Source organism: Cheilinus undulatus, linkage group 21, assembly GCF_018320785.1.
Source record: "Cheilinus undulatus linkage group 21, ASM1832078v1, whole genome shotgun sequence".
Classification (NCBI taxonomy): Eukaryota; Metazoa; Chordata; class Actinopteri; order Labriformes; family Labridae; genus Cheilinus; species Cheilinus undulatus.
Window position 1 is genome coordinate 21,145,558 of NC_054885.1, and position 72,089 is coordinate 21,217,646.

The 72,089-nt window shown below is 37.8% G+C and overlaps 2 protein-coding genes across 3 annotated transcripts; both read left to right on the forward strand.

The window, feature by feature from the left end:
* Positions 1–11,191: 11,191 nt before the first annotated feature.
* zfand2a (zinc finger, AN1-type domain 2A) lies at positions 11,192–16,704 on the forward strand. Of its 2 annotated transcripts, none has more exons than XM_041777871.1 (10): positions 11,192–11,393; positions 12,126–12,224; positions 12,320–12,414; positions 12,699–12,830; positions 12,912–13,063; positions 13,151–13,279; positions 13,385–13,460; positions 13,556–13,632; positions 16,109–16,243; positions 16,391–16,704. In XM_041777871.1, exons 2-9 carry the CDS (start codon positions 12,170–12,172, stop codon positions 16,218–16,220), a joined length of 828 nt encoding a protein of 275 aa, XP_041633805.1. In that variant the 5' UTR covers positions 11,192–11,393; positions 12,126–12,169; the 3' UTR covers positions 16,221–16,243; positions 16,391–16,704. The 2 variants fall into 2 exon arrangements, with proteins under 2 accessions (XP_041633805.1, XP_041633804.1); XM_041777870.1 differs by having other exon boundaries at positions 16,109–16,193.
* Positions 16,705–52,595: 35,891 nt separating this feature from the next.
* galr2b (galanin receptor 2b) lies at positions 52,596–65,316 on the forward strand. The gene is made up of 3 exons (XM_041778228.1): positions 52,596–52,724; positions 57,205–57,587; positions 64,395–65,316. Exons 2-3 carry the CDS (start codon positions 57,214–57,216, stop codon positions 65,155–65,157), a joined length of 1,137 nt encoding a protein of 378 aa, XP_041634162.1. The 5' UTR covers positions 52,596–52,724; positions 57,205–57,213; the 3' UTR covers positions 65,158–65,316.
* The last annotated feature ends 6,773 nt before the right edge of the window (positions 65,317–72,089 follow it).

Below are 72,089 nucleotides of genomic sequence, written 5' to 3' on the forward strand. Positions count from 1 at the left end.
GGGCTGTGTGGTTATCACTGAAATCAGCTGGCCATCATGTGTGAATTATGTGCCCACAAAATAAATCTCCTGTTGACCTGAAGAGTCCATTCTGACATCTCCCACCGGCACTGCGTAAGACTGCACATGAGTAAATATGTTGGATTATAATACTAACACTGATTATTAACAGCATTTCTCTGGCTTTTTTGAAATTTTACTTTTAAAACTGAAACAGATTTGTTATGTCTCTTTATATTTACTTACAAAGATCAGACTTTTCTGACAGATGAAAAAAAAAAAAAAAAAAAAAAAAATCACACATACCACAAATGAAGAAAAGGATCGAATTCTTCATCAGAGGTGTCCTCATCTTCTTAAACACCCTTTTGAGCAAAATCCTCCATTTCAATACTGCACGTGAACACAAACACTGTAGTCTAAAAACATGTCAGTGAATAACTACAAAGAGACACAAGTGATCAGCTACAGCCACTTACATGCCTCGAGTCATACCTCCTCTTCATCCAGGAACTCATGCGGCTTGCCACTGGAAATATTCAGGGTGTGCATGCTGCAGTGTACACACAAAGGCATCAACACCAGGAATACTTCCGCTAAAAACAATGTGAACCAAGTGTACACATTGTTTGTACAATGTGTTTTGCACATTAAAGTTGTTCAAACTCACCTGGATTCTACAACATAAATCTCCTCAGCCTCTTCAGTCAGGGGTTGTACACCTTTTACAGCAAAATCAGCGCTTCTGTATCAGAAGACAAAAAAAAAAAAACACAGTTTACAACTCTATTAAGTACTTGTGTATAGATGATAACATATCTCCAGGAAAACATAGCTCTCGTGGTTGACTCTGTAAGACTTGACAAAGGCAGGGGTGGGGGTTGTACTAATCTCTTTGAAAAGAGTTGATGCTGATCGCTTTTTTTTTTTTTTTATTGAACAATCAGGGTATTATACAAAATGCAGAACATTGTATAATGTGAGTACAGTAAACAAGAAAAGAACATACTCATATGTAACTTTCCTACACCGGAATTAAAGAATTATCACACCTCCTAGGTACAATTTTCTAAATTATAGTACAAAACTGTAGCTTGAAATTTTGGAATGAGGAGCGAGGAGCAAGGAGAGAATGAGAGATAAAAAATAAAATTGGTAAATAAATGAAATACCAACAACAACACTAAAAGAAAACCAAATTACAAGGGGTCAGGATCAATCAAAATTTTCTAGAGCAGTGTAGAGTTTATTTGCCTGGGGGTTACCAACTTGCTTTAGGCACTGTTTAAACAAAAATAAGTCATTTTTTAAACCAGGCCACGAAGGGGGGGATTTGGCATAACAACATTTGAGTATGAAATATTTTGTAAAGATTATCAGATTATTGACTATGAATTCAGATTTCTTTTCCTTGAAGATTACACCAACTTGAATATTTCGATATGACCAGAAGTCCATGTTCATGGAATCAGATGAAATTAAGTTATAGAGAGATTTCCATAAATTTTGAATAGGTTCACATTCAAAGAACAGGTGTTCTGTTGTTTCTACATTCGTTTGGCAAATATAGCAATGTTCTACAGCTAATTTAAATCTTTTATTAATAAAATCATTAGAGGGGTAAATATTATTTATGGTTTTGAAGTGTACTTCTTTGCATTTGAGAGGGATTGAGAATTTTAAATATTTTGTTCGAATAGATACTCTTTTAGATTTATCATACTCTGTAAGGGTGAATGTACTTCTGACTATGTTTGGATAAAAAGTGTTAACTAAGTACTGTCTTAAAAATGTATCATTACATTTTTCACTAACAAGGTCCCTGTTCTCAATTTTAATTTTGTGCAGAACTGGAGTATGTACGTTTGGCATATTGTTTCTGGTTGACTGAATCAGGGCTTCTGGAATATTCTGTGTAACTTTTCTATAGAGTTCAGCGGAGCAATTCATGTTATATTTAACCATGAATTCATCCAATTCAAGTATGTTCCCATTACTAGCCATTAAATGTGTCACAGACCAAATTTGTTTAACCATCCAGTTTTCCATGAACATAGACTTCCTTCTATTCAGTATTACTCTATTATTCCGCAATGTGACATTATGGGGGCTGAAATTATGTTTCAACATCATTTTCCACCGTAACAGAACCTGCTGCTGAAATTTTGATATTTTAATTGGCAATTTTGATCATTCAAAGTCACACACTAATAAAAATTCAATGCCTCTGACTTTGTCAAAAATAAGGGTGGGTAAGGAGAACCAAATCTCATCTGCATTTTTTTACAAAGGACCTGAGCCAGTTAATCTTTAACATTCCATTCATAATTTCAAAATCAATAGCATTTATACCACCGTCCTCATGGTTCTTCACCAAGTCCCCATTTCTGATGTAGTGATGTCTAATCTTCCATATGAAATTGAAATTTATTCTATTAATATCTTTTATGATCCTTGGTGGGATTGCTAGGGAGTATGCTGGATAGATTAACCTGGATAATGACTCAGTCTTGGTTAGCAGTGTTCTTCCAAACAGTGTTAAGTCCCTTTGCAGCCAATTATTTAGGGGTTTTTTGCATTTCTCAATATTATTTTGGATATTCTTTTTTTCACTAGTGTCAGAGCTTTTAGTGATCCAAATTCCTAAATATTTTATCTCAGGCATACCATACAATGAAGATACAGAACAGTTATGTATGCTCATGAGTTCGCACTTGTCCATATTCAGATGTAGACCCGAGGCTCGGGAGAACAACTTAATAGTTTCTAAGGCCAATGGAATTTGTTCTTTGTCTTTAAGAAATATTGTTGTATCGTCAGCAAGCTGACTAATGATCAAATGACGGTTATTAATTTGTAATCCTTTGATGTTTGAATGCTTAACCCTAATAGCCAGTAATTCGGCGGCTACGATAAATAAGAGTGGTGAGATGCTGCATCCCTGCCTAATGCCTCTTTCTACATTGAATCTACAACAAGTGCCTTCTGACAGGGAAACACAGCTATTGATATCAGTGGATAACATCACAATCATATCAAGGAATGCATTACCAAAACCAAAATGTTTAAATGTGTGGATAATAAAAGTATGTTCAATTCAATCAAATGCTTTCTTAAAATCCAAAAACAGCATAAACCCATCATCCTTAATGAGGTGATTGCAGTCTATCAGATCCAGAACCAGGCGGATATTATTATGGATGGATCGACCTTTAAGAAATCCTGATTGTGTTGTGCTAATTATTTTGGAGATACCTGTTTTTAATCTTGTTGCCAAGACTTTATCGTCTGTGTTTAAAAGTGTTATAGGTCTCAGGTTACTGAGAATTTTCTTATCTTTTCCAGGTTTTGGGATTAGTTTTATTACACCTTGTTTCATTGTTTCCATCAGCTCTTTTTGATTAATACATTCAATCAAAGCTTGAAATAGCATGAGTTTTTTTTGAGTCTTCCCAAAAATGTTTCTAGAAATTTGTTGTTAATCCATCTGGCCCCGGTGATCGGTTTGAAGACATGTTTTTAATTGCACAGTCAAATTCTTCAATAATTATCTCATCATTACAGATTGCTTTAAAATGATCGTCAATCTTAGGAATCAAATGACTAATTTTATCAAAGAAAGCTGTGGCATTTTGTTCTGATGGCGATCACTTTTTGAGGTAACTCGGGGAAAAGGAAAGCCCATAGTTAGCATGCTAATCGTCACAGCTAACAAAAAATATCATTAAGGAGCGTAGGCCATGTTGACAAAAGTTTAGCCGGTACTAGCATATTTGCTAAAGCTACGGGCTTTTTGCTCACGTTACCGGCAAAACTTTTGATTGTCATGGGCTTGACTCGCAACCAACAGCTAAACAGTTGTCGACTTTTGCCGATCCTACAGCCCGTCTGCAGGAAACTCCGACATAAACGTTAGCATGCAAAGCTAACGCAACACAATAACATGATTTGCTAACTTCTGGTGAGATATGCTGTGAAGTTTATGATATAAAATGCCATAACGACTCGACAGCAATGACAACCGATGCAACAAATCGAACAAATGGGTTGAAACGGACATATGGCTCACCTGTCCAACAGCAAGTTAAGATGGAAAAGTTCCATATTGTTAAAGTTGTAGCTAGCTGAAGCCAGACCACTTTGGGATTGGCATAAGCAATTTTTTTCCCCAAATGTTAAAAATGAGTGTGATGTCTCGCATTCCCGCCTGCAAGCCTCATTCACGTGTTGGCGGTCAGCATCCCCCCTTCCTAGCTCACTCCGGGGATCCTCCCGCCGCCGACTGGCCGCGAACTCGTGACCTCTCGGCTCTTAGGCGGGAACCAATACCGCTCGACTATCACACTGCTGGGAAATCAAAATATAAGAAATGGGTTTTATCTTTAATTTTTTTTTGTTGCGGGAACTGGCAAATCGTCTGGAGAACAGTAAGTAATGAATGACCCAGTGAACAACATGTAACCCAGGTCACAAAGTGACCAGATTAATATTTTAAAAAAGGACAAAAAGATGAAAAGATGAGAAGAATGAACCTAATTGATAATGTTGTGTTTAAATGATATATTGTAAATTTAGAGAAAGATGTTTTAAGATATAACTAATTATTTGTGACACTTTTAATGAAATGCAATGAGATCCAGCGGAAATACGTGAAATCCCGTTTTATCACGTTTGAAATCTCGCGCAGCGCGAACCAGCCAATGGTAGCACACATGCAGGCTTTTAAGCAGGAAGTGGGACACATACTGGGAGATGTGTTCCTAAGGGGAACAAGGGAGGGGCTGGCAGCTAGAATATAATATGAGGAAAGTGACATGATGTTGCACACTCTTGTACAGTAGGTGGCGGTATGCACCTAAAAGTTGTTTGCGAGCCGCCAATAAAACAAGAGAAGAAGAAGAAGAACGTACTGGGAGACGCTGAGAGAAAACATCACCAAACTGAGTCTGCTCAAACTTCGATAATAAAACTTAAGAAACAGAACTTTTCATGAATTGAACCCTAGCTAAAAACCTACCGAACAACAACCTTGTACAGTCTATGACAACAACACAGGACCGCTGGAATCAAGTAAGGACACTTAAAATAATACAAGAACCACGAATTGGTGAGTGGCATTCCCCACCTGTCTATCAATGACTGATTAATGGCATGGCATTTGATGGTATAGTGATTTGAAATAATGTATTTTTGTTCTAATAGCACGTGTGTGCACGCGTTAAGCTAATGTTGAATTTATATGGGAAAAAAAGATATCTAAAAGCATCATCATCATCATCATCTCCCCTCAACCAACGTGGCCCCAGCAGGCTGGTAGGACCAAATGAACAATTCCCTTTCTCATTACGATTTAAGTTGACTATTAAAAAACCCCAATGACTTAAGGTATTTTTAAAAAATTGTGTTTTTTGAACTGAAATTTGCAAGAAAATCCTAATTTATGTATTGAAAAATATACTAACACTGGCTACCATGTCCAGTATTTTAAAGACCCTCAAACTCAGATTGGACATGCTAAAGTCTTCATTCAAGCACTTCAAAATAATCTGGATCTGGAGCCTGTGGGTTTCTTGATCTTATATTGCTCGTACAGACCAAGTAGCAGTGATGTTGTTATTTTGTTTACAATCCAATTCTGTCCTTCCCTACAGATTTCTCTACCAGGATGCAGTAGAGAGCTGGTTGGACCAGCTCAGAAATGCATAAGATGTGGAGAAGAATTCCCTTTTTCAAGTATTAAGGCTCATAGTGATCAGTGCATGGGGTAAGACTCTGTTGAGTTTATTTTGGAGTAATTTTAGGTTTGTCATGCAGTGTGAGAGCATGCAGATGTAGGGACTCCTGCTAGTGTATAACTGGGAAACATCCTAACAGAGTTTTTGATTGGCAAAAATGTGAAAAAAGTTTGAGTTGAATGTTCCTGTTGGATTTAGTTTCTGTTTAAATGTGACTGTCAACTACAGCATTTTTTGGTCTTCTGTAATTGTATCTTTGGAGTTTGACCAAAAACCTAACAAACACAATTACCCATTCATGTTATAGACAATTTCAGGGAGGTGTTGAGGACCTTTGTAAGTCATAAGTAATTTTTTTTTGTTTTGTTTTTGTTTTTTTTTTACATTTTCTTACTGGTTTAGATTGGAAAATAGAGCAGGATCCCATGGATATGGCAAAAATGTTAAGAGAGGAGATTTAAATCAGCATGCAAATGGAAAACCATTAAGTGTGGTCATGGATCTTGGAGACAGTGCAGAGGAAAGGGGCAGAGCTATCTTTTCTTTCTACAACATGGCTCATGATGAATGGGCCTCTCCTTTGACATGCACACTGAAAGGTACATTTCTTTTCTACCTAACAAATCAAACTTGCAGAGAAATCTGTAAGATTTTAGGAATGAATTATTTGTAGAATTTAACCCTTAACTTAACTTTTAATTTCTTTTGTATTGACCTCTGTGTGGTTTGATCTTTTTTTTCCCCTTTATTTTAAGCACCAGGGGGAACTCTTGTTTGAGAGGGAGACGGACCATTTGATTCCTTCCACTTCCCATTTCCTCCTTAAAAGTTTACATTTAAAATTCAATCATTCATTTTTTAAATAGATTTCTTAAAATATCTTTTTTTTTTTATAAGCTGGATGGTACAGCTGAACTATCATCCATCTGCACAGTGTTCTGTCTGTACTATTCACTTACGGAGCATTTCTCCCCAACATATTTTTGAAACAAATGGTTAGCAAAGTAACAGGCATTATTTTCACTGTATTCTCACTTGAACTTGCTCTGTTTAGTGCAATAGTTAGCTTTAGTCCAGTGACAGAATGCATGCACTGTTGTTGAAAGCACACTCCAGTGAGAACAGAACACTGTTAGTTTGGACAGTGTGGAATTGGGGGTAAGTTGAAGTCCATAAAAACTGCCTTATTTTTTTCTTACAAGGAATAACTGACTTCAACAGAAAAGTTAACTCCAAAATAAAGCAGCAGTTATATTTTAATCAGTTTGAAAAGTGTTGAGTATTTTTCTTGTAGAGTAATACCTTAAAATACAAAGGGTACCTGCTTTGGAAATGCGAGAATCTGATTATCACTTCTTAATTTTAATAATGTTAATGGGATGTTTCTGATTGCTTGCAGGGACAAAGATATTTACCCTTGGCAGTTTTGGCTGTAAATTCTGTTTATTATTATGACGTCTCATGTCAACAGAAATAATCTAATTAACACTATTAGATATTTTATGGAGCAAAAACAATTGGAAAAAAGTCCTAAAGAATCATTTGAAAAAGTTCCCATTGTTGGCTGATATTTTGAAGATGATCAGCAGCATATTTTGGTACTAACAAAGGAAAACAGTCAGTTTTTCTTTGTAACTCACTGTATCATGAGCATGCCTTAACTACAGTTTGCCTTGCATCACTGTGTGGGCTGTCTTATGGTTATCCATGGAGCGTTTTATTGTACTTTTTTTTTAGCTGCTTGGAGAAGTTATTGTCTCCTGATTACTTTTATTATTAATACTATCACAGTTTTGTTAGATGGTCTTGGACAAGATCAACTGGCCCACACTGGTCCAAGAAGAAGACAATGACGTGTCTTTGGAAGATCTGTGCAGACTCGCAGGATTCCTGCATGCATTCATTGAGAATGGTGAGTGTGTTACTGATGCTGTTGTTTTAACACTACCGTAGGTTACTCTAGAGTGTGCTTCCCTCTAGTTTTGTTCTTTCTTAACTACTGTAATGACCCAAAGCAAATATTCTGTAGAATTATTGAGGTGAGTTTTAATGTAGTTTTACTCTTAACCACAATTTTAGCCTTTTCCAAATCAAAGAAACTTGATTGCTGCAATGATATTTTTATGACATATATTCATAGGGGTTGGTGGTTTCATGTTTAGCCATCAGTTTTCAAGCTGTCGTTAGCCCAAAACCATCCAAAATCATTGTTTTCTGAGCCAGTCACAGCAATAGGTACAAAGCTGTCTGTGAACTCATCTTTAATGGCTGGTTTAATATGAACACTATGCCAATTATTTCATTAAATATACACTTTATGTTGACCACTAGATGTGCTGCTTCTACAACATATATCACCTTAAACGTCTGTTTTGCTCTCTTTGAATAATTGTGATCATTTTAGTCGTCCTAACTTTCATGCTGTTAAAAAAAGTAATTTCAATTTATAATAGAGGATTTTTTTCTCTCTTCTGTGGCAGCATCTCCAAACTTGCTTGGAAAACTTCTGTAGTTTTGGGTGGGATGGGATATGCTTCCCAGACACTTAGATGTTGAAGTTGTGGAGAGCTCCTTCCCAGGGTCTTCAGCCTGCTTCCATCTGCTGAAACTCCCTGGACATTACACAGACTACAGTGTCTTTAATAGAGACCTCCTTGCTGCTATTGGGACTGTTGATACTGGTTTTGGATTGATCTGAGCAGAATATGCGTGTGTCATTGTCCCAAAGTTCAAAATATCATATGCCCTCTGGATATCTGAGACTAGTTAAAATACCCGTTGGAAACAGTTCTGAACAGTTGTTTTAAACAAAAAAGGTTTTAGATGATGCCTCATCTGCTCTCTGGACAGTGCTTTGGATATGTTGAGCTTGGTTTTACAAAGTTCTTTTGTCAAATGTTTTTTCAGGTTCAGTCCTCTTAATATGAAAAATGCTTCGCTTCTTTGATTAAAAAAAAAAAAAAAAAAAAATTCAGGTGCAACTGTTCGAAGAAATCTTTCCTGAATGAGATGCAATTTGATTACAGTTTAGGATAAAGAAATATCCCTAATGTGGTCACTGAGATGGGCATTACAGTATGTGTTTAGATAAAGAGCAGTAAAAAAAAGATTTTTGTTCTCCTTATTATGTTCCTCTGTTCTGCAGGGCACATGGCTTTCCAGTCTCTGAGTCACTTAAGCATTTCTGATATTTTTCTCATAGTTTCTATGTAGATATTCAACACATGCTCAGTCAGCGCATGTGTTGCTCAGTCAGTAGGCGCTCAAGTTCAACTTCAGGAACAACAACATCTGGTTGTCGATGACCACTTGGTCCAGTCCAGTCTACTCCATACTCTATGTCAACTTTTGGATGTAGTAGATGGAGTAAAAGAGTCTGTTAACAAAAATTTGTGATGAAGAGACCGGTCCAATGTGTATGAAAAATCAACGTGCTGAAAACTAAAAGAAAAAAACTAAAATGATTGTCCTAACAGCCTGTATCAGAGCTGGTTATTTACAAAAGGAAGATTCAAATCCTAGGTTTTATGTTTTCAGGCAAAGTTACTGCTCCTTGTGAGATTTCAAATTAGAATACTAATGAGAGACCATTTATTTCAAAGACAAAAACCTTGTTTTATAAGTGACTGAAAAAAAGGTGCCTATAGTTTTTTTTTTGTTTGTTTGTTTTTGTTTTTTTAATTATTATTTTCACTCTATTCTATTCACAGTATAGAAGAATGTATGAAAAACTGGACGAAAAATGTATGCACTGGACAAAAATGTAAAATTTTAAAAATATTTTTCAACTTAGTTTTTAAATCAATTTTTCATTGTCACTTTAGGAACAATTAAAATAATTTCAAATTTGTGAGGATTAAGCCACGTAATACAGAACAACCATAAAAATGCAATACCCAGTGATGATCGTATGTCTACTTAGAATAAATTACAACTTAAACACTTATGAGTTTCACCATCTGACATTTATAAAGGAGAGAGTGGAAACTATTTTTCAATGTTACATTTCTACAGTAGGTGCAGACATGTATTTCAAGACTTTATCATACATAAGGCCTCTTGAAAGTGGTTGGGATGTTAAGATAAGTGAGAAAGCTACACAAAAACTAGTGTAAACCTGCAATGGATCCTGGAGTGCCTCACGCTCATGGCGATCCCACGGCTTGAGTGGAGACTGATTTCCCTCCGCGTTCCAGCCATGTTGGTAAACTTCAAGATGCCTCTGGATGTGAGGGAGGAAACACCAGTGAAGAGCATACAGGTGGACTTCACTGTCAGAATTGAGAAGCCCTTCTTTCTCCAGGTTGGTAAAGATGGTGTAGAAAAGATCAAGCACTCCCACATAAACATCTCTCCAGAGTCTCTCCATCCATCTCCTAACAGACAGTCCAGAAAAAATAAGAGAGACAGGAAATTTTCTTCAGCAGTCTTCGACCAGCTCCTGGACCACTGGAGAAAGAGACTGAAAGAGATTTTACCGCTTTTACTGAGGTTTTTTTTACTAAGGAGGTTTTTATCTGTGGTTTTGAATACACTCTTCAAAGAAAGGAGAAGAGTTAGCTGTTGAACTTTGTGTTGGGCCAGGCCAAGATGGCAGTGTTCTATGTAGTGTGGCAGATCCTTGTGTTTGGAAATATGTTGAAGATATAAATGAGGAGACTGAATCCCTCATATATTTTTTTTATTTTTTTGAATATGTGAATTTGCCAATATGAGTCTGTACAATGTGTTAGAATGGCAAATAAAGTTGTGTTTTAAAAATCTAAGTCTCTCCCTCTCTATCTCTCTCTCACTATCTCTGTTGTGATGGCTGTAGAAATTGTGAGTCGGTGATGCTACCTATTTCCAAATGGTAAATTATTATTATTATAGAAATAATAATAATGTTATTGTTATTATTGTATTATTATTATTATTGTATTTTATTACTATTGTGTTTATCTATTTATTTGTTTTTTAATTTATTTACATTATTATCATGGAATCATGGAAATTTTTTTGTTGATGCTTGCACTCATCAAGTCTCTGTGGTCCAACTTAGAAATAACAAGATGACTCCACCAAACCTCTCCAAATGAATGACACCATTTCTGACTGACTGAAGGCCCCCAACAAATACCACCTGGCTGACACACAGCCAAAACATTTGCTCTTAAAACTATCTAGTGATGTATTTTTTGTAGAGACAGGACGTTGAGAAGGTTTGTGGACATCATTGGTCAAAACTAATTCTTGTTGACAGACAAGGCTGCGCTTTTAAACTTATCAGGTCGTACTAGTTCCAAATAAGTGGGACGAACTTAAACTGCATTTCAAACAAAAGCTCCGGTCTCAGGAAGATGTTATAGGTCTTATCAGAATTTCTGGTAAATTCTAGACGTTGCCTGTCATTTCCACCTACACTGTAGAGAGCTATAAAGCCACGCCTGAGACAACGTCTTACGTCGGATGACGTCGTCATTGGAGGAGCATGCGTGACACATCAAAACTTGACGAAAACAGACAGCTCAGGCAGAGGCTAGCAGACGGTTCAGCTTAGATATCTGTGGGAAAACATCTGAGTACACGGCACGAATATAAGGTTTATACCGGGATCACTCAAGACTACATTGTAATCTTCGATTTCTACTCTACTGGCTGACAGGAGAACGGAGTTTGGTGAGTAAAAGGAGCCAAGGACTGGGGTTAGCTATCAGAGCTAGCTCTATTAGCTAACGCGAGTGGGGCAGCAAACTTACTAACCGTTTGTTAACTGTTTTTATAATGGGTGTAGAAAAGACAATGAAAGACGTATTTGTGTCGTTAATCTGTAGATTTGTCTCCAGACAAGACCACGGAGTTCACAGTTATGTTTGTTTTTATTCAGCGACACCCAAACAGCTGCTAGCATAGTCGAAGAGAATACAAAAAAATGGTTCAGAGGGATTGGACATATAATTATCCATTTATGATTGGTTTGATATAGATTGTTGTCGTTTGTTCACTTTTGCATCATCTTTACAAGCCTAAGCAACGTGAGCCGTAGTTATGTAACCAGTTATAATCGTACAAGTTAGCTTAGCTAAGCTAACGGATGCCTAGGTAATTAGCAGTTTGGTTGGAGGGTGTCAGGATATGTATCTAGAAACAAAGTCTAATTGTGTTCTGGACTCGGGAAAACGTAAGTACAAAAAGATATTTAGTGAAAATAATAAAACAACGTAAACCAATGTAAAATACGTGCGTATATGACCTCATAACATAAAGTCAAAGCATTTCTTAAAAGTCATGATGACTTGACTTTTAACCACAGTTAGCTTTACTAGCATCCATCAACCCAGTCATTGTGTTTACTTTGGCTGACCTGCATCTTTCTTTGGCTTACCGCACTAAGCACTTTATTCTCTTCAGGTTATTGAGGTTGAAACACTGTCAGCTGAAGAACTTTTTCTGCCATGGAGTTTCCAGATTTAGGAGAGCACTGCTCTGAGAAGACCTGCAAGCGTTTGGGTGAGTACTGTTTGCCAAAGATGACCCTGTCCTTATTACTAACCCTATAATGTCTGATGGAAACTTGAATTTTAAAACCTTACCTGATATTACAGATTTTCTGCCCATGAAATGCGATGCCTGTCAGGAGATTTTCTGTAAGGACCACATAACCTATGCAAATCACAAATGCATGTCCTCTTACAAGAAGGTAATTTATTTTCCTTACAACTTGGCTGTATTTCGTTAAAAAAAAGTTTTGATCCACTATGTATTGAAAATAATTGATTATTTCTGTTGATTCCTTTTAAAAGAAATTTTGTTGACATTTCTGATTGTATCATATCTTATCAATTTACAGAAAGGATTTTCTATTGTATTTTTTGTTTAGTCGATTTTTGTTTAGACGATTGTATAAAATATTTAGAATGCAATAATATGATATCCCACTTCGATTTATTATTTTTGTTTTTGTTTTTTTGTTTTTTTATATAGGATATCCAGGTTCCTGTCTGTCCTTTATGCAACACCCCTATCCCCATCAAGAGAGGGGAGATGCCCGACATTAAAGTCGGTGAACACATTGATAGGGATTGCAAATCTGATCCTGCACAAAGGAAAAGAAAGGTTCATTTTAAACTCTGTTTTTTGTCCTCATAAAAAGTGTATATAGAAACAGCATACTTATTATTACTTTATTTCTTTCAGATTTTTACCAATAAATGTTCTAAAGGAGGCTGTAAGCAGAAGGAAATGATACGAGTGACCTGTGATCAGTGCCATTTAAATTACTGTCTTAAACACCGGCACCCACTAGACCATGATTGTAAAACAGATGGGAAACCTCTGTCCAAATCAGGGTGAGAGCAGCCACAGTGTGCCTTCAGATGTTGTTCTTTCATGTTGCAGGAAATTTCAAGAATGATTCATTTTGTCCTTTGTGTTAGACATGCTGCTGTAGTGAGAGCCCAAGGTGCTTCCTCCACCTCGGCCTCCGGTTCGAGTTCATCTGCTTCAGGAAACTCTCGACCTGTCTCTAATGGCATTAGCTCTAACAACAGAGGCCACAACAGTGGGTAAGTGCTTATTATTGATTTCAAACTGCTGTTGTGTATGCTTTAACAGTCACTTAAATTAATAACTTCCTCGTTTGCTGTCTGGTGTTTTTCTTATCTTCTTAGCTCCGCTCAGCGAATCCCTACTTCTGTATCAGCACAGAATGTAATACCACCATCAGCATCATTTCAGGCAGGCCTGGTGCGCGTTCTTATTGTTTACTTGTGATCACATGATTAATTAAAAATCCATCCAGGCAAGGAAATGTAAACATGGGTGTTGGACTGTCATTGCAGACGGAGGAGCAGGCTTTACAAAGAGCTCTGGAGATGTCTTTGGCTGATTCCAGGCAGACAGTTCAGCCGGCCCTAAGGTGTGTAAACGTCATCCAAACCCATAATCCCAGAACTATCCTATTATGAGCTAGACATAACTAACACAGTCATGTCTGTGATCTGCTGTTAGTAGTGGAAATGTTTTTTTTCTTCTGTCTGACTCTCATTTTATAACTAATGAATGTTTTTCTTAAGCTGAAGTAAATCTTAACTTTTATGTTGTTTATTTTGATATCAGTACACTGAAGATCAGTGCTCATTCAGGCAGTAAAATATTAAAAGTAAGAGACAGGTTTTTTTTTTTTAAGAAAAAAAAAAAAAACTGATGAACTCGTCACTTAAACCCAAAATAGTAATATCAGTCACTTAACTCATTGAGTGCCAGCCCTTTTATAAAATGGAAAGTGGTTTGTGCCAGCATTTTTGGCAATTTTGAGTCATCTTTCAAGACCCACAGAATATTTTGTACTATGATTCTGAAAACACCAAATAGCTCAAATGAAAGAAGAAACTCTCTATTTCATCATGGAAAAAAAATGTTTGTTTGTAGCTTGTTCCGTTCTTGATTTATCTTAAGTTGAATAGAGACTGGTTTCACCAAAAAGACCACTTATTTTTCTAGAAATCTGAGAAAAATGTATTTTTGTGAAAGAGGGTCTGTCAAGCAGAACAGTGATTTGAATGTTATAATTGCCTTCAATGACATAAAAGACATCTGAAAATTGTATTACAAATGTTATTTTGTTGTAAAATAAATAACAATGCTTCCAGTCACTGTCATGCCATTCACACTCTGGAACTGGATGGCCTTCACGGGACCTCCCTATACGCCCACGTCCTCTCCTGCTTGTTGCTGTATGCATCCAGCTGGCAAGAGGCTGCCTTAATTCTCCGACACACAAGGGAGACCTCACGGCATTCTTTAGCCTCTTGGCTGGCCGAGGCAGATCAATGAAAGCGCCGATCCCTGGATTCGCTGTCGTTAAGTTCAGTGTCGGTTTCAGTGAGTAAGCAATTTCTCAGGCAAAAGTTTAAAGTTTCTTCCAGTGTCTAAGTTAGAACTTTTAGCTTAGATTACCTCTGTAACGATCGCTCTGCTCTTTGACCCCAGGGTCTCCACCTCTGCCGTTTGATCTACTGTCTCTTCCGACTGTAGTGTTCTGACTACGTATCCCAGAAGCCCCAAAATTCCGTATATATATGTCAATGGCACTCAATGAGTTAATTGTTAAGGCTTCAAGAAAATATTCGAAGTAAGGTTGCCCCAATCAGATTTTTTGCAGACAGTCACCTATGAGTGAAAGAAATCACCAAAACTGATCAGATTTTGTGTTGTGATATAGCAGCGGGTTTAGTGGTTGGTCAGTCTGTTTAGCTCTAGTAGTGTACTGAGACCTTCTACAGGTTAAGGAGTAATCTGATTTAAGGACAAAAGTCATCTTTTTTTCAGTCAACCACATGCTTTTAATTATTTTGTTTAACAGAGTAGAACAAAAACCTTCCAATGAGCATTGCAACAAATATCCTGCAGGTAAGACAGGTGAATTACTCAATGCGATGAGTCATTCATTACATGTGTTAAAGTATGTTAAAAAAAAAAAAAAAAAAGCACAAATATTGGTTGATTAAAATGTCGATTAAACAGGCTAAAGAGAGTGAAACTTGTCTATAAATAGAAGTCAGTCAGTCTCAGAACATTTGTAATATATTGTAACTGATACAATCCTTTTATATTAATTAGAGAAAAAAATCACCTCCAACCAGTTTATGCAAATTCTTCACCAAAACCCATATTTACTTTTCTTACAGATACATTTAAACACATCATGAGGGCTTTAGCTCCCTTTAATAGTCATTATTCAATTAGATCTTGGACACATCATAATTTTGTAAGGTGAAATAACCTGCTACGAACTAACATAAGCTAGCTCCCAGGCTTTAATCTGCTGGTTTTAATCAAGGATGTTGGGGTTAGAGATCAACCCCAGTGTGGCTTCTGCAGATGGCTGTCAACATGTGTCTCGCTCTGCTAGAGATTCCTGCTCCTTAAAGGGAAGGTTTTCTTGCCACTGTAACAGGGCTGCCGTTGAGCTCTCGGTGGTTTACGTTGGTCCTTAAAATAATAGGCTACATCAGAGAGTACAGTCTAGACCGGCCCTCTTTGTTGGGTGTCTTGAGATAACTTTGGTTATGAATTGGTACTATATAAACAAAGATTGATTGACCAGCAAGGGAACAGAGGTCTGTCAAAAGGTTTTTAGGACATATCTTTAGGGACTATGAGGAACAGACATATTGAAGAATGCATCTGTTTAAAATGGACCTTTTCTTAGACCTGCGATGCCCACCTTGTGACACTACACAACATCAGGCTTTTAATCCACCTTCTTATTTGTATTCATTCATAGAACTGTCATCAGTTAACTTCACAGCCTAAAGAAAGCCAGTGAGGCAGCTTGGTAAATGTGTCATGTTTTCTCTGGTTTTAACTGTTGTGTTTGTTGTGATTGTCAGTCCTCAGGAGCAGGAGGATCTGGCTCTCGCTCAGGCTCTAGCAGCCAGTGAAGAAGAGTACAGACGCCAGCAGCAGAGACAACAGGTACCCGGAAAGCTTAGCCGTCACTAGCATGCTAACAGGAACGCATAGAGGTACACTGTTGTCATGGCAACTCATCCTCTTTGAACTTTCTTCCTTTCATTTTCTGGCAGAAGAAGAGACTAATTTTACATTTGGTACATTTTAATCAGTGTAAAATTTTGTAGGTTTTTTTCTGACCATGTATTCTCTCTGTTTAGGGGAGAGGGTCCAAGCAATCCAACTGCAGCCTTTCTTAAACCATGCCCACCTTTTAGACTTCGAGCTGTGCTAATGAACTCCTAGAATCTGCTCATCTGGGACAACACTCTCTTGGATCAATGATTGTTAAATGAAGGAATCCTCTGTGAAGTTTGCTCAGATTTAAACGCCTTCTACAGTATAAGCACATACTTTCCTAGCAGGATCTGTCATTTTTACAAATGATTTGCTTTGTACATATTTTATATGCTTATCATGATGACACCATTATATTACCATATATGGATATTAAATAAATTATTTCAAAGATGCACCCTGAATTCTGAAATACTTCATTCATTTAGATAAGAAGGCAAAGTGAACACTAAGACTGCTTAATGATAAGGCAAATCAGCAAGTTAATGAGAGATTTTGGACCAGTTTTTTGCACATAAAATCTGTACATGATGATCAAAAAAAGTATCATTTAAAATCTTTTATTTATTTATTTTTTTTCAGTCATGCAATGTATGGTATTTAATACTTTATTTCTGAGGGGATGCACAGTGGAGTAGTAGTTGCCTTGTGGGCCTGTAGGTGTTTATGGACCTGAGTGTAAATTGAGGAGCATTGTGATAAATCACAGGTTTCCTTTGCACTCTTCTGTTTGAAGAACCACGTACAATTTAGTATTGATAAAGTGAATACATAGGAATAGTTAAAAGAGATCAGGGAGAGACTAAGTAAAAAGTTTTATAAGGATGCAAAACAGTGAGACCTGGGTTGGTCAAAATCTTGCTGTATAGTTTTAAATATTAACTTCAGGACATAAAGTAACAGACTAAGGTAAGCCTTTACTAACTTCAGTCTCATATTGAGACTCTGCCTTTGTTTGGGCAGGCCTTAGTATGAGGTTTTTTTTCAAACAAAATATGTAAGCATTAAACATAAGAGATATGTAAAGAGTATAAAAATGTAAATTCACACCAGAAAGAAGCGACAAATTGAGGAACAAATCACTAGTTTTGATCTGGACTTTCTCACTGGTATGCATACTGGCACTTTTTCTCAAACAGAAGTTCACCTGTATCGTGTATCGTGTGTCTTGCTGCTTTTTCTCCCTAATTTTGATCAACAAACTGTTTCAATACTAAATGCACGGGGGCCTAAATTGAGACCTGTCTTTACTGGTCAAACATGCAGCAAAACAAGCCCAGTAACAAGGACTAGCCTTTAATTTCACTCAGGTTTTATGGTGACCTTTTTGGTTGAAAGTTTGAGAAACATCACTGCAAAGACATCAGGAGTGATGCTTTTTTATTGCGTGAATACCATTAACTATATCAATCCATTCCAGCATCGAGGAAGGCTCAAATAGAAGCTTTTAAGCAATCAGAAAAATGCCTAACCTGTTTATCAGTGCACCTCGCCTGAAAATAAGTACTAACTTGCACCTACAGATCATTTTTTGGTATGCTTTTAGATGTCAATATTCAGATTAGCTGCTGATTTTATGAAGTGTATAATTATTTGAATTGATGCAGTAAGAGCAGATGCACATAAACAAAATCTAGAGTACTCAATGCACTAATTGCAGGATGGTGCATGTTTCCCCCTACTTTCTCTCTCTATGTTTCCTGTCTCTATCTGCTCTTTTAGAATCCTATCCTATCTCATTGTATGTAATTATTTGGATCCCTTTTGGCCACTACTGAAGTTCATACATATAAAAATTAAAAATCCAAACAAGTAAGAAAAAGATAAATTATAAAAAGACTGTCATGATCATCCAAATCAAAACAACAGCAATGGTAACAGCAAATTACAGTTAAAATGGAAACCTGTAAGATCAAGATGAACCCATTTTCAACCTGAAAGATCATCTCTCATGTGCCCGGATTAAATTTATGCAAATATACAGTTTAGAATAAACTGACAATAAGAAAGTAGCTGCACAGTGACACAAGGTAGATCAGGGGTTGTCAACTCGTGGGTCAGGGCCATTAAGTGGGTCATTCAGACCTTTTCAGTTAGTCAGGCTTGTGCCTGGGAAAAGTGGTGCCAGAAAAGTCCCCGAAACCCTTCTAAAACACGCTTCCTCTGGTTTTCAGTGCCTCTTTTGTCACATTTGAGACTATCTGAGGTCCACAGTGGACATTTTTCATAAAGTAAAATTGATTGGTTGAAAAATATAAGAAATTCGAGCCATAAATTCTCACTGAGAAGCAGATATGGGTCATGTCTGAAACATTAGATAGTGCTTTAAACTCTGAAAAAAGTTTTTTTTTTCTTCTTTTTTTTCTTTTTAATTTGTGATGTCTAATTGAAAATTGTTCCACATTTTGGTATTTGTGAGTGGTAGTGTAAAATAACCATTTGAGGTATTTTTGTTACTCTTTTGGACTTTTTTTTGTGGATAACTTTGGTTGTGTTGACGCATATGGCATACATTTTACCAAGGGTGTGCATTTTGGGATGAATTTTAGTATTTCAGGGAAAAAAGTCCAGTCTTTAGTTCACTGTGAATAAAATAGTCACACCTGTGTCCCTAAGGGTATTTTTTACCCATTGACTCCAATTAAAGCACATTTTTTGATTTATTTTTATTTTTCCATTCCTTGGTGTTGAAATCCCTTCAAAATTGTATTTTTGTTGTTTTTCACTAGGTGCTGATATTTTCTTTTATACTGTATATGCACCATTGAGAGGCCATGTCAGCATTTTCACATTATTATATCAAGCACCGCAGGCCAATTCATTAAATATTTAGAACAAAGATTATTGGCTGTGTTTTAGGGATGTCAAAGTGTGTTGTGAATGTGTTTGTGTAGCCAAAATGATGCATATATTTTCTATGGCAGTCTTTATTGGAGGATATTTTTTCACCCTTCAGGGCATGGGTGTCTCACCTTTTATACAATCTGACACTACACAAAAAATAAAAATGGTTAAAAATCAATGTTAATGCCAATCTTTGACAGTCCCAGGCTCAGATAATTCCACCCCCAAAAAATCAATTTTGCATGTATGTGATGGTTTGTGAGGATTTTTGTGTTTTTTGTCTTAAATAATTAAGTTCTAATTACAAAAACTGGCATTTAAGGGGTTAAAATTTTGAAATACAGATAATATTCATTACATATAGTGAGGACTAAAGTTACTAATAGTATTTATACAAAAAAATTGGAATGATACATAAATACATACATTTTCCTTGGCAGTCTTGATCATAAAATCATGGTTAGACTAACTGCAAATGTAGTTCTTTCAGTGTTCTAACAGCAGAGGGCAGTAAAACTTCATGGTTGCTATTTAGTCTTATGAGGCAGGCTTTGGATGTTTATATCACAGCCGTTTATTGAAAAAGATCTCTACTGTTTTGCTCCAGTCATTTTATAATGAGCCTAATTATTCTCACAAAAAACTCTATTGTCATGTATACTCCAAGTACTTTTTGTTCCAGTATGACCTTGCTACCTTCCTGTGATTGGCTGAGTGAATGTCAGGGTCCTCCTCGATACTTGATGTAAGCAGCAATGCTGCTTTGAAAGCTGAGTGTTGTTACAAATGATTGTGACACAAACTGACCAAATCCATTTGCATGATTATATCTAATGAGCACAGATTGAGGGCAGAGAGCGGAACAGACCTCTTCAGCCTGCTGCAGTTAATGTGAGTCACCAAATAATAAAATCAGACGCTGGTGATGCAGCTGCCTCTGTTTGTTTCTGTCATTACTGTAGAGTGTTGTTTTCTTTTGTTTTCTGAATAGACTTCATACAATGTATTGAAAACTGGCCTTGCCGTTGAGCAGGATGTTGCATCAGTTGTAGCATCGTGCTGCAATAATTTGCATATTCATGTGGAAATTACTTTTTTCCTGGAGTGCTAAAAGCTTTGCAAAGAATATCAAGGTACTTTTTAAAGCTCTTTATTGAAAGAAGTGTTGATATTGTCAAGTATCTCCACATTTACTGATCACATGAGATTCTCATCTTGTGGCTCATGAAGTTGCATCATACAACTCAGTGATGCAACCAAATACAAAGACATCTTGTCTGTGGAATTGCCAAAGCTACTTTAAAGCATGACCTGTTTCAGGTGAGAAAAGCTATTAGTGAAATGTAACATCATTAAACACTGTCATATGTCATACCATCTCAGCACCCACATAACAAGTAGTCCTGGCTTTTTGGCCTTTCTCTACCTTCTCTGAGGCATCAGGTGTTCATAGTGACTGAAGATCCAAATAGAAATGTCCATGTAAAAATAGAAAGTCTCTCAGTGAAGGTCATTCCTCTGGGTGAAGAAAACATTAAACCTCTGACATGTTTGAAACACAGTCTTCTCTCCTTGTCACTGAAGATTTTAGTCGAGGTCATGAAGATGCTTGTTCAGGCAGAAGCCTTGATTCACCTGATCCCACTGGCACAGCAGCTCCCAATCAGAGAGCCAAACAAGTGTCTTGTTATTGTCAGTGATGAATGGGGACATGAGCTCCTTTGTGCTGGGTGGGTTTGTGTCAGCATGCCTCAAGGCTTTATCACTGACTGCTGCATTACTAAGGTGAAATGGAGCAATTTCCTAAATAGACAGCAGTAATTGACAGAGTTGGGAGAAAATCATTCAGCTCAGCAAGCCATGGAAAGTGTCCATGGATACAATGAATGGGATTTTTACTTAAACTTTGTACTTCAAAAATGTTATTGTTATCTTAGAATTAAAGCTTGAAATTGTTTGTTGAAGTGTTGACAGTGCGGACAAATATTTTAATCAGAAACTTGAATTACAATAGAAATGTGGGACTTTATACCACAAGTTAACTGAAAACCCAAATTCAAGGCAAGGTAAGTTTGATTATAAAACACCATTCATTTACAAAAGCAACTCAAAGAGCTTTACAAAGGCTAAAACAGAACTCATGAAGAGCATTTAAGTCAAGTTAAGCTCAATGGTATCTTTTTTGTCCAAGTCTTTGGATATCCACAGCTCGACCAGGGGCTTGTGGCAACCCTACATCCCACCTGGATGGTACCCTAGCCCTTGCTACAATGCAACATCCACCCTCATGTGCCCTAAAGGTGTGGAGTTTGTTGTTCTTTCAACAGATTATTTTCTCATACCCCTGCTATGCAAGGACATCCAGAACACTACTAGGGTTGTGTCAATCCTTCTTCCTACCCCATGGTACCCTCAGGTGGCCTACTCGCCACATCTACACCTTACTTCAACCTTTTGGCCCAAACATGCCTAAAACTTCTGCACAGTACTGCACATATTAAAAGGGACAACACTACTCCATCTCCTCCCGCTGTACAAAAAAAGCCAAAATACAATTCAAATCATAAAAGAGCACTGCACAGGACTCTGTCTTAATCTCGTCCACACCTGCTCCTGCTGGATTTCTGACCATTCCTGCTTGCCCCCGTATTGTGTTCCATCCACTCCCCCCTGCACCAAAAGGTGTGTGCAACCAAGTCTGCATCCCGCAGGGATTCTGACAATCCATGTTAATTATTCAAAATAACAGACAGAGGGTTTAATTAAAGGCAATGTTGGAATGTTCACTTAAGATCCACCCTGATTAAGTTTCCTCTCTGAATGAAGGAAACCTTAAGAAAACATCCTTCTTGTGCATAACGGGGCCACATGGTGAAAAAAAAGCAGACTGATTTATCTTATGGTAGGGTAGTAGCAATGTCAAAGTTACATTTTCCAACATTTTCACGCAGCATTTTTATTAAAGTCATGCTGAGGAAAAGTTGTTTGCTGATCTGTAAAGTGGAAATGTGCATCATAACAATTCTTCACTCTAGTTAAGCTACTACCATTCTTATCATTAGGTGTTTAATGCAAGGCATGGATTCATGTAACCAATTTTTTTCACCACCATTTGCCAACTTTTTCCTTTTTTTCATTGTTCAACTATTTGATTTTTTTTCCCTTTAAGTTTATTTCAGTTCCTTCTTTATCTCTGGTGTTGTGATGTTTGTGCAGATCATGGCTTAGCTGTGAAATCTAAGATTACTTTCCACATGGTTGATTGGATGGGCACATTGGCATCACACCACAAAAAAAGTAATTCTGTTTGAAAAAGGGTTTTGCATTTTGAAATAGGCTTTATTGTACTATAGCATAAATACGATTTATTAGTTTCTTTGACAAGATTGAAAATTATTCAGGTTAAATATGAAATATGGTTATCACAGATTATCTTTACAATGGGCCCCCCAGTTGACTGTGCCCCAGAAAGCTCTCCCTTTTACACCCCTTATGGGAGGCCTTACCTGAACAACCTGTTTGGAGATCTGTTCTCTTGTTGTTCTTGCCTTTGAGGAAATGTCATATTTTACTGTACAATTCCTCAGTAGATTCTTAACATAAACTTTAAATCAATGCTTTTTACTTTTAACTGGGTAGATTTAAATACCATTTAGAGGACTGGCAGGGAGTGCTCCTAATATTTTGGTTTCACTCCAAGGTGGCTGTCTATTTCAAGAAACAGTGTTACATAATTTTCCTGTCTTAAAAAACTTAAATTTTCAATGTTATACATGCAATCAGTGTTTGTGATAACTCTGAGGTGAGTCATGATTCACAGCTGGATGTTTACAACCTGAAAGGCGAGAGGAAAAACAGGGAATACACTTGTACAACACCAATTTCCTGTTATCCCAAGTGTTATTTCAAAGCCCAGCAGGCTAACAGAGTGGACCAGGATGTGTCTTGGTAAAATTGGAAATAAGAAGCTGAAAAGTCTCTTTGGGATAAGAAATACACAAACGTTTCCACATTCACAGCTGAAATGTACATCTTAGCTTATGAGAGATTTGTTTTACAAATCTAATCACTATGGTAACGTCAGTGTGTGATTGTTAGAGAAATAGCCACTTGATGGAGCAGATGGTGGGTAAATGTGCAGTAACTCAGCTCCAAATGCATCATTTTGACTTGTGACATCTAACTAGTGGCTCAAGTAAGCCATTATTTTGATCTCAGACAAAGATAACCCAAAATTCTGTTTTTAAATGATGATTTTACTTATTAAGGGAAAATGCCGTCCAAACCTATCATGAAAGCTGACCTTAACTAAGTCAAGTGTGGCCTGCAGGCCTTTAGATGTTGTTCTGGGTTCTTTTGTGATCTCTAATTTTGGTAGGCCGGCCACTCCTGGGAAAGTTCACCACTGTTCCAAGTCTTCACCGTTTGTGGATAATGGCTCTCACCATGGTTCAATGGAGTCCCAAAAGCACTGGAAATGGCTTTGTCACACTTTTCAGACTGATGGATGTCAGTGACTTTGTTTCTTATCTGTTCTTGAATTTCTTTTGACTTTGGCATGATGTTGCTTATTGAGATCTTTGGTGGCCAGGTAAGTTTGGATACCTTTTTTTCCCTTAATAAATGAAATCACCTTTTAAAAATGGCTTTTTGTATTTTACTTGGTTTATCTTTGTCTACTTTTATAAATTTGTTTAATGATTGGAAACAGTAAAGTGACATCAATTAAAAAAATAAGGAAGAGGAAAAATACTTATTTCACAGCACTGTATATAACATAAGAGGCACAAACAACTATAATTTTATCTCAGATTGTGTCCAGCCATACCTGATGCTCTTCTGCAAAGAGGGTACAGAGATTTTCTCCCTCTGTTTAAAGAACCAAAGGGCCATTTATGTCTTTAGATATCATAATAGATGAACACAGTGGAGATATAATTACAGCCTTTTAAACAGCAGAAACCACAGGCTGAGTCAGAGCTCTGTAGCTCAATAAGTGTGATTAAGTTTTAAGTACACTTGACACCCGGGGGGGTGGAAGTGGGACTGACCAGTCAGGAAAGGCCTTCTTCAGAGTGTGATCCTTTTTTCCTACCCTTGTATGTTCATTTATCAGTAGATAAGTGATGTACAAGTACAGAGCAGATAAAAGTTGTGCACTGTGAAATCTGATTGTAATATGTTTCAAATGCAGTTAAGAGTGCTCCCATCAATAGGTCTTACTTTCAATGAAATTGAAGAAATCCACTTAATTTATCCATTTACAAGCGTGTGAGGATGAGTCAGGGTGCTAAGGTCGACATTATTTTCTTTCAGCTTCAATACAGTGAAGGATGATTCACTCAGAGTGCATTATTCCAATTTTCATTTGGGTTTAAATGCTGACTGATTTACATAAAAGGTGTTTGTCCCCAAAACTGAGGTTGGTGCTGAGATTAGAGCTGAATGAACCCGTCAGTAATCATTTGAAGAAAACACGTAACAACTTCCATCCATTCTCTTTACTGCTGCTCCCAGTGAGATTGTCAAGGGCTGGAGCCAGTTCCTGCTGTCACTGGGAGAGAGGCAGGGTAAACCTTCAACTTGTTGCCAGTCATTCACAAAGCTGACATGCAGAGACAAACAACCAGGAATAGTCAACAATTCTGTCACCAATTAACCCAATGAGCATGTCTTCAGACTGCAGCAGGAAGCCAGAGTAGAACCCACACATCTCATGAAGAGAACATGTTACTCTGCCCTGTCCAGATAATCAGAAACCTTCTTGCTGTGAGGTGACAGCAAAGGACAAAGTCAGTGTAGTCACCTATGTTCTACCTCGCACCTTTCCAAGTATGGCCTACCACTAGTTTCTTTGCAGTGTATAGGAGGTTTTGGTAGCACTTTATTTTAGTGGGCTCTAATAACTTTGTACATTTATTGTAAAAAGTATCAATTATCAAGTAATTCCTTGTAATATTGTGGCAATTCTCTGGTAATTAGATGGTATTTACCATAAACCTAACACTTACCCTAACCCCTTTACCATAAAAATTACTTGAAAACTATTCAGGATGGACTCACTTTAATTAGGTTGGCCAAAACAGGATTAGGGTTAGAGGGTTAGGGTTCGGATCCATCACACAAAAATGCTAGTTTTAATGCAGATTGATCAGCCAACTTTTGAATGTTCCAGGAGTTTTTTTGAGTATCCCACAATGTCCCCAGTCTTTTCATGCTCCTGTCCCAACTTTTTTGGAATACAATGCTGGCAACAAATATAGAATGTGTGTATATTTCCAAATGAACAACACTGATAACATTAAAGCAACATTGAATATTTAGTCTTTATGTTGTGTCCAATTAACCTTGCAAAGCAGATAGATGCACCCGTTTCCTTGTTTCTCACTGGCGAATCCATCTTGCAAAGCTCCCGTCTGAACCGTTTGGGCCCGGTTAGAAAGTGATAGGACCAATCAGCGATGAGGGGCAGTAATCTCAGGTGCAGCAGAGTCGTGACGTAAACAAGCAGCAACAAGAGGCAGGTGCAATTATGGCGGAAGAGATTAGTGTGGATGCTGCTAAAGTGCCAGTTTTATTAGAACTTGACATTTCTGTGTTAAAAGAAGAACAAAGAACAGCAGTGAGTTGTTTTCTTTTCAAAAACGACTTTCAAAAAAGTCGTGTACTGACATGTCTATAGTCACCATGGTTCACGTTATTCCTCGGTACCTGCGCACACGCACCTCAGCATGCGGCTACGTCACATGTTTTGTTGCTCTGATTGGCCCGTAAAGGTGTGACAGACAGAACATTCATCCAATCACACCTCAAGTTTTTTTTTTTAAATGCTCTGCCCTTTCCCAAACGCTTAGAATTAAAGGTTTTCCAGATGGATGTGTGAAACAAATCTATCTGGCATGTCAGGTTAGCGTCCAATTGAATTGGATTAGAATAATTTGCAAATCACTGTGTTGTGTTTTTATTCACATTTTGTTCAGTGTCCCAACTTTTTTGGAATCAGATTTTTACAAAAGAAATACAATGCTGCATTTTACAGTTTGTGTCAAATTTTTAAAGTGGAGCCAATTAGGACAAAGGTGATCTTGTTCGATTTGCCCTGTTTCCCAGCATTTGTCAAGTCTGGTGCAATGGCTGAAAATCAGAGGCAGACTGATCCTCAGCTGGGACATTTACAACCATTGCCAATTTATTCCTTCAGCTCGATTTAGCCAAGTTTTCATTCTTTCATTCTTTGGCTTTGTGTCCCTGCTAGTAATTATCTCTGGTTCTCATTTCAGCAACACAAGATTCATAGTCCAATAGGCCCAAGGACACAGGAGAGCTGCCTGTCTCCAGCCAGCAGTGCAATCAATATGAAGACAGTTCTGTTCACTTGAACTCAGTCAGGGGTGAGATGCTCCTCTGGGCTCAATCAACAGGCCACATTATTGTTCTTCTGCTGTGAGAAAGAAAAAAGAAATGTCTTCAGTGTTAACATGGAATTCTATACAGTGTTTTCCACATTTCAGCCCCAGTGGATTCATCCTGCTACCACACTGCTGCAAAACCCAAAGCTGAGAGCTTTTTTAATGCACTGAAGGTGAAACTAAGCACTGAAACCTCTGAACAGCTGAGATAACACTTTCAACTCAAAGGCGTCACTCTGTGAACACTATACTTATGTGTTACACACCAGTATGGAGCAACAGAAGACGTTTTTGAATCATCAGTCATGCTAGCATGGTATAATCACATTGACAATGAAAACAAGCATCTGCCAAGATGCTGCAACACAAGTATTGTCATCCTAGTTTAGCTTTATGTCTATATTTGCAAACAGAAATGACAACTGTGGATTAGGGGATTGTTTTGAAGACTTTGGTTTTAAATTGAGGAATAATTTGTGCCCAGATGTTGTCAGCTGATGAAGTAAAAAAAAACATCCTTAAATTTAATATGAGATTTTATCATGCATATCATGCATACAAGCATCATTAGCATGTTTGTGGATCATCTTCTGGATTAGGAATCTCTCCATCATAGTTTAGCAACCAAGGGTCCCCAAACAGCATTTTGCATAGGGCCCCCACAAAGCTAGAAATGGCCCTGCTTACTACTTGCAACTTAGAGCCCACTAAAATAAAGTGTTACTGACATTTTCCATCAAATGTCTGCTATATGTGAGTGCTAGATGAAGACCTGGTACGCATTTAATGTCTTAGAAAATTTCAAAGCACTGCTTTAACCATCACTGAAGATTGGCGTGGACAACTCAACCCAAAAGAATAACCTTTAAGGCCGGGCTACAAACTAAATATTAAGGTATTTTCCCATTCTGTTGACTGCAAACTAACCAGTAGCTATTTTCTGATGAGTCACTATTCCCATGATAAGTATAATTGCACAGGGCTATCTTGAGTGTTTTTGGAAGACTACTGGAAAGACATGCCTCTAAGTACCCATTTGCAAACCATGGCAACCAGTAAGTGGGTCTAGAGTGAGCAAAATTAGCTTTAAATGCTGGATGGAAAATAATATAAGGGAAAGAAACATATTAAGAAAGCTTCTGATACATGAATCCAACTGCATGCCTTTATGGATAGTTCAGAATACTTGGCATTTGCATGTCAATATAAACCTCTAACTAGCTGGAGAGATTATGTGTCTCCTTAGGTCTGGGAATGCCTCGGGATCCCTCAGGAGGAGCTGAAAAAGACCACTAGGGAGAAATGTCAGAACTGAATTGTTTGACAGGCTGCAGTACTAGTTTGACAGAAGAAATATTTATTGTAAGTCTTCCTTGCATCTGCACACAATTTACCCCCTTTTCTGTGACTAGTTTACAGCATAAACCTTATGATAAAATGAGCAGAGAAACAGCCACCTGAGAGTGAAGCCAGAATAGTTGGGGCGTCTCCTGGATGCAGTATAGGCCATAAGCCACGCCTCCTTTAGGGTAACAGATGGGACACGGGTCAAACCATAAAGTTCAATACTATTCAAATACATTTTCAGCAACGTGGGTTCTGTTATTATCAAGATTGTTTGTGTGAAAATTTTCATCAGATCTCTTCTGCACATGTCTTGGTTCTAAATTATGCCACCAGCACAGTAATTCAGGGCTTGTTATGAGGGTAGTTAGGCTTCAGTTCTGTGCAACACAGGAGACAGATCATTGCTGTCCATTTTAATATCAGCTGATGGTTAACACACAGACACTTAAAGTTATAAATAATGCAAGTGGCCTTATCAATTTAGATTCTGGACTATAATAGCACAAATATATAGGGTCATCAAAGTAGACTTACTTTCTGCATATGTTATAAATGTTGATGCTATTTTATGCACACTAAACCTTTTATTTATAATCAAAGGAATCACTGGAATTTTAAACGTGTATTGTAAATTTTCTTTACAGCTGATATTATTTAAATTTTATCTTTAAAATCTGGCATTTCTTTTCCCACAAGACTATGTTGTATCATCATTATTACTGTTATTTCTATTTTTCACTGACTTGTAATACTCAGTTAGTTTATGCAGTGCTTTACTTCTGAGCTTCTATGAAATGCAGCTTTCTTTAATTCATCTTTCTCTTAATCATACACTGTTCTGTCTCTTCTCTTCATTATACAGTGCGTTCAGAAAGTATTCAGACCCGCTTCACTTTTTTCTTTTTTTTTTTGGTTTGTTCAATTCTAAATTTTATGTCTGGAGGAAACCAGGCACTGTTTATCATCTATCCAGTACCATCCAAACACTGAAGCGTGGTGGCAGCATCATGCTGTGGGGGTACTGAGTGTAGATTAATGAGAGAAAAGGCTTGCTACAACATCGTTTTGATGTTAATTATTTCCCCGTAACTGCAGGCACAGGGGGAAACTTCTGTAAGTAATGTGGTCACTTAAAACAATGGTTCCTAAAGTGGGGGTCACAAGACATTGAAGTGGGGTCACTGGATGCCTTCCAAAAAATACAGACAAATTTGAAATATTTTAAGTGAAAAATACTCATTATCATGAAAAATATCATTAAAATTAGTTCCGTTTTTTATTTTTTTAAAAACATGATTTTTTCATGAGATCTGAGTTTTACTACAGTTAAATTTCCCAAGATAACTTTAAATGTATAAATTTATACATGATGCTCTGTGACACATATTATGCTTTGACCCACTGGTGTAGCACAGGGGGGAAAAGGGTACTGATTACCTGGGCCCACAGTAGGGAGGGGCCCTTGAGAAGCCTCCTATGAAAAGTGTGATTTTATTTATTTTTCTTAGTAACTAGTGTCATTATTAAATCAAAAGCAACTGAACTGATTGGCCAACAGACTGAAATTTGTATGAAATAGAATAAAATAAAATACAGGGGGGCCCGGCCCCTCCTTTAAAAATATCTAAATGGTGTTGTCCAGTGCTGCAAGATAATGAAAGTAACCATAGTAGATATGTTGCTCAATGGGGAAATTATGGTTCAAAAATACACTAAAATGCAGATATTTGTAAAATTGGTGCAACAGTTGTTGCTCGGCTAGCTGGTAAAGAGGGCGCCTGTGTAATAATCGTTCAGGGAGACCTAAAACCCTACACTGTAAAAAATGTCCGTAGAAAATACGGCAAAAGACTGTCAAATAGCAACAGTAAAAGACCGTAAAACAAATAAACATATATTATTGTATAAAATACACAGAATTCCTGTAAATCAAGCAACGGTATGAAACATAAATTTTTACAATTAAAGTACGTAATAATTACAAAATTGTACCGTTTAAACGAAAGAAGATTGTGAAAATAAAGGAAAAATACTGTAATCTTCAAGACGGGCAATTACTCTAAAAATTACAGTAGTATTTTGTTAAAATTACAGACTTTTCTCTCATGTACATTTAAATTCACAGTAAAAATCTGTGAAAAAAATTGCAATCGCATACCGTAATTTTAGCAGGGACAAGAGGTTAAAAATACTGCATGATCAGGAAAGTTCTGTAGAAAATACAGTAAAAACCTGTCAACCTGCAAAACCTGTGAACAAGCACCAATTTGTTGTTATGTCCACATTTGTTTCTCAGTGCTACACCACATGATGCTGCCTTGTGAAATAAACGGACAGTTACAGTTAATATGAAAACCTTATTGAAACCAAGAATGGTACCAAAAATCATTTTGTTTGTTCTTAATTTGATGGATGAAAGTGGTCAATTATTTTAGTTTAACTGATTTATTGGAAAAGAATGATGTTAATTGCTCTCACAAAGAATGCCATTGCATTTGTAAAGCCATTCCACTTCCTTTAATGCATCTAACACAAAATACATTGATGTACTTTAATGTTTCAGTCAATCTTTCAGAACTGAAATTGGATGACACATATTACCGATAGGAAATATAACAAGGTAATTGGAAAGAACTATTTTATATATACATAAAGAGAAAGAGAGAGAGAGAGATACATACTGTATATATAATATGTATATAATACAGTTGAATATATAGTATATACATTATATAAATACAATAGTTATTTTTACTGGTTAAACAACTTAAACATGAATGCAAATAGCAATTAGTTTCTGAAATTTTAATTTACTTCTCATACCTTATGTAATTTAATCTAAACTTCTCTTTACCTGTATGTGGGGTTATTTATGTCTAGAAAATACGTTTTGTTTCATGTGCCAATGCTGTATTAACTATTGGAATCTGTTCAATAAAGTTGTATCAATATAAAAAATAAATATATAAAAATAATTTTGAAAAACTGTTTCCCGTCGCCATTCAACCCTGTCTACACAGGAACGTTTTCTATTCTGTCTGTACTAGAACAGCGATTTGGGTGTTTAAAAATGGAACAATTTGGAAACGAGCTGCAGAGTGAACAGTTTTCAGTCACCTCCTTCCACGTACACAAACAGTGCTGCTTTCTCGAAATGCGTTTGCGCACTGTGGTTGCAGTCAATTGCCATGCGCGACTACGGTTTAGAGCAGGCGCGGGGACAGACGGACCTTATACGCATGCGGGTGTGGTTCGTTGGAAAATCAATCCGCCAACGGCTGCCTGGTAATCTACAGCGATTTCCTGACTTCTGTGGTCTCGCGGTGCGCGGAAATATTTCATAAAGTTGCTGTCTGCTCGTAGAACGAGCTGCAAACGAAGATGGAATACAAAGCAGGACATTGGCGTGTATTAATTCGACGTCACCCGGAGCATCAGCCTACGAGCTATTGGTAAGGTATGTAGAACCTCTTTTGTCGTAGTGTCAAATATTTCTTGAGTTCTTTTCATTCAGTAACACCACGTGTTTATAGGTAGAAGTTAAATGGGTCAGGAGGCATTTTGTTTCAGTTCTAGACCAGCCAACATTGCTGTTTGATTTGTATTTTTTGCTGTCATTTTAGCGTGGAGAACGTTTAACACTTGCTGTGTTGGGGACCATAAGTGAACCCCAAGCTCAGAGCTAACTCCGCCCACTTCAGACTTTTGAAAAATGCTCAAAAAATGGGCGGTTGGATACTGGGAACACTGGGAAGAGGCAAAGAAAAAGGACGGAGTTTTCCAGATGAGGTGGGAGTGACCGTGAGGACCGTGATGTCCCCTAGCCAAAAAGTGAGAGTCCCGCCGCAGCACTGCTGCTTCAGAGCGACCTAAGGTGAAGGATCTTTCCCCTTCAGAGTCACATTCATATCTGTGTTCAGAGTCCCCTGAGGCAGGCTTTCCAGCTTATTCCTACCCCTCCATGAATATGGGCGCAACTTCCGCTCCGTTCTATCTAAATGGGACTTTGCATAGAAACCAGATGCTAAACGTGACTATTAAAGCAATTTTAATACCAAACTACATAAACTTAGACTGCTTCACCTCAGACGGGATAATATTATTATTATTTCTCTAGCCTCTACTGGAGAGTTCAAATTGATGACATTACTTTAGATAACCTACAAGGGCATATTTAGCTAACTTTAGTAGCTTTATATCGGTATAAAAAGATACATTTCTAGTTTGTGGAGTTGCTGAAATTCTCATTTTACAAACTAATCCCTCTTAAATATGGGAATTATATTTATAAAATTATCCATGACTCAAGTTGCCAGCTCTTCAGTTTGGTAAATGTCAAGTTTTTTATTAAGAATTAATGATAAATTAATACTAAAAGAATCACATCCCCGATGCATTTAGACAGTGGACAGCATGTTGTGAGAGACATATTTAACTTTGTCATAATATTAGTACCATGAACATAGCAGCAGGTACTGAGCATTACAGAAAATATGATTAAAACATTTCAGCTCATTGATTTAACAAAAATGAAGCAGTATTTATTACAGCAAATATTTATTTATTTCAGAACAACCACTGTTGACACTAAATCACTTTAGTAAGCCTTTGGAAAAATCATGTTTTTGCTATTATTGTTACTGTACTGGAAGTTCCACTTCCATTCATAGCTACAGTAGACCCCCAGGAATAATGTGGTATCCACCTTATTTACTTATCTACAGCTTATAATACAAACAATGTGAACATGTGATAACAAAAATATAAATATTTACAAATTCCAGAAGAATTCCTATTGAAACAATTGTCGTTCTTTGTTAGCGTCCATAGTTAGTTGCTGTACTAGAATACATGTATTTAATGTAGCCTACTTCCGTTTTGGCACCGGAAGTTTCGCCCATATTCACATTTACAGTAGCGGCCCCAGGAATAAGGGGGATAGTGTGGTGGTGGACTGTGGTGGTCCTGGGCACTACCTGTTGGCTCCAGCACCTCCTAAATGCACAATGGGGATATGTGCACATCAGTGTCATTGCACTAAAGATTTAATAGCTCACTTGATTTTTGCAGGATGCCACAAAGCTCAAGATTCAGAGAGGACAGTTGGAGGGCTGCTCAGAGGACATAAAGGGTATGGTGTTTCCCCTTCTCTCCTGTTTCGACAAAAAAGAAGACAACCTCTTTTGCCTTGTTGAAACATTCTTGCCAGATGGGGTACCAGTGGAAAGCCTGCCCCATGTATTGTTTTTTGTAGTAAGTGGATCTCAGAAACACTTGAAAGACTCATTTGGATGGTAATGGATGATTTGCTTGTAATTCTTTTCTACTTTTACTGTAACAACTGCTATCCTGAGGAAGACGGTTCAGGACAATAAGAGCCAAAACTAACAGACTGAAAAACAGCACATATCCCAGAGCAGTTGCAATAATAAACTAGAAAAGCACTCAGAGAGCGCAGACCTCCGCCATTAGCCCTATCTCCCAATAGTGAAGAGTCCTTTAAAAATTCCTAGATCCAGACGATGATCTGGATCAGTCCCAAAATCAAATCAGTTCTTCCTTTTGCCATTTCTGACATTCCCTGGAAATTTCATCAGAATCTATCCATAACTTTTTGGGTTATGTTGCCAACAAGCAAACCCTGCCGATCACATAACCTCCTTGGCAGAGGTAATAATAATTGCACTGAATGGAACTGTGCAAAATTTCGTTGTACTTGTGTACAATGACAATAAAGATTCTGGTTCAGATTTTTAGGTTTGATAGTATCCAAATTTTCAAATTTAAAAAACAAAAAAGAAATAGATGTGCAGCATTTTTTTCTAAACCAAAACTGTTGTGAGCAGAAAAAGCGCAAGGGCAAGCAAGATGACATACAGAGCTGTGGGATCAACACACACTCTAAGTGGAGAGGGTAGCACCAGTCACAGCTTAGTGTTGATTTTAGAAGAACATATAAACACAGCAACACTCGTCTGATAACTGCTTAACAGCTGGATCACTCTACATGTATGTCTGCATTTTGTGTCTGCTGTAGCTTCTGCCACAAAACACAAGGGATGTGACAAGACATTCAGCTCACGGGACAAGAAGAGATTGGGTCCACTTCTTTTTTGAGTGAATTCAAAAATTGGATAGTACTTTGCAATCAGTGCATACATAAGTGTTCAAAACTTCTAAGTTGACATGATTTGGTGCTTTACCTTGTCTTTCTATTTTTCCTTACTCTTTTTTAAGGTCCTGTTTCTTCTGCTAGTGGTGACTAGGACTCCATTACTTTATACTGTCTCCGGTATTCCACTCTTCTAAAAAGACGCCAGTTATCAAGGAAAAATAATGGTAAGCCTTGCACAGCATTTGTACATACCTCAATAAATTCTTTAGATTAATCTTTCTTTAAGCAACATGAAGCCATTTTATGTTTATTTTATGTAGTTTACACCAAGCACTGCATTAATCTGGTCATGTAGAAATACCCAGAATACTGCCATGCCACTGCTTTGTCCAGCTTGTTCTCAGTGTTCTGATGATCACTCCATATGGGGGCCAATACAGTTTTCTGTGTGAGTCATATGTTTTCATTATGATTGATTTAAAATTCAGCGCCCATCATCTTTGTTACAGCAAAATCCTTTTGTACCCCAAAGCATTTAGGGTAAGTGTACCCATTAGGCCCACCAAAATCTAAGTTCACGTATTTTTCATAGATACTAAGATGGTTTATAAACATGATCATTTGTTAGAATGAAGGATTAATCCCTCATTTGAAGGTATGTTTATTTACTTATGCATATTTTAGAGAACAAATTAAAGAAATATTATGAATAAAGTCAAAAGTCTGGCATGGGCTTAATTGGTACCTAAGTACCATTTAAGCCCACGTGTGTTCCAAATAAGCCCACAACCACGTTTATTGACAGAAATTTAAAAAATTATTACATTTTTCAAGTAGTAAACATATATTAATTCAGTAACATGTTATACATGTTAAACACAATTTATTTTTTGAACTTGGATTTAATGTTTGGCTTGTAACAATGGACCACCACAAACATGACTAAGTAGGCCTAAACCTAATTTTCATTGGCTTCAGTATTTAAAATTTCATTGAACATTTTATTTAATATTGACAAAATTTGATTCAATATTGACAAAATAAAGAAAATGTGTTTGTTTTTAAAAGTATTAAATGACATTACAGTGAATCAACAATATCTTATTGAACTTGGATTTAATGTTTGGCTGTAACAATGATGATTTTAGGACAGTTGCTGTAATTCCTCTTTTTTGTTGGCATTTTTCTCACTATAAACAAATTATTATGCAAAATTAACTGACATAACAATTCTTCTGGTCAGTGTGTGATCTGTGATGTACTTGTGTTAATGAAGTTAGTATAACAACATCCAACATGATGACAGCGAAAAGCTATCAAACCTCAAAATTTCATTTTTTTCTATTGAAACACATCAGATGGGCTTAAATGAACACACTGGGCTTAAATGGTACTACAGTGACTTCCAGGGAAATGAAGATAATATGTTCTCACCAAAATTAAACAAATGTTTAAAGAAATGCCTGTAGGCTAAATATGCTGCAAAACTTGCCATCACAGTTATTCCTCTTCTACCAAACTTTCTGAATTATCAAGGAATTCTTGTTCAAAGTTTTATGTAAGATTTATGTAAAATGAATCAGAAAACACTTAGTTTGTGTACTTATCATTTTTAATCATTAAGCAGTGTATCTATCAGTAGGGCTACATGTATTGACTAGTGATTAGCTCGCTACGCCAGCTAGCATGACTCATCTTTTCACATAAAACTAAATAGTAAGAAATTACAAAAAACTACCTGTTTATACACAAAAAAAAACAAATCAATAATCTCTCAAATTACATAATATGAATGTACTTAACAAGTCAGTGGCTGAAAATGGTTGAAAAGAGATTCTTTCTGAGGGGTCCCAAAACACCAAAGTTTTGAGGCGACTTTATCTGAGCCTTCTTGAGACTGCACAGATGTAGGCGGGCCTTTTTCAATATCTACAAATGTGATTGGTGTCAAACAAAAACTGACATATAATTAAGAAATTGTGTGATTGGACAAAATAATGTATAGCATAAGACAGGCCCCTCTTTTTTTTTTTTTAAATTGACTTCAAAGTCACAAGTGGGCTTAAATGGTGCCTGGGCTTAATGGGTAGGCTTACCCTAATACAATACAATAATAACTTTATTCATCCCCGAAGGGAAATTATATAGAAATTATATATAAAATTATATATTATATTTACATGTAAAAGCAAATTCTATATTTATTTGGGTGGTCTTACAAGTAAATATATAAATAAAGAGCATAGTTTGCAAATATTTATCTTGTGGTTCAACTACCTAAAATCACAATATAACCCTTATGAATGGTTCATACCAAGGTCTTTTGCTAACACTTGTGGTTTGGGCTATTGTGTGTAGCTTTAAACCAGTGTTAATTTCGTCGACTAAAACTATGACTAAAAATGTTCATCGACAGCTTTGTTTTCCATGACAAAAACTAGACTAACAAAAATAGATCTGTGATGACTAAAACTGACAAAAACTAAGTTTAGTTTTTGACTAAAATGTAATGTAGTTTTCGTTGGACATTCAAAATCCATGATATCTCTCCACTGTGGGTAATTCTGTCAAAAAACAATGCAGCTGTAGCTCTTCTGTCTCTCAGCTATAGAAAGCAGGGACCCCAGGTTTGGCAGGGTGCAGAGAACATCCCACTATGACTTGGTACCAGATTTAAGCAAGACAATAAATGCTTGGACTAAAAGTAAAACCTAAAATGTGAGGACTTTTATGGACTAAAACTAAATGGACAGAAATGACTAAAATGTGACTGAAACTAAAATTCATTTCACTTAAAGACTAAAACTAAGACTAAAATTAAAAATATCTGCCAAAATTAAAACTTCTTTAAACAATGAAATCAATTCAAATTTATGTTTAGTTTTTACAGCAATAGCTATGTCACTTTTTTTTGTGGTTCCGTATCTTCTTGGATATGTGAAGGAGGGGGGAGCTCAGTGGATACAAGCCTGGGCACCACAGCTCTAAACTATAAAGGAAAAGCAAATTGCAATTAATATGTCATAACTGTCTCATTATAATCAATAACGGAAAAGTAATTGGCTGTTGTTAGGTGATTGCTGACTTAATAGCTGGCACTTGTGGGTACATTTGCGTTTCTTCACCATATTCTATTATAGAAATGATCTGTATGTACTGTACACACTGTTTATTTTATTCTGTTGTGCTGATTGTTAGCATGGCTTATTAGAGCCTAGTTTTCTCAAATTTACATCTGTGTAGGCATTAAACTGAAGCACTGAATCACTCTAACTTTGTTTTGTATATGTACTTGCTGCAGAGAGGATGGAGCCAGTCCAAAGTAGAACACCTGATGAACTGTGCTCGAGTCTTCAAGAAGATGAAGTTTCTTGGCCATGTGAAGCTTCCCAAGTGGAAGGCCTTCTTCAGTCAAGACTGGACTCATTACTCTTGAATCATTTAGGGGCAAGTGACTTTGTTTCATCTTCATGCATTACACCAAGGACTACCTGTCATACATATGGACACAAGCTTTTTCTTCCAAGATCTAAACTGCTTTGTGAGTATACGGACAAGTTATCAGATGTGTTGAAAGGTTTTTTATTGCAAACATATAACTGCAGAGTTTCTTATTGTTTATCAGAGAGCTTGAATCTTTTGTTAAAAGTAGGAGTATTAGGGCACTACTGCAAAAATCTAGCAAATTAACTGAAATTTCACATGTTTTGTCCTGTATTTTTTACAGTAAATTTCTGGTAACCACAGCTGCCAGTAATTTACTGTAAAATTTAAAGTTGGGCAGTATTTTGCGACTACCGTAAAATCTGCAAATATCAGCTGTAATTTCTCATGTTTTGTACTGTATTTTTTACGGTAAATTTCTGGTAACCACAGCTGCCAGTAATTTACTGTAAAATTTAAGTAGTTATAATAAAATACCGCTTTAACATTATACGGGTCTACTGTTTTTATTACTGAGATAGATTGTATTTAGGTTTACAGGATTTCTGGTGTTTTTACAGTAATTTACCGTAAACAGGTTTGTTTCATTATCGTTATTTTTACAGCCAATCCCTGTAGAAAATGTTGTAATAGAGCTGTAACTTCTACATCAAATTACAGTAAGTTGTACAGCAAATTACCGTAAATATGGTTACAGTATAACTGTTATTTTTACAGCAAATCCTTGTATAAACGGTTACAATATTGTATTTTTTTAACAGAAATTTACAGTTAAAAAAAAACAGGTTTGAACTGTAATATTTACAGTTGTAGAATGAAAACACCGTTTTTTCTCATACATTCTCACCGTAATTTTTACAGTAAATCTCTGGTAACCACAGCTGCCAGCGTTTTACCGTAAATTTAACGGAATTTTTTTTACAGTGTAGCTATGCCCCTACTTTAACCACCTCGAGGGAAGATATGAGTGCCTGGTCTCTGACGCTTTTATTTTGTGAGTCACAGAAAGAAAACTTTGGGAAGCCTTGACTTTAAAGACTTAAGACAGAAAGTGATTTGGGGATGTGATGAATTTAAAGAAAGAATATGATCCTTTCAAATAGATCCATCCAAGTGGCAAGCCTATTGGTATATATCATTCTAGATAGTAAAAATTTGCCCTTTTCCTTTCACAGAATACAAATCTTTGTATATAAGAATATCCAAAATTTTCATGGCATACCTTGTTTCCTGACTTCCAACCTTCTTCTCTTGTACCAACATGTGTGATCATTTACTGTAAATACAGAGGAACCGCACGTTTCAGTGCATCCAGTGCAACCAAAAACAGAATTTCTTCCAACAGATTTCACAAAGTTTCATTTTTAAAGTGAACAGCTCAGACTGTGCTGAGCAAACATTTCCATGTGCACATCATGTTCCTCTTTCTGAGGTCAAGAGAGATCATCTTTAGAGGTGCCTGTTGGATCATGATGTTCCCGGTGGCTGCAGAGGTCTGGAAAAGCTCAAACGTGACGTCAAATCATACAGCAAGTATAAGGCTATATATTTTAATAAGTAATACCAATCCAAGGACAGTATATAAAAACGTAACATTCCACCTACAGAACTCTGGCACATTCCCTTCAACTTTCCTTAATTTGATCTTGCATCTTCTGCCGTGTTAATTATTCAGGAGCAATAATTTTTTCTGGGTATCAGGCGAGCTCTCCATCTGTTGTTTTGATGATGTTTTGTTTGAAGTGGTGGGTGCTATCTGAGGATGATTAATGCTTTCTTTTCCTGTTAATTTATTATGTCAGTCAGCTAATTAGGTTTGCTTAAGAATCCCCCCTAAAGAGGAGCATCCTTTGGTCGGTAACAGTTTAATTATTTACCCATTGAAACTCATTCGGACCTGTTATGACAAAAACTTGAAGATGCCTGCAGTCTAATGAAGGCTTTTTTTTTTTTAAGCATTGCAGAATATATCTGGATTTGTGGCTTAAGAGTCATTACATCAAGCTGAGTCTCAGAAAAGAAAGAAATGCTCATTGTGGGAGTGGAAACTGCTGGAAATGAGTGTTCTCAAGGGACCAATAAACCTATAATCCTGATGGCTGCCGATGTCCCCATGTCAACTTAATACTGCCAAATTGTCCATCTTTGCTGCTGAGTGTGGCAGCTGTGGGTACAGCAGTGTGGTGTGATATCATCTATTACCTCTAGGCTGTCAGGTTGGAGAAAGTGGCACTGCATAAATTTTTTAGAGTTGGAAAAACTGTCAACTTCAGGCACACAAAGACACTTTGAAGATGTGTGTTCACAGAGGCTCTGCTCAGCATCGCATTTCTACCCCTAAAAAAAGGAAGTGACTCACTGAAAAACAATCCCACTGAGAAATAACCCCAAGATACATTTGTTCTACCCAACTTTAAGTGCAGACGCAACATCATCTGCGATGGTTTCCATGACAACAAGGAGACAATGACGTACAGTAGGTAGCTGAGACCTGGACTGACCCATGGTGCATTTTTGTAGTGCAGTGCAGAATTATTTCATCAATAATAAAGCCTCATTTTGCATTTGGGATGAGACTTTTGATGAAGCAAAATGCATAAATTACTGCATAAATATTCACCGCATTTAAAGTGACTGACCTTATTCAACAGAGGGCCGGCCAACTGGTGCGAGTAGCCTCACAACTAGTGAAATTGGGTTCACCTTTGTGCAGTCAATGTGTCTGGAAGGTCTAGTCACTGGTTAATCAGTATTCCCATCTTCCACTACACCATGAAGACAAAACACTCCAAGCAACTCAGAGAAAGGATTATTGAAAAGTATGTCAGGGGATGGAAACAACAACAACCAAAAAAAAAAAATGCAAGGCACTGACCATCACCTGTAGTAGAGATTGGAGCAGCTCTGCATACAGCTGTCACCCAGGTTCTTCAAAGCTTTATGGGAGAGCAGCAAAGAGAATGCCTCTGCCACTCTGTGGACCAGGGGATCTAGAAGACACCAGCAAGAGTGACATGCACCTTTATCTCATCAGCTTTATAATAATGCAGGTAAGTAAGGCCTGCTACATTTGCACAGGTGTTGAGAGAACAATGAACTTTTCTTTTCCTAATTTTTTGTGAGATGGGTGCGTGTTTTTTTGGCTTTCTGAAAGAAAAACAATCTCAGAAATAGTGAGTCATCCTTACTGAAGCTGCTGGCCCCGATTTCAACCTTGATCCAGAAGAATGTAAGACAAATATACATGAGAACTACTCGTATTATTTCACATAATCACTCATTAAATCTCTCATGAAATCTCCACTAGAGTCAGGGCCGGCCCAAGCTTACTCGGGGCCCTAAGCAAAGTTTGACTGGGGGCCCCCCAACCGCTGATCACTGTTACAGATGTAGTCAATACTAGATAATCTGTACATATACAATTTATCTAAACCCCAGTAGAGAAAAAAATGAGGTAATAGAACTTGAGATTTTGTTCATTTTATTTTAAACAACATTATAGATATTGAAAGAAATTCAACATATAATGTCATGTACATTACTTTAGTTAATCCTGAAGTGATTTGTCCCAGTTGATTCTTTAAGTGAGTTAAACAAAACTCATGTATTTGACCAGTGTGTATGAACTGTCTATTTAGTTCACTGATGATTATCCCTGTACATAATGACTATTAGATCCAGACTCTGGGCCCACTGGCATGCATGCAGTTAACCAAGCAGTGAGCTGGACTGTTGTGGATCTCAAAAGGACTGTTATTGTCTCTGGGAGATCAGGAAGTCCTCCACTGCTCTGTCTGCTGGGATGTTCTGGGTTTTACCTTCATGCAGACAGATGAAGAAAGTTTCCTGCCTCCCCTCTCTTTTCTAAACTGTCTGTTAGGAGATGGCTGTGTTGGAGCCCCTTGAGGTCCTGAAGTCTGTAGGAGTGGACACGTGTGAAGGAGATGGACTTCTTTCTCTTTTTCTTATCTGCCAGTCATTCTTTTGGAGACCCGCCTCATCAGCATGCATCTAAACTAAAAAAAAGAAAATCAATCTTTTTAATGTGTTAATGGTAGTAACTAACATTTATGTACAAAACATAGAAATCAGGGGTGGAAAGTAACTAATTACATTTACTCAAGTTATTGTATTTGAGTAGCATTTTGCGTACTTTTACTTTTTTGAGTACTTTTCAAAATCCCTTCTTTTACTTTTACTTAAGTATATTTCGAGAGAAGTGTTGTACCTCACTACATTTAAAAAGTAAAAAAACGAATATTTACGTAATGTTCTTGAACGAACTGGCTGATGAAAAACTGAGTAAAAAAAGAAATATTAAAACCCAAAATGAGGCAGTTTTAGCTTTCAGCCAACAAGAAAATGGGCTGAAGTTTGACTTTCACAGCACATGACGGTCAGTAGTGAGAGAATGATTTCAGATTTCATCCTAAAACAGCTGCTGCATTTGACTTTAGCTTAAGTCTCACCTTATAGCAACCTTGTTACAGATTCATATTCTCTTGTAGTTGTTTCACATTAAGAAAAGATCATATTTTACTGTAAACCCCCCCTCAGGTATCAAAAATAGCTACTCAGTACTTTGAGTAAATTTTAAATGAATTACTTTTTACTTTTTCTTGAATAGATTTACAGATTTCTACTTTTACTAAAGTATATTTTATCCAAAGTAACTTTACTTTTATTATAGTAACATAATATAGTTCTTTCTCCGCCTCAGTCAGAAATAAGCCTGCTGATGTCCTACACCCTCCCTTTTAAAACACATTCTCCTTTTTCTGAAATAACATCACATTTTAGAAGAATTAAGAGCCAGAAAACATAATACTAGTAGTTAGTAGTTCATTTATTTTACATGCTTTTAACCTCAACCATAAACCCTACTACAGTAACAGTCAGCTAGTTTTATATATATTATCTAGTATAATAAGCCTTTACTCTACAGCTCTTTAATGATCAGAAATCAACATGAAATCCCCTCCTATAGTCAGATAGCATGGCTTGATGCAAGCTTCGTTTTCTTCATTAAACGCAAAAATAACAGGCTACAGATCAATAAAGTCACGTCATTACTCTCTAACTATGTTAATCTGGATAAATTCATTAAACCATGTCTTACCTGTGACCGTGTTTATCCCTGTGGTCTGCAGAACTTTCTCTGTGTGCAAGGGGACATGATGACGAGCCTGCTAACTTTTATCCTCTTTATGTCCTTTCTCCCGGTCCGTACAAAAACAATTAGACTCTACACAGCTCAGCTTCCCGCTATGAAAAGACTAACATGTTTGTGGAGTCATTTGGTAACAGAAACTTAAGAAAACCAGGAGATTAAAGGGACTCCAGTTCGTGTTTAGCATGTCTGTAACCAGTGCAGAGACGCTGTTTGACTGTCGTGTGGTGCGTTCAAGAACATTACGTAAATATTCGTTTTAATGAACAGACTTTAGAAACAGCCTAAAACAACGTTATATGAATCCCCTGATGCTAAACATCGACTTAAACTATTGAATCTGAGGCGGGGCTCTGTTTCTTCCTGACTTTTACTCTCAGCACCTCATGCCCCTTCACAGCCTGGCTGATCTCACTCCAGTTTGCTTCTGAACTGCTTGTGAACATTCACTTCCTCGCTCTTAGGGGCCCCCTGGTTTAGGGGCCCTAAGCAGCCGCTAATGTCGCTTATGTCTTGGGCCGGCTCTGAATAGAGTTCAACAGAAGACATGTGGAAGACTCCACGGTCAAATGGAAAAGTTCTTCAGATGAGACCAAAAAGCCCCTTTAGGCCATCAGACAAGATGCTATGTTTGGTAGACACCAAACACTGTGAAGCATGGTGGTGGCAGCATCATACTGTTGGGATGCTTCTCATCCTGGAAGGCTTATAAAGGTAGAGGGTATAATAAATGCAGGAAAATAGTGAAGGACAATCACCCTTCACTCTGCAAAAGATCTGTTTGGAATATTTCTGTCTGACAATCTTAGTCTGTATTATTTTGGCAGCCAATTTAAATGTATTTTTATTCTTTGTCTTTCGATTAAAATGACTTTAGTTTCAGTCAAATCTGAGTCATTCATAACATTAATATCTTTTTAGGCTTGTTTTTATTATTATTCAGCACATGCTCTGTTAAGGTCTGTTGTTGTAAATGTGGCTGTTAATGTATTATCTTTATGTAGCATAAATGTAGTTACATTCTTAAAAGGCTGACTCATGATTTACTCCTTTACAACCTGAAAGACCACCCACACATGCTCCATGGGGGTGTATGAAAACAGTTCCTCAGTGCTTTACTCTGTACAAACCTTGGCCTATGCTCACTTTTCCTTTTATTATGTAAAATTAATGAAAAGTGCAGTACACTAACAGAAAAAGATATGTAGTGCTAATGTTACAGCAGGACTCAAAGGGTCGTATCAAGAGATTGTGCCCTTTACGCTAGCAGCAAATCATTTTACTACATTGGTTTTGTACTGAATGTGAGCCCTGCCAGCTAAGCAACAGCAGCTATGGACACAGGGATTTAATGATCTCTGCACATAATAGCACATGTACCAACACTACACTGATTTACAGAGAAGCTGCTGTAAATAATTCATATTAATCCTCAGATCTGTGCTGTAGAGATGTTGGTTTTTATACCTTTTCTCATTTAGAAGGCAAGAAATGATTGGCAATCCTGCAGCACTTCAGCAGGGGTGGCCTGAAGTACATGCGCTCAGATAAAAGAATGAATAACATTTATTTACCCTGTCTGATTCCCCTTTAATAGTAACAAGGCAGAGCAGCACCATAAACTCTAAGTACTCTCAGCTTAATTTTCAATGCATTTATAAGAAGCTGTCAGAATCTACAATTTGAAGTACTAACAAAATGCAAATGCAAAAAAGCTACAGTAGCCTGCAAACAAGGCCTGGAAATTGGTTGAAGTAAAAGTCCCGCCTCTGAAGAAGCACATAGCCAATCAGATTTTTGTGATGGCCAGTAAGATTTCTAGGGTTGCCCTTGTCTTACACGTCTACTCTGCTACATTTCAGAAAAAAATGGGGTTATACCCACGAGGTCATCCATTGCTGCACACAGATGTTTTGATGCTGAACTAGTGACAATTTTAGTGACACTGGCCTACATTTATTGTAGGCCAATCAGAGCAACAAGTCGTGATGGCATTGTGAGCATGCACTTCCTGGCAAGTACAATGCATCCAGGAAGTATTCAAACCCTCTTCACTTTTTCAAATTTTTTGTATTACAGCCTAATGCTACAGTTGTTTGAATTCGTTTTTCTTTTATTTATCTACACTCAGCGCCCCATCATGACAAAGTAAAAAACAGAATTCTTAATCATTTTTGCAAAGTCATTAGAAATAAAAACTGCAAGATCACATTGACATAAGTATCCAGACTATTTTCAACAAGACTTAAAATTTAGCTCAGGTGCCTCCCATTTCTCTTGATCTTTTCTGAGATGTTACTACATCTTGACTGGAGTCCACCTGTGGTACATTAAATTGATCGGACATGATTTGGAAAGGCACACATCTCTTTATAGAAGGGCTCACAGCTAATGATGCATATCAGTGAAAAAGCCAAGCCATGAGGTCAAAGGGATGGACTGGATTGTTGCAAGGCACAGATCTAGGGAGGGTTACAAAAACTTCTGTTGCACTGAAGTGTTCCATGTGTTCCAGGAGCCAGGGGGCCTTAGTAAGAAAGGTGACCAAGAAGTTGAGATGGGACAAAATTCCATAAGGACAATCATCACTGCTGCCCTCCACTGATTTAGGCTTATGGTAGAGTGGCTAGACTGAAGCCTCTCTCAGTGCAAAACACATGAAAGCCCCCTTGGAGTTTGCAAGTAGTTAGTGCACATGAGGGCCAAAGAGGGTTATTGTCACACTGGAAGATGAAACTGAACCAGTTTGAGGTCCTCGGCACTATGAAGAGGGTTTTCATTTGAAGTTATCCCTGTACTTTGCTCCATTCAGCTTTCCCTCAAGTCTGACCAATCTCCCAGTCCCTGCTGCTGAAAAGCACCCCCACTGCATGATGCTGCCACCACCATGCTTCATTATTGGGATGGTACAGGGCAGGTGATGAGTGATACCTGGTTTCCTCCAGCCTTAACATTCATTTCTCTCAGTCAGAGTCCTTTAGGTGCTTTTTTAGCAAACTCCATGTTTGCATTTCATGTGTTTTGCACTGAGGAGAGGCTTCCGTCTAGCCAATCTGACATAAATCTTAGAAGGCTGTGGAAGGATGCAGGGGTGGTTGAACTTCTGGAGCTCTGTCCGATCTCCACACAGGACCTCTGGAGCTCAGTCAGAGTGACCATCAGGGTCTTGGGCACCTCTCTTACGAAGGCCCATCTCTTGGAAGAGTCCTGGTGGTGCCAAACTTCATCCATTCAAGAATTATGGAGGCTGTCACGCTCTTGGGAACCTTCAGTGCACTTTTTTGTAGCCTTCTCCACAGTGTTATCATTTTCTACACTTTCATTTCAGCATAAATTTCTCACAGTAACTGTGGTTCTATTATAAACTGAACTCATTTTATGTTTAAATTGTCACAATAACAGGTAAAATATACCATCTGAATCCATCCACTTCCTCTAGATAAAGCAGGCCCATCATCACAGACTCTTCTCTTTAAAATCCCAGCATGTTCAGCTAATGCAAACACTCCACTGATTACAATCCAAGGTGTGTATGCCAGGTTACCTCCGATACATTTCTCATTTCCTCTGAGACTCTTCCTGTGATTAGTCACTCTCCTGGAGAGGGGACCAATAAAGCGCTATCACAAGCAGCATTCAAACCATCCACTCACAGTGTAATTGATTCTGACTGTAAAATATCAATACAGAGGGCTGTTTTTTTCAAGCAGCAGCAGAAGGCTAATTATTAAAAGGTAATTGAGTTGAGAATGAATCATTCCTTCGGAGACGCTGAATTTTTGAGGTTAATGATTCAATAAGTATTTTTGTCATGCTTTGATTTCCCAGGCTTTTTGATTGATTGTCCACCGAGACCGTGAGCAAAATGGTTTGTCTTCATCATGCTTTTATCAGCTTAGAAACAATGTCACTGGGTGTTACAGCTCTCTGGATCCCCTCTGAAGATAATGAAGGAATAAAATTAATCCTCTTTATGATAAATGGATGTTTGATGAAGTCAAATGATGGTGAGTAATGAGCTCTAATTCAGGGACAGGGCTGGAATTCATTAAGGAAGTCTTGATCGATCAATTTGGTGTGAGTGTTTTCTGTCTATTTCTGATTTCCAGCTCTCATTCTCGTGTTTGATATAGAAAAAAGTGTCTGAAGTTAAAGTTAGAAGTATCATTTTGCTCCTGTCTGTGCTTTATATGCAATAAACTACCATGTATAATGTTATGCTACATTCTTTTGCCCCTCCCAGTGTTCTGAGTGGAAATCAATTCCTATGTTCTCGCCATCCTTTCAAAGTGATCCATCTGTGGTTGCCATGGAAACACCCACACGAAACAACACCCCAGAGGTATTTCTGAATGTTAATTTGCTGTACACTGAGGCCAGAATCCACCCAGCTGTTTAGGTCAGCATCACGTCCAACATTTTAAACAAAGGGTGCTCCTTTTACATCAAGAGGAACTGTAAGGATGTATCTCAGCTGAAAATGACAACCAAACATTTTGAATCAGAGCTAATTGTCTGATAAAATGCATGAAAGCATAGAGAGAAGGAGATGCAATCAGTGAATTTCATCAGTGGCAAAACTGGATCAATACTAGAAGGACCTGTTGCTGCAATAAAGAACATAGTGGCACACTGGTGGACTCAAAGGGGGTTGGGAGGGTGACTGCCCCCTGTTGGTGCGTTTAAAAAAGTCCCAGCAAAAGTGCCCTCATGTACGGCAGATAAACATGATTGAGGGGCAGCTTTGGTGCCCTCTAAGTGGAAAAAATGCCCTCTAAATCGACAAAATATTATAAAGTGTCTTCTCAAGTGCCCTCTAAATGAATAAAACTTGGCTTGGTGTCCTTTACATAGACAAAATGTGACAGAATTCCCTCTTTGGTGCCTTCTAATTGGAAACATTTAGTCATGGTGCCCTCTTTGGCTCTTCTCAGTTGACAAAATCTGGGGGCAAAGAAAAATAGCTGGGAAACACTGCTCTAAATAGACACAATGTAATAAAACACCCTCTTTGATATCATCTTAGTTGACAAAATCTGGGTCATTCTAGGTCAGATTTGCCAAAGTTACCACTTAAGCATCCTCTAAGTCAGGGGTCATCAACTCCATTTTCACAAGGGCAAGCTTTTTCTCAACTGACGCCATGGGGGCCGGACATCAAAATAAACTGAAATAAAATCTATATTGTTTTGTGTAATGAAAATATTCTTGTTAATATAATTTCCTTCTAAAATTAATACAACTTTAAGCCTTTAACAAATCCCGATCAGTCCCTGGCACTTTTACTACAGCCAGCCACAAGGGGGCGATTGAGATATTTTAGCTACTTATTTCTGAAGCCCTCTTGATGTCTGTCACTGAATTTGATGCTAACATGCTGTGTTGTTATGGCCAAAAACACATGGGGGAAACAGATCGGTGAAGATTCTCAAAGGAAGGAAATTGCACTGTAAAAAAAGCCTTATGTGGAAAATTATTGCAAAAAACTGCAACTTTAGTCAAGATAACAATAATAAGTAGTGTTTACCATGCCAAATTACAGAAATACTGGTGTGCTTCTTGTCTGATAAGCTGCTAGGTTGAAGGTTTTCTTTGGACCTCAAGATAAAAAAAAGTGAAACTATAGCATGCCATATTGTTGCCTTCTCAAATTTTCAGGATTTAATAATCCTCTGGGGGCCAGATGGGAAGCTGTGGGGGGCCTGGTGTAGCCCCTGGGCCTTCAGTTGATTATCAACGCTCTAAGTGGCCAAAATTTGGCTTGGTGCCCTCAAAGTGAAAAACTGGCACAGTGCCCTCTAAATCAACACAATTCGACAAAGTGCCTTCTTAATTGGACAAAATCTGGCTTGTTGCCTTTACTGGTTTCCTCTCTTGTTCAAATTTGGAATAGCTACTGCTTTGGTGCCTCGAAGTGGACAAAATGTGACAAAATGCCCTCATTGGTGCCCCTCTATGTGGACCAAATTTGCTTAGTGTCCTCTAAATAGATTAAATTGGCCAAAGAGTCATCTTTAGTGCCCTTTATGTGGACAAAACTGCCCTCTTACTGGATGATATATGATAAAGTGTTGCCTTTTAGAAGGACAATAAAGGATAAATTGCCCCTCCTGCTGCCCTTTAGTGGACTATAAGTGAAAAGTACCCCTGCAGAATTGTCTTCCAGGGGACAGGGTGTCCTCTCCGTGTAGAAAACCTTAGAGAGCTCCTTGGTATCAGGCTCATTTTTACTGACATCCTCTTTTATGTTTGTTGAATAAATGCTTAAATTGTTCATAATTCCTCTTCTGTTTAGAGGTGTTATAGTTATAATCTTAATGAAAAAAGTTCAACCAGTGTTTCTATTTCACTCTTAATGTTTGACAGCTTTTTGAATGAATGCTGCCCCGCTTCACACAACAGGTGTCTTTTTTCATCATTTTTGCCTCTCAAAAATCCTGAGTCCACCACTGCAGTGACTGAATCAGAATGAATGATTGTAATGTGAGTTAATGGATAAAAAAACAGATTTCTGTTTTCCATGGGTGGTATCTTGCTGTCAGAATGATGCTCAGTCCTGCTGTTCTGACTGACCTGGTGTCATGCAGCCTGTCGGTGGATCATAGCTGACAGCTGCTCAGACACCATGTCCTGACTCGTGTGCTGGACAGAAACGTATCAGACTTGAGGTTATGAGGTCGCACCTGCATATTGCACAAATCCAGAGACACAGCAGGGAAAAACTAGCCACACTAAAATATTTTGTGCTGAGGATGGCGTTTGAAGTGGTGAGTCAAAAACTATTTTATTCTTCAAAACTACAAATGTAAATGTTGTTTTAACCCCAATCTACAACACTGCTCATTCAAAGACCTTTATTTAGCATGCAGATATAGTCATGACTCAGAATCATATCACAGAATTTGAAATCAATGACACAGTTCCTGCCTGCAGTCCTCTTTTTCATGACTCATTCTTTTCCACTGTTTATTTCTAGTGTGAAAAAAGTCAGCAGGACTCTTGTCTTTTATCTGTTTCATCTTTTATTTACCTCAGGCATGCTGTGACTTTTCTTCTTTGGGTTTACAGAGGGCTCTGCCACGTAGAGAGTCTATGATTAAATCAATTCTTTCAAAATAAGAGGGTAAAAAAAAATACCACACAGTATCAGGCTTTAAGACATCACTTTTTCAGAGATCCTTTAAAAAAATCAACTTCAACACATTTTTCTTAAGCAGTTGGTCATGGGCAGTAAGTCCATTCATTAATTTATTCATTCATCTTAATGTAAACTCAGCACAAAAAGTAAGGGGATTCATGTTTGGTTGATTTATTTTATATCACAATGCTTCTCATAAATAAATCTTATGCTGCTGCTGTTGGAAAGCCTATTTATTTCCCTTTCCTGCATTTTTAGGAAGATGCATTTGTGGGATGACCAGCAGAGCTGAGTATGTGTTTGAGGCCTCATGAGGAGTCTGTGGCACCCTACATGCCTAAAAGACTGTACATCTGAATGATCATTAGAGGGTATTTAGAAGTGAGTATACTTTATGGAGACCAAGAATGAAGTTTTTATTTTACGTATACAACATTTTCCCTGCACATATGGTAAATTCAACTTTTGAACAAATTTTTCCGGTAATTTTAGTCCTGATGAAAAAATAAATGCTCAGATTAGTTTAAAAATCTAGCAGGAAGAATGCATTCTATTATATTTATTATTATTAGTTCTTCTTTTATTGAATCTGAATTTGCCAAGACCTTAGCAGAAACAGAACCTTGTTGCATTAGAGATTTCATGTGCTTATATCAAAAATATAAAGGGAAAGAAATAAACAATGATACAGCAACCCAGCACTAAAGATTTATTAACCTTGGCAAGAACTGAAATTCTCTAGAGCTCCATCTGAGAATATTATATATGTCTACAACAAAAGTGAATAAAACAAGACCAAATTTTCCACACTCTGTCAACTAAAGATGAAGGTACCACCTGTGCCCCCTTACTGACATCTGAGACTCCCTGGACTCCACTTTGAGAACCACTCTTATAAGCCTTCTCATGAATGTTAAGGTCAATCACAACCTGGAGCCTTGCAATAAGAAAGACAGGCATGAATCACCAAGTTCTGTTTGTCCATGGATAATTCTTTCAGCTCTTGGCAGCTTCAAGCAGTCTTTGTCCTTTTTTGCACAGCCATAGAAAACAATGATAGGGCACGATTCATACATATTTTAGCAGTACTACTCTGTTTTAGGCGTTATACACATAATGCTAGACTTGCTGCAGTTTTATTTTCCAGTGGTGTTCTTTCTTTTGTTTAGTTGCTACTTACATGTTTATGTTGCTACCCTTTGCCTCTTGTCTTTTCTGTTTTGTGGATTTTTAGATCCACAATTTTTGTACCAACAAGTGGCAAGATCTGGGGTTTTTAATGCTGTATGTAAAGCTGATGTGAGGAAGGCTGTGATTGGGTGATAGGTGTCACATGATTAATGTGATCATGATAAAGTTGTTAGAGCTGCATTGCAGTTTCTATCAGCTCAAAGCACTTTCTTTACACTGCTGGTCAAACTTTCTCATCCATTCAAACACTAAAAGTGAAGGCGGTTACGTGGAGGGGCAGCAGTTGGAGCACTCTTATTCCATGGACACATTTACATGTGACTAATGGAGCTGGGATTCGAACCACCAGCATTTTGGTGGAGAAACGGTTAGCTCCACCTCCTGAACAGGAAGAAGATTTTGTTATGAGTTTTCTGTATGTTTGGATGCACCAACCAGGGCTTTTACCAGATGAACACCTATCTATGGAAGCCCTAAAGGGCCTTATATTCACTTAAATTATTTACTCAGTTTTCCCGTGATAACAAATAACTTCTGTCCGTTTTCTCATGATCTCGACTTATTTTCGTCATGATCTTGAGGTAACGCTGGTTTTCTCGTATTATCAAGGGATAACAACTTAAATAACATGTGAAGAGAGTCCCATCAGGGCTTCCGTACCTACCTGATTAAATATAAACTCTTATTGCATTTCACCGACTAGTCTAAAATTAAGTAAATACATTCTTTACCAGTATACCAATGTCACACTGTAACAAAGTTGGTTTGCAGGACGTGGCTAACTTAAGCAATGCTAATGCTGTCGGCCTGTGCTGAATATCATCACACAATGCTTCAGTTATATGTAAGTACAGTAGCACTTTATCCTGTTTTATAGATCAAAACAGTGCTAAACTGCACTGTTTGCATGAGATGCTAGCCGTAGAAGTTAGTGCCTTTTATATCAGAGTATTGTGGCAGCAAGGCAGTAAGTCCTTAAGAACTATGGTGATTCAGGAGGAACAATGCAGATTCTGTACTGACCATGGGACAGTGTGTTACAGTAATATTCTTGTCCAGGTTTGCAAGTGTTCATTATGATGTAAGTTCCCCACCTACTGATCACTTTCTAGACACAAAGGCTGATAAAGAGGAAATCATACTGCAAGCCCCAGGATCCCAAACTGACGTCACACAACTGCTTTAGTTCTGATGACTTTGTTCGACCTCATTACTTTTGTATTAAAGCTCTTATGTCTACACACACTCTTGTGTTTACCCTGCCCACTCTGAAGTGAGTGAATAAATTAACCCCCCCCTTAGACAATTGATGCACTCTGACTTACGCATAATCAGATGTTGCAAACAGACATGTGCACGGCTTGGTGCTTTATTAGGAAACAGGCTGCACGCATTGATGACTCTTTAAAGGGAGATCAATACTGTCTGATGCTTATTTGTTAGGGAAAGCGCCTGATGATGCACTGCTGCGCACCGCAGCCTCTTAACGTTCCTTCTTTACGCTGCAATCCTTTCCTGCAGTGAAGTGTGAACATTAAAGTGAATGTGGAGGAGGAGTCCTAGCTGGGGAGAGAAGGGAAGGGGGAGTCAGGAGGCGGAGAACAAGAAGGATAGCAGCAACACGGGTAGATAGCGATGTACACTGGGGGAGTAGAGGTGTCAGTGTAAGGAGTATGAGCATCCTCACAGAGGACGTCTGCTGGCAATTTTTTCCTCTTAACCTGAAGCTTTGGGATTCTGTCCCTCTATCCTTAACCTGGTAGGTGTATCACACTATAAATGCATGCTAATCCTGCTGTCTGATTTCAATAAGACATTTGAATTTATATTGCAAAATCCACATTTTCTTTAAATCATTTGCTTACAAGAAGAATTAATCTGCTTGGTTTGCTTGTAAAGTTTGGTTCTTATTCAACACCTCTACATTTTATTCTAGCTGTGCTGAATAAAATGCTGTGATGCAATCTGTTGCCATCTCTCTGCCTGTTCATCATTTCACTTCATGCTGACGAATCTCTACATGAAGATGTTTTCTCCACAAGACTGTGTAGGCTGCCTTACATCCCCATCCTCCTCCTCTCTGGCTTTTATAACCCTTGTTTCCTTTCAAAAATTCTGAATTACACCATCACATCTGAGTGCTGGATGAGCTAAAGTCTGTAAATTCTAGCACCTGTCAGATGCCGCTCACTGTAATAACACTTCTGCATGTGTACAGCTGTTTTCTCTGATCCCCCTGAGACTTGTGCTCATGTTCTGCACTGGCATGAGTCTTAGCAGTGATTTCCCACTGCAGGCAGAAATCGAATATCAGGATAGAAAAGAAAATCAGAAAAAGGAGAATTCCTCTGCAGCAGATGCTGTGACCCTGCCTTTTACTTATAAGGTTAACAACATTACTTCCTCTCTTTATAGTACTGAGAGTGTCATTAAGTGACTGGGATCAGTGCATCCTTTACAATCAGATCTGTCACTTGTCTACTTTCAGGAAAGAGAACACTTTAGGAATGATAAAGTTCAGTCTTGATATTTTATCTAATTGGAGTTTTTACATCCAAGTGATTCTGATTTACATCACTGTGTTTGATTTTTTCTACGTCCGACAACACAGTAATACAGTCCATCCAGTGACATGCTGATCTGATGCAGTTTGAGCTTTTCAGTGCTGCATGTTCATTTCAGCTCCATGCTTTTAATAAATAATCACGCTCAAAGCAACATAGATGCCAGGCTAATTAGGCATTATATACACAGGATAATAGCCATGCAATTTATGCCACAATGAGGACAATGATGTGCTTCTCGTGCTAATCATTCTTACATTTAAAGACCTCGGTATAGTATGTCTTCAACAACTGAGTGGGTTGTTTGTGTTTTTCCAGTCACTGTCATGACTGGATATTTCTGTCACAATACAAGGAGTCTGTATTGGTTTTCAGGAAGGAAAGCAAACTGGAAGAAAATCAGTGTTGCTATTTGTTATCATTTTCTTAATATAAATGCTGCAATAAATGAGCCGTGTCTGACTATAGACCACTGTTCACAGTGCTCACAGTGTTGCTTTGAAGTCAGAATAATGAGCATCATTTTCTGATGCATGCATGATGAGCTAATTCAAATACACTTGGACCTTCTATAACATCTGCTCCCAGATTCCTGCCATTATCTGCTGAATGCCACTGTGCATGTAAATCTCAGATGTTCAATGGAAGGAAAAGTGTGATGCAAGTTCAGATCTGAAAGCTTAAGATATGATATTGTTCATCGTCTTGTCTAGTCTCACACCTACTGCATGTTCGGTTCATGTGTCCAGATATTCTTCAGTCTCATTCACAAATGTGCAAATTCTATTCACAAAGACCATTATGAGGCCTTTTGCTTGAAATGGTCATAGCAATAGAATACTGTATTTCGAAACATCCTTTGTTTCTGGTGAGAAATCCAAAAACTTAAAAATCCAAAACAGCTGAACTGAACACATTTTTAGTTTTCAGTAAACAGTACTCAATAATTCCAAGTATTTTTTGCCATTTTACTCAAATTATTTGACACTCACTCCTGCAGTTTTCCCAGAATGCCTTTGGCACTTTTACACCATGAGTGATGTTGCCCACTCAGTTTCATAAGTTCCACCTGTGGGGAGCAATCACAATATACTGTAGTAGATAGTGTTGTAGTACTTGAGAACAGTCTTAAATGCCTTATTTTGTCTCGGACTGGCTGGACTCAGGATTTTCCCAGTGTAGTTTAACTTAAAGGTGAAGTTACTCCAAAATAAATATACCAGTAAGTTAAAATGTACTAAAGTACCAAAATACTGTTTTTGTTCAGTTACTTCATTTTTTATGTAATCAGCCACCTCAAATAATTTGAGTTCTATGAACTCCTCTGTGATCAGAGTGCAAATGATACATTTTAACTGGAAAATATATTTCCACCACTTAAACATTTTGACGTAATCAGTTTCAACTAATATTTTGTTTATTTTGACGTTTAACTTTGGTTTTACAGTGCATATTACCAACAACCCAATGGTTCTTCATCAGCTCCAAAAAGAGTACCTTAATTCAAACTCTCCCAATTTAAACATGTCTCTAGGCCGGATGTAAGCCATAAAAGTAAAAAAATAATGCTCACTATGATGAGCCAGAAATAAAAGGCGTGTGAAATTTCTCAGTACACCAGACCAGGGTTGGTTGGCTCTGGCTGTACTGCAGCTGGGCCACAAGAGTTCATTTACAATAAATACAAACCATGAGCATAGTGTTTAAAGTCGTGTTTTAAACTGTCATAAAATACTTCATTAATGTTTTCAAAAAGCCTCAGGACTAACACTATCAGACAAGTCACATGACATCTTACTGTCAATGTCTGAACTACAGAACTGGAGTCTCAGTTCAGCTGCTGTTGGATCGACTGGTGACACCTTGTTAAACATTGCTACGTGATTATAAAATTTAGGCTCCTTTAGAGACATCAGTGTTCAGAGGAAAGATTTACATGTTTAAAGAACAATCGAAAATATATGTGACTCTGGTGGATCACTAATTGTTCTTTGTGACAATGCAATTCTTTCCTCAGTAACATAAATGTCTCTGCAGTCACATTGATATCCCCTGTTTAATAGATGAAAATAGGGAACTAAATTATGTGTCTTTCTATGGCTGTATGAAGGTTTTGGTAGGTGTGCTGGGCTGATTCAAAACAGTTTATTAAAAAGCAGAATAACACTTTATTTTAAGGAAACCCTGTTTAAATGAGAGTGAGCAGCACATATTTTTAACTGGTCAACTTGGTAGCCTCTATGTTGGAGAACATCAGAATTGTTGCCTAGAGAAATGAGATTGTATAAAGACACCTCTTTGTCAATGTGCCTTTAACAATTTAGGACCGATTACTGGTAAAATTAAGACTTTATAAGGCCTTTATTTTCAAATGTCCAATTTAAGACTTCAGGGCTCTGTGGGAACTCTGCTTTTTCAGGAAATTTTACCACACAGTAATAAGATTTATTGTTTCAGTGCCTCATTTGGGAATCTAACCCTAGTTTGCTTGATATGAAGACATTTTAGAGTGTTTTTAAGGGGGTTGGACTCACTTTCAGGGTCAGGGGTCCACCCCATGGACTTTTTTTGTTTAATCAAAATCTAATTTGATGCTATTTTGTGTTCACTCTTGGCCTCTTATGCTTTAAAACAAACATCTCAATGACTGAAAGTAATTTTTAGGCCCATATTTTATACGCACTCAGAATGATTATATAATGAAGCCCCCCGTGGAGCAGGAGGTCCCAAGCAATGGCCTCACTCGGTAAAACCACCTATGCTGATGTGAAACACAGGACCCCAGCTGCTCATTAAACCTAACTCTACATTAGCCAGAATTAAAGTCTTTTATCATATGGGTTGCATTTAAATGATAATTTTGAAACATAGCTTCTTCAGTGCAGAGCTCCTTTTTGCTTTCATGTTTCAACTGTAGTGCCACCAACCATTCAGCTTCAGGAAATGAAATTTTAAAAAAAAATCCAAGAGGTGTATCCTAACGTCACTGGAGATGCTATTTTCCCAGACTGCTATTACAGAAATAACCACCACTCCCCCATGAATACATAATGTCTCTTCAGCTGGGATCAAACAAATTCTTCTGTTTTTTTTTATTTCTGAGAGAGAATCAAAAAGATGACAGCACTCAGGCATCTCAAGCTTTAAGATACAAGATTAGAGGAGAGTGGGAGTGAGTGGCTTCAACCACTTACCTGGAAAACTGCGTCCTTCTACATTGGAGGCTAACAAATTGCCTCAGTGTAAGTGGAAGAAAACCATTATATTTCAGCCTCCCCATGTCTTTGACTCAGTCAATGGAGCACTTAGAAGACACAAAAATGCCCATTTGAATATAAAATGGAGGATTTATATTCCAACATCAATTTAAATTATGCAGTGAAAATATTCTGTGAGTGCAAAATGACAGCAGTTATTAAGAAATTGTTCTGTTCTTGTTGCGTGACATGACTCACCTTGGGGTTAATTGGTGAAGACAATGTTGTGCCCGTCAACCCTTGTCAACCTTTATTCAGTGCATTTCAAAGGTTGCAAAGTCTCATGTAACCTCCTCAGAGACAGCATTTGTTTTTTAATGAATACAATTACTACACTCTAATATCTAGTTTTTTATTTTCCAAAGTTTTCTATCAAAAGCTCCCTCCCTCATTCATGGCCTCTCTTCTCCTCTTACAGATTTCCAAAATGTCTGACTTTGAAGACTTCACCAAGCCAGCAGGGCAGGCTAACGTTTCAGAAAGCTACCAGCTGAACCCCACCAGCATCATTGTGTCGGTGGTCTTCTCCCTTATCTTTCTCCTAGGGACAGTGGGAAACAGCTTGGTGCTGGCCGTGCTTCTCCGCAGCGGCCAGGTGGGGTACAACACCACCAACCTGTTTATTCTCAACCTGAGCATGGCCGACTTCTTCTTCATCATCTTCTGCGTCCCTTTTCAAGCCACCATCTACTCCCTGGAAGGCTGGGTGTTTGGCTCCTTTATGTGCAAAGTGGTCCACTTCTTCATCAACCTGACCATGTACGCCAGCAGCTTCACGCTCGCCGCCGTCTCTGTCGACCGGTACGTTCACCATTCAGCCCATCTTTTAACACCTCACCTGCTCCTAAAAAGAGAAAGTAGACGGTGTGGTCATGTGTCATCTCTGATAAATTCATTCCTTTTAAAGTCTCTAATTCAAAATCATGTCATCTGATGACTTACTCATCACCTGTAAGAATAAAACTCTGATGCAATGCCCCGAAATAGAACATCTTAATCTCTTATTACTTACTAACCCATCAAATTATTCAAATGAATTCTTTCTGATTTAAAGGTGTCCATGTCTCCTTCATCTCACTGGCGTATTCGTCTGTTAGTCTCTGTACTTGTCTTAACAAGGTAAATGAGCTTCTGTGATGCTTAAAGCTGTTTTCAAACCCAGGTCACAAGTCACCCAGAGTCTGCCATGGATATAGGCCATCACTTTAACTGATCTGATTCATACATATTCATACACTGCTAATGCAGCAGTGGGAGCGGCTCAGGGTTCAGTGTCTTTCTTAACATGGCTGCAGGAGCTGGGGATTAACCGTCAGGTTGAGAGATTATCGACTCAATCACAGATTCACCGTCACCTAAGCAATTATTGTTATTAAAACCAAAATACATAAAATAGGGCAGCTTTTTACGGTTTGGGGAGTTTGAAGTACTTCATGAATACTGATGGTTTCCAAACTGAGACAGATTTAGATAATGTCATGGTAAATATTAGATAAAGTGCATGAAAAAAGACTTTAGGTCAGTAGATTTAGAGTCAAAATTGTATGCAGGTGATCTCTAAGGCTAAAAAAAATTAAAACAATGCAGAAGAAGAACTAGCACACTGAAGAATGGCTGAAAATCCCCCGCCTGGATTTGGGGATTTGCAGCCATTCTTCTTTGCAAATCCTCTCAAGCTCAATCAGATTTGATGAGGACCGTCAGTGGGCAATTACAGGTCTCTCCAGAGATGTTTGGTAGGCTTCATGTCAGGGCTCTGGCTGGGCCACTCTAAGGCATTCACAGAATTGTCCCTAAGCCACTCCTGTGTTGTCTTGGCTGTGTGCTTAGGGTCAACGTCATGTTGACACTTAAATCTAGGTTTCATCCATCCAGAAAATCTTGTTTCTCACAGTCTGAGAGCCCCTCAGGTGCTTTTCTGCAAACTCCAAGTGGGTATTCAAGTGTTTTGCACTGCAGACAGGCTTCCATCTAGCCACTCTTCCATAAGACCCAGATCAGTGGAGGGCTGCAGTGATGCTTGTCCTTCTGGAGCTCAGTCAGAGTAACCATTGGGTTACCTCTCTTACTAAGGCCCATCTCCCCCCGATTGCTAAGTTTGGCTGTGCCACCAGCTTTTGGAAGAGTCCTGGTTGTGCCAGACTTAATCTGAGAATTATAGAGGCCATCGTGCTCTTGGGAACCTGATATTATGTTTTTTCTTTTTAATCAATATGCAAAACTTCTAAAATTCTGTTTCACTTTGTCATTTTGGGGTACTAAATAAAGATTAATAAGAGACAAAATGAATCAAAACGATCATAGCATCAGGCTGCAACAGAACAACACTGAAAAAGTCAAGGGGCTCTGAAAACTTTCTGAATGCATTTTATTCATGTTTAATCTGCTTTAATTAGACCCATTCAGTGTATGCATTAATACAGAGTGTTATATCCTAATTGTAACAACTACTAACATTTACTTTTAGCTCTTTTCCTCTTTAGGAATGACTATCTCCACATTCAGAATGTACATTGTCCCCCTAAGTCAGTGTTTTTTTTTTTCCATAATATGGTTTTCTCCACCACATCTGTAGCATTTTCTAATCTCCAGCTGGGACTTTGGTGGTGTATTGCTGACCTTGTTTACCGACCCCATCATCATGTTCCCTTTACCAGTTTTTTTCATGCCATGTAAATCCACAGTGATAGCAGTCTCTGCTGTATCCTGTCTTCATTTATGCCACAGATGACAAGATCTCTCAATATCATTGTCAACAAATCACCAAAGTCACAGTCCTGTGCCATCTTTCTCAGTTCTGCCACATCTGCATGTTACTTTGGTGCCCTCTGTTGGCACTAAGAGGAAATAACATTCCACAGTCACTTTATAATGCAGGGGAAATCACTGAATCGTGACATTTTAGCATTTTATTAAAAATCTGTACATATTTATGATATTTTTGTGGTACCATTTTTGGAACTGGTATACCCAAGATGTCTTTTGAGGGGTATCAAGGACAGTTTGAGCAATGGTGTGCCATGAAAATTGGCACAGACTGACAGACAGGTTGCCAATTACAATAGAAAGATGTCAACAAAGGCTACTAATAATCCCTACTAATGACACCTACCCTGTAGTGGCAGTTTTAGACATAAAAAAATAACAAAAATAAGTCTTTAAACTTGTGGTTTTTTCCTTTTGGTTATGTAGGAGATGTAAAGCCATCAGGATGACTTTCAGTGTGTTATCCAAACAGAAACTACTCACAGGAGCTTTAATATAAATAAAAATAACAAATCTGAATCAGATTATAGACATACATTCTTAACATTTGTCTTGCTTTGTAATATTGTCTATACAACTTTTATTACAATACAATGTATAAAAAAACCTGGATAAAGTAGCCTTTTTTAAAAAGTGTTGTACTTCCAACCAGGGAACCATATTAACATCTCTCATAACATTATGACTCAACTGACTCAAAATATCATTAAACACCTACACCTGCCCTGCAGCACTGATTACAGGCATTAGAATTTATCCCCAAAATGATCAGCCTTGTCACAGATGTTCTGGTTTGCTTTTATAGGGCACACAAAGGCATCAGCATTAATTTCAGTCTGTTTCATAACCAGCTAGAAAGTCCTCACTGGAGCTTTGAAAAAAATAAAAGGCTAAAAGGAAGCTTTTAAGCCCACGCATTTATCATGCACACTGTTAATTTCTTATTTCCTTCTACACCACATAGTTTCACAGTGAGATTATTTGAATTTCATCAAAAATGATTTTTCTCATTTGAAGAGAACAAACAACTCGAGGCACAATGCAAAACAACAAGAGCCCAAAGGTACACATTAATGGAATTAGTCAACGACCCATCAGACCTCACCAAACGATGAATCTGTAATTGAATAGCTGATGAGGAAACAGTGAATTATCAGCTTGAGGCTACCATTATATCTGTCGTAAAAACACCATCAGCTCAGTCAATAAGTACTGAGTGGCTGTGAAGCTGCCCCCTGCTCACACTGCCTGTGTTTACACCTCAGAGGATTCAATAGATTTCTCATCCTGCCAGCCAGGCGCCTCCTGCTAAGTCAGGAAAAGAGCAGCAACATCTGAGTGAGGAGGTTAATGAGGTCTGACTGGTATCTTTCTTCAGTTTATCTGTAAAAGCAGCTCAGAGTTACACTGTAGACCAGGAGTGCCCAGCAGGTAATAAAACACACATTAGCCAAAATGAACATCAATGCAATAAAACTAAAGCGTTTTGCTTTATTGCTTCTTATCAGGGTGTTCATTTGCTCTGGCACGTTTACAGAATTGCAGACATTTGGAGAAAGGACAGTGAAATGGTGTCTCTTTTGAGCCAGTAGTATGAAACAGGTTTTTTGAACTGTTGTTCTATGTTTCAAATATATGTATATATATATATATATTTTTTTTTTTTTCACAAATAGGACATTATTAACAGAAATAAAAGCACAAAGCATCTTTAACACAAAATAAATGCAGTTCTGAGTGATCATACTGAATATAGGAAGTACAGCTTAATCTAAGGACGAAAAAAGCATGTGACAAAGAGGTTATGACTACAGCAGTGGGAGGATAAAAGCAGCATGGTGTCAGATTAATGAATGTAATGGGTGTCATAAAAACATCAGGCTCTTTTATAGCACGTGGTGCTTGGTGGGACTTTATGTCTTTATTGCCAACCTGCTAAGAAATATTAAAGCACAGCACAAGAAACCACCATGTTGTGAGTTTATTTCAACAATTTACCAAACGGCACATGTAAGATCATTTCCTTGAGGTGTTTTAATGTGATTAATCCCACCGAGTGAGACCGTTTTGCACTACATGGACAATTGAATTCATGCGTTTCAGTCAGACCTGTTGCCATGCAGTCTCCATTTACAAACATTTGTGATACCAAATGGGTTGTTCTGAAGAGCTCAGTGACTTCAACCGTGATACTGTGAAGAATGCCACCTTTGCAATAAGACGGCTCATAAAAGTAAGAGATATCATTTGAGAGGGGAAGCATTTAGGAACAACAGCAACTCAGCCACAAAGCAGAAGACCATGCAAAATCAGAGTGGCGTCAGCAACTGCTAAGGTACATGGTGCTGATTCTATAGCTGAAGAGTTCTGAACTTTCACTGGCATCAATAAGCACAAAATGCAGGAGTTTCCATAATTTTCCATGAATGAGCAACCTCACATCACAAAGTCACATGCCAAGCATTGAAAGGAGTGGTGCAAAGCGCACTGACACTGTACAGTGGAGTGACGAATCTCACTTCTCTGTTTGGCTCTGTTTTGGAGAATGCTATGCTTCCAACTTTGTGGCAACAGTTTTGGGAAGGTCCTCTTCTATTCCAACATGACTGTGCCCCAAGCAGTGCACAAAGCAAGGACTATAAAGACATGGGTTGATGAGTTCAGACTCGAAGAACTTGACCGGCCCACACAGAGCTCTGACGTCAACCCCAAATGAGCACCTTTGGAATGAACTGGAATGGAGATTGTTAGCCAGGTCTTCTCGCGAAACATCAGTGCCTGACCTCATAAATGCTCAACAGAACGAATGGGCACAAATTCTCGCAGAAACACTCCAAAATCTTGTGGAAAGCCTTCCAAGAAGAGTGGAGGCTGTTATAATGGTACTGTAATCTACATGTACGATACAATGTCATTACAGTCTCTGATAGTGTAATGGTCAGGTGGCCAAATACTTTTGTCCATACAGTGTTTATAATACCCAGAGCTTTTTGTGTATGGCACCATGAGGATGGAGGTGGCAACATCCTTGGTTAACACGAAATTATTGTTTTCATGAACTCTTACAGAAACATTATGTATTTTTTAGAATAGTAGTTTCAAAGCTGATATAAAAATACAATAACTTTTACCTGGGAGAAGAGCATCCATCCAATATCCAAAGAGCACCCTGGCTGGTTGATTTTATAACTGTGCAGCCTGGGCAAAGGGCTGTGATTCTATTGCAAGAGTTGCCTACGGCTTTGAAGCACATTTCACAAGAGAAGTCTTTGCCATCTTTGTTGGTCTGCAGGCAATGACTGACTGGGATCGAAGAAAGGAAACAAAAAGGAAAAAGACTGTCTCTTTTATCAAAACTAACACCAACCCAACTGTTATTATGTGTACCAATATTCAGTCGATTTCTGCAGCCTTGTTGAAAAAAAGCTACCACAGCATGAATGCTACCCCTGAGATTACTAAGATTTAAGAAAGGAGTATAAAAATACGCTTCCCCCTATATTACTGCACCTGTGAGGTGAGTAGTGGTGTAATTTGACTAGATTTTGCAGTATGAGCATTATTTGATGGAGGCTACTGGTACGTTACCCCTTGAGATCTTGAGTAAGATTTAATAAATGCAGTTTTGGAGACTTGGCTCCAAATTAAGCTCACCTTAGCCTTGTGATAACAACAATAATATTAAAGATTTCATAAAACTGTTAAAGAGTTCTGCTTTTCTGTGCATGTGGAAAACACGCAAAGTAGCAGATTTCGATAGGTAGCAGAAAATCAGAACAACACTGGTTCATTCACGAACGACACATCACCAGTGGGGAAAGGTGTAAAAGCACTCTGTATGTTTCATGGCCGTCCAGGTACACTCAGAGACTTTTTAATTGGCAGCAAAATATTGCTTTAAGCTCCTGTGAGTAGTTTTTGCAGGCTGAGTGAGTATAAATGAATACTGATGTCTCTTTTGGATGTACAAAAGCAAACAAAAGCAATATTGAATTTACATTTTTGAAACTACATGAATAGGGAAAATAAGAATGTAAATGCCATGTATCAGTTTGTTCAGAAAATCACCACAAAGAAGCTTCAAGGACTTTTTTCAAGTTTGAAGTCCACAAACAAATTGACTTGGCTCCATTAACTGTGCAACAACTAGTGTCTGCCTTTTTGTCTAAAATTTAACTGGTTCTATTTGAAGATATAAAGAAAATCCTATTTTAATCCACTGAATATTCTTCAGAGTTTAGGATTCTTCATCTGAGGGAGGTTTATCAACATAATTCTAATAAACAAGTTTCATCTAAGAAAATCATTTTCTTTTAAATCTTCAGCATCATTTTGATGAAACAACTGGATTTTAGGGGTTAAAGGAGTTTGATTTTAAAGCTGTAAGCACACATCATTCCATGTGTTTAATTCTACTCCCTTTTCCCTAAAATTACAGCTCAGTATCAGTTGTGTCGAGATGTTTACTTAGTCATTGTCATCTCTTTAATGTTCTAGTAAAAAAAAAATTGAGTAAAATGCAAGGTAAACAGTCATCACAGCCTCCCCAGATGAAGCTGTTTTATTTTCCCTCTCCATTAGCCTTGAAAACATATACCTGCAAGAAGTAAGAACACAAATCAGTCATTAGCTGATAAAAGAGTGACGTGATTCATTGTTAAGCTCCTGTCACAGTTTTCAGTGTAAGTGCTGTTAAGGTTGAAGCCATTTAGATTTTATTCTGCTGCTTAAATGCTGAAAAAAGCAGCATGGAACACTCTGGCACAGCATGCTCTTTTATAATGTTCCTGTGTTTTTTTACCACGAATCAATTTATCACTCTCTCTCCCTCACTCTTTGTAGATACCTGGCTATCCGTTACCCACTGCGCTCCAGAGAGCTACGGACACCATGTAACGCAGTGGTTGCTATGGTAGTCATCTGGGGCCTCTCTCTGGTCTTTGCCGGCCCCTATCTCAGCTACTACGACCTGATCGACTACGCAAACAGCACTGTGTGCATCCCCGGCTGGGAGGAACAAAACCGGAAGGTCCTGGACACGTGTACCTTCCTTGTTGGTTACGTCATCCCCGTGCTGATCGTGAGCCTTTCATACACACGAACAATCAAATATCTGTGGACAGCTGTGGACCCTCTGGATGGGATGTCAGAATCCAAGAGGGCCAAACGGAAAGTCACCAAAATGATCATAATCGTCACTGTGCTTTTCTGCATCTGCTGGCTGCCGTACCACGTGGTGATCCTGTGCTACCTTTATGGAGACTTCCCCTTCAATCAGACTACGTATGCATTCAGGCTTCTGTCTCACTGCATGGCATACGCCAACTCCTGCGTCAACCCCATTGTGTACGCTCTGGTGTCCAAGCATTTTCGGAAAGGCTTCAAGAAGGTGTTTAGCTGCATCCTGAGTAAAAAAGGCAGAAATAAGGTGCACGTGGTGCATGTGGCTAATACTGTGCCAGGGTTTGAAGCTGGTTCCACAGAGGTGTCTCAAGTGAATGAGGAGAATATACGGCAGAATGAATGTGAGATGATAAACAGGCCCATAGCAGAGCCAAGAGAACCAACGGTGACTCTCAATCTGCCCTTTCAGCGGCAGACGTGACAAGTGATTCAGACTGACAGCAGATTGCCTATTTAAAAGATGCTGCAGCTGATATTTTAAAAAATGTGCAAATTTGTGATCACAGTATTAACACATTTAGAGGCAAATATGAAAGGAGATCAAATATTCTTGCACAGACATAGAGTGTTAAGAAGTAAACATTTACCCCACAATTAACGACTTGCTTCATTATTTATTGAATTATTATGCTTATTCAGAGAGGGTAACATTTATGAAAAGGGGGAAGTTTGCAAAGCAAATGGATTCCATGTCTGTCATCAGGCTAAGCTCAAATATGAAACAGTCGTGCCCAGTCTGAGAATGGACCAATCGGTGTCATTTAAAGAGAATGAGGTGGTAGCTATGGATGGGGTTTAACTGTACTGCAAGCCTGTAAACAATGGCGGCAGGTGTAGCAATTAGCTTGGATGTAGCCACAGCAACAGTTTTACCCAAGACAGTCTGGCTGCAGACTGTTGATCTCAGACGCCCCCTCTCGCAGACAGTTACTGTGAGAGGCCTCATCTGTCATCTGGAACGGAAATACATGCTAAAACTTTTAAAATAAAATTGGATTAAACTTTCAATTTGGTCAGGGTAAGGGTTAAGGTAAAGGTTAGGATACCAGAAGTCAAAAGTTAAAAACCTGACCTCATATCGCCAAATCACCACTTTTAAGGGAAGTGAAAAAATCCAGTTGTCTTTTTCAACTAATACAACACTGAATGGTCATAGTCAGTACCCTTGTGACACTTGTTATCGCTTTAAAATTGATTTAAACCCACTTACAGATTTAAAGGGTGACCAATAAAACTGATTTATGAAAAAAACAAAAAAATGGAAAATGGAGATACAAGGGTTTGATCTGAAGCCAGCATTAAAAACTATTTAATAAAGTGAAGTAAACTGTCTGCTTATGGAAAAAAACAACAAAAAAAAAGCTTTTCCTCTATGAAAACAAACAAAGCCAAAAGCTTAAATAGCTTGGTTAGCTGTGTAAGCTAACAGAGCTATTAAGCTGCATTAGCTAAAGATCATGACGTAAATGGATATCTTTACTAACAAAGCTAAACATTAGCTATGTCAGCTATATAGCAATTTTTCTGTGTTGTTTAAAGAGCTTCATTAGTTTAAGCTATGTCTGCTTAAGCTCATGTTGCTAAAGCTAAATAAATTAGATTGACTTATGTAGTGAAGTAAAGCTATATTAGCTTTAGCAAAAGCTAACAATGTTAAAGTGAGACCCCATCTGCGTATCTACTTCTGATCTCTGATCTTTTTTCTATGCTTATTTATGAAATGTTGCTTGGTCTGTAATGTTTGCAACGTGGCTATTTCATGGATTTTACTGCCACATTTTGTTTATGAATAAAGTTGAATTTAACAAAAATTTAAAGCTGGATCTACGTTGTTTCTGCAAATCACAGCACTTCCATCCTGACAGTGATGGTGTCTCACATTAACAACGGCTATACAGGAGGCGTCTGAGATCGATCGTCTGCAGCCAGATCTCTCTTGTTACATCCAGAACTGGAAAAAATTTCCTCATTTAAAGAAAAGCAGAGAAAAAAAAACTCACTGAAAGCTTTTCTTGGTGAAAGATATGTTCTTGTTGTTCTCCCAACTGGCTTGGGCATGGCTCCACTAGTAGTTAGTGGTTACTGTGTGGTGTTTGGTCTGGAGTTGGGCGTGCCTACTATGTCATGTGTTTCATTGCTCTGATTGGCCAACCCAAACACTCGCCATGTACTGGAAATGTAAAGAAAGTCTATCTAGTTTGTCAGGTTATCTGTTTTCCACCATTTGCCTTAATCATTGCTTGCACTTTGGTGTTTATCTTCTTTAGTGAATAATCTTAACTTCAAGACTTTTTTGGTGCTTTCAGCTGTGTGAAAAATCCATGAAAATTTCCTGAAATTTTGGGGTTTAAAGTTCCTCACACACTGGGTCTGTTATTTACAGGTGTGTCACATGATCAAACCATGCACTCTGAGCCTGTTATTTTTTTTATTCGCCTTCTCTGTGAATATTTGTAGAGTGTGGAGCATTGTTTCATACTGCAAGCCTGTGGTTCCGTCTCTCCTTAAAAATCCCTCTGGATCCATCCATCCTGACAGGAAGCATCCTGAATTCAGTCTCTGAATTAAAAATGACGGACGAAAGTTTAGACATCAGTGTGCAAACACGATTAGAATAACATGAGCTTGATTTTTTATTTCAAGGCGTGAAAAATTCGAACGAAAAAACAAACTCAGGCCTTTTCTGCTGAATTGTTCACCTTAATTTTACCTGGATTTCTCCTGCCAACGTCTTGGTAAAATTGCTGCAAAAGGTCAAGGTGAGCTGATGTTTGAACACAGCAGGAAATGTTCAGGAAAATTTACTGTGAACCCCAAAGAGGGCATGGTTGATGACATTTATCTATGCTAGTGATCAGTCATTGCTAACACGGCAATCATCATTCAGGTAATTAAGTGGTTTCCTAATCTCCCTTCCCTTTGAAAGTATGTTTCCAATTCTTTCATTTTTGTTTTGGACACTTGCTTGGTGCGTCATTTTCAGCTGTCCTTTTCCATCATTTCCTATTTCCTGAGACCCCTGCCCCCCCTTATGCAGGTAAAGTCTCCCACTGTCAGGGTAATGTGAAAAGCCAAGTCTGGAAGATTTTAGGGGCACCTTGTCCTTAAATTTTAGTGTGGAAATGGCTTTTGAGAGCAGCACAGAATGTCACTTTTAATGTCACAGCATGTTTCACCTTCTCAAGTAGTACAAAAGGTGTTTAAAGGTTGGTTCAGGGGAAGGACGGGTTATGAGTCAGCACCTTCAGAGAGAAGCGTGCTCTGCACAGTGTAGCTTCTCTCATCATAAATCCACATTTCTGCACCTGTGCTCCAGTGCAGGTTTACATGATGTGATTTATGGGCTCTTTTCCCATTTAAGCTCAACTATGAAATGATTCAAGAGGTTTGAGTACTTCAAGTCATGATTCCAGCTGTAATTTTTTAACTTTTGCAGGGCTTTTAATCTTGCATGCAGGTACTGTTTGTCAAGATATTACTTGTATTATATTTGCTTTCCATGAATTATGACACCAGACTTTGAAGAAAATTGTGAAAAACTGTCTTTGTCTTTGCAGCATTGAAGATCTTTAAATTAGTCAAAGGAATACTGAAAATGTGAAGAATCAGGGCTTTTGAAGGGCAAACTGAGGTTTTTGGACCTTGTCATAGAACAAAAAATGCTTTACTTGTATTTTGCAAAGATTGTATTCATGGCATGTTTCTCTTCAATGTCAGATATTGTGTGTTTTAATAACTATGTTGATCAGTGAGTGCACTTAAGAACTGTGTATTTTACAAAGTGTGTATTTTGTGTAATTTTCCAAATGGAAGCAGATCCTTGGTATCTCTCTCTCTCTCTCTTTTGCCTGTGAGCTTGTGTCCTACCTCAGAGCTGTAAAATGACACATTTTTCTTTCCCCTTTGTCGCTGTTCTGTTTTTGGATTGTGTAAGATGCAGTTTTCTGCGTCAAGTTGTCATTTCCTGACAACATCAACCTATTTCTGTCCAGTGTTTGTGATTTGTTGACCTTTGCATTTCCACTATATAACCCTCTGTTCTGTTACATCAACTTTTCAAGTAAAACAGCTATAAAATTTGATATTAGCTATATATTTAAATAGATATTTATCAAAAGGGTTTTCAAAAACAAACTTTGATGACCAATAAATTATTTTCTGCTGCAGTACTGCTGTAAATGTATTTGATTCAAAATGTGCATACATTAAAGAAATGTTTTATTAAACCTATGATTGTGCATCAGAAAATTTGTCATTTCTTTCACTAAGCTATATCTGAACTGTTTGCACTGTAGGAGTGTCACAGCACAACTAGACACACGAATGGATATGACCTCTCGCTGCTCAAGATGAAGTAATATTTCCTGTCCTCTCGGGCTTATTCCTGCAATGAAGAAACTAGTGAGTGAATATTTTTAGCCCACAGAGCTGCAGTTCAATATGTACTTAAGTAATTACCTCTTGATGATGACCCCAAAGCAGGCACAGGGCTGAGAATTCAACAAGAATAAATGTAAGAAATCACTGAGAACAACATGAAAGGAATAAAGTCACACTAAAATGGTTGAATAACCTGGAAAAAAAGGAAAGAAACAGGAAAGCCTGTTTGTTTCCCTTCAAATGATGCCACATTTGTAAGGAACATGGATTTGCTGGATGAGCAGCAGAGCTGAGTATTTGGGTTGTGCACATAAATGAATAACCAGATCTTCTCTGACAGTGCCAAACAGTCCTGGCCTCAACCCCACTGAACACTGAACCACGTTCCAGAGGCTCCTGTTTGTTGAATAAATAAATTGTTAAATTGCCCACTGAAATAAATGATTAGGAAAGTAATGTCAGACTTCAAAGATAAGCCGTGATGTACACAAACAGACCAGAAAAAAAAAAAAAAACAGAAAATAAAATAGAAGAAACTGAAACAACTTTACTGGAAATATTTAAATTATTATGAAAAGAGGCAAATAAAATTGGGGGGAAATTGCAACAAATGAGTTAAAGTCACATAAAGTGTTAACAGTGGCAAAAATTGATTTAAATCAGCCAAATGGGCAAAAAAATGGCAAAATTAGTGAGAAATGGCAAAAAATGAATTCGAAGTGGAGAAATGGGCAAGAAGTGGCAAGATAGGTAAAAAGTGGAATGACAACATGGCAAAATGAGACAAAAAGTGGCAAAAAATGTTGTTTACTCAAGTTACTGTAATTGAGTAGCTTTTTTGTGTAATTGTACTTTTTTGAGTACTTTTCAAAATTACCACTTTTACTTAAGTACATTTTGAGGGAAGTGTTGTACTTCACTACATTTTAAAAATCACCAAGTACTGAGTAAAAAAGAAAAAAAAAACACTAAAATCTGGTCAGTAGCAAGAGAATGGTTCCACATTTCACCCTAAAACAGCTGTTGCATTTAACTTTAGTTTAAGTCTCACCTGTTGAAAAACAACCAGGTTCATATTCTCCTGTAGTTATTTCACATTAAGAAAAGATCATATTTTACTGTATAACCTCCTCAGCAGTATTAATTTTGGCAGCTCTTTTCAATTTTAGTCTTTAAATGAAATGCATTTTAGTTTTAGTCACATTTTAGTCACTTCTATCCTTTTTAGCTTTAGTCTAGTTTTTGTCCATAAAAAGTCCTCACATTTTAGTCTTTACTTTTAGTCCAAGAATTTATTTTTTGGTACCAAATCATGCTCATGTGTTCTGTGCACGCTGCCAAACCTTGGGTTTCTGCTTTCTACAGAGAGAGACAGAATAGATACAGCTGCATTGTTTTTTGACAGATTTACCCACAGTGGAGAAATGTCACGGGTTTTGAAAGTCTGATGAAAACTACATTACATTTTAGTCTAGTTTTAGTCATCTTGACAAAAAGTCACTACAGATCTATTTTGTTCGTCTTAGTCTAGTTTTCATAATGGAAAAAAAAGCTGTCGATGAACATTTTTAGTCAGTTTTAGTTGACAAAATTAACACTGCCCCTCAGGTATCAAAAGTAGCTACACTGTACTTTAAGTTAATTTTAAATGACCTACTTTTTACTTTTACTTGAGTAGATTTAGAGATAATTACTTTTACTTTGACTTGAGTTCATTTTATCCAAAGTAACTTAACATTTATGTGAGTACAATAATCTGGAACTTTTCACATCTCTGTTAATGGCAAAAATGAGCAAAAGGAGGCATGAAGTGGCAAAATTGTGTTACAAGGGGTAAAAAAGGTTGCTTTTAATGGACAAAAATGAACAAAAAGTCACAAATATTGGTTAAAAATGGGTGACAGCTGCAAAGATGGGTTAAAAGTAGTTCATTTAGGAGAGACCAGTGACTGATTTAAAGATTACATTTTATTTTACATGTGTGACAATGAACTATATTTATTAACATAGATGTGATATTGAATTATCATCAGAGTCTCTTTAGTGCTTGAACTCCACAAGGACAAAGTGTGATCGAAGGGTGTCTGCCCTGAGCCGCGGAAAGATCGAGTCCAGACACCGGTGGCGGTGGTGATGGCTGAAGAATTCATCTTAGTCATCTGAACATTGAGGGACTTGTTGACTTGGCGGTGATGGGGAGGCAGAGGGTCGCTCTGAACCATGCCATGAATGAACTGATGGAGGAGAAAGCAACATTTAAAAGGGGCAGCAGTGATATGATAGGCTAACAATGAGGGAGTGGGGCAGTGCTATTGGATAGGTGTGACCAGGTGCTGTGAACAGCTGATTATGATGTGACAGAGATCATGAATGAGGGAGTGTATGAAATAGTGCAGGCATGAACAACTAAAGCAGTGTGCAGAACATGGTCTTTCCTGACTGAACTTACGCTAAGCTTCATTTATTAAAAGGGTGAAAAGCATCACCTATGGGATAATAGTGGCAAAAATTGGCAAGAAGAGTCAATTATGGTAGTAAGCTGCATAAATGGGTAAAAAGTGGAAAGACAAAGTGGCAAAAATGGGTGAGAAGTAGCAGAAGTTGATTTAAAGAGGTTAAAAAGTGGCTAAAATGTGCTAAAAGGGGCAAAAATGTTGCTTACAATGGATAAAAAGTGAACAAATTTGATTTAAAGTTGCAAAAAATGGTTAAATGGGTGAGAACTGTCGACAGGCGGATCAGTGCGGCAGTAGCAGTGATGCGGTCTCTGCATCGGTCTGTCATGGTGAAGAAAGAGCTGAGTCAAAAGGCGAAGCTCTCGATTTACCGGTCGGTTTACGTTCCCACCCTCACCTATGGTCATGAGCAGTAGGTAGTGACCGAAAGAACGAGATCATGGATACAGGCAGCTGAAATGAGTGTCCTCCTCAGGGTGTCTGGGCTCTCCCTTAGGGTTAGGGTGAGAAGCTCGGC

Bases quoted from the DNA above. Each gene is read 5' to 3' on its own strand.
- galr2b (XM_041778228.1), top strand. From the start codon at position 57,214: ATGTCTGACTTTGAAGACTTCACCAAGCCAGCAGGGCAGGCTAACGTT. The intron at 57,588-64,394 runs GTACGTTCACCA...CACTCTTTGTAG, and splicing joins GCCGCCGTCTCTGTCGACCG to ATACCTGGCTATCCGTTACC.
- zfand2a (XM_041777870.1), top strand. From the start codon at position 12,170: ATGGAGTTTCCAGATTTAGGAGAGCACTGCTCTGAGAAGACCTGCAAG. The intron at 12,831-12,911 runs GTTCATTTTAAA...TATTTCTTTCAG, and splicing joins CTGCACAAAGGAAAAGAAAG to ATTTTTACCAATAAATGTTC. The intron at 13,280-13,384 runs GTAAGTGCTTAT...TTATCTTCTTAG, and splicing joins AACAGAGGCCACAACAGTGG to CTCCGCTCAGCGAATCCCTA.